The sequence below is a fragment of the Musca vetustissima genome, unplaced genomic scaffold (assembly GCF_032173495.1).
Source record: "Musca vetustissima isolate MV318-11 ecotype Yass unplaced genomic scaffold, APGP_CSIRO_Mvet_v1 utg24085, whole genome shotgun sequence".
In the NCBI taxonomy this organism is placed as follows: domain Eukaryota; kingdom Metazoa; phylum Arthropoda; class Insecta; order Diptera; family Muscidae; genus Musca; species Musca vetustissima.
Genome location: NW_026888985.1, coordinates 58,239 through 124,745, shown reverse-complemented (window position 1 = coordinate 124,745; position 66,507 = coordinate 58,239). Strand labels below are relative to the sequence as shown.

The following is a 66,507-nucleotide window of genomic DNA, read 5'->3' as shown; positions in this document are numbered from 1 at the left end:
TTTGGTTTTCCTTTTTTGTTGCTTTTCCATTGTAGGATGGAGTTTCCGAGAGTGGGAACTAAACCAATGCCTCAGTCCATTTTTTATAGTTCTTACGGGTGACAGCCCATAATTTCAACAATTGATGAAGTAGCTACCCCAGGCGGGGAGATCAGTGTCCAGAATTGAGATGAAAGGGGGACCAAGATAAGACTGGTCTTTACCGTGTTAAAGCCAATCAGAGCAGATGTTTGGTATCTATCACCACCTTCGTTAACATACTCAAATGAAATACAGTTCCATGTAAAATTTAAGCCATGAAATCATGAAGTTCGAGCCCTGATATAAAAGCTCATATATCTTCTACTAACTAACGAAGTATGCAGGACGATAAATAAGGCCTTCTTCTAGAGAATTCCTGCGGTCGTGTCCAAAAGAAAACCTTGAGGCCTTATTGTATATGTACTTTTAGGATTTTTATAAGAGTATATCTATTACAGGTCTAGAGGTTTTCATATGCGGCGAGCTCTGATAAAAAGTCATTCTTCCAAAGAAGACTGAAGATCTTATAGACCTCTATGGAAGAAAGCCCTATTGAATCTATAGTATCCTTAACAAAGTATTTTATTTGATTTTTATTAATCTTTTTCAAGTTATTGATTTTAATTTGTCGCTTTTCCATTTTTCCTCCCTTTACATTTTTCCCCGAGTGTATGTTCACTTTTACTGCCTGTATGAGTTCTTTCCTCTGTCCTTTTTCTGTTTATTTTGGCAACAGCCATGCTGATATTGATATGTTTTCATAGTTGTTTGTCGGTGTTGTCATTTCTGCTAACACATGCAAATATTGTTGAAACTTATTATTTGAAATCGGATGCAAAGATAACGAAAAACACAGTCGTAATTGATAAGGTATCAATGTTTGATGCGTTTACATTTTTGTTCGTGAAGGTTGAGGGAAATTTTAGTTGGCAATTAATTTAACCAAAGGACAATAAATATTTAGATATAAAATTAGAAAAAAAAATCTAACGACGTGGGCTACATAAATATTGAAATATAATGTTTAAATTGATATATTGAAAGATATTTGGTATTGGAAATAAATATTTATACCCTACACAACTATGTTGTCAGGGTATTATAGCTTTGTGCAGCCCCAAAAGTTTGTAACGCCGCGAAATATTGGTCCTAGACCCACCTTTAAGTATACCGATCGTCATATCTCGACTAGCTGAGTCGATCCAGACATGTGTGTCCGTCCGTTCGTCCGTCTGTCCATTATAATTTGTAAACACGATACAGGCCACAGTTATGGACCAATCTTCACGAAATTTTGCATGTAGGATGGGTTCTGGCCAATGAAGAATCTATTGTTATTGGAAAAGATCGGTTAATATTTAGGGGATAAAATGGACCAAAAACTTTATTTTTGTCGGTTTTTCTGATCGCTGTAGAGGTCGCCATTATGGCCCAAACACCGCGAATTTTTGCATGGAGAAGGGGATCGGGCCAAAGAATAAGTATGCCTGCTTTGATAAAGATCGGTCAATATTTATCGGGTCAAATGGACCCTGTCTTTTGTGTGGAAAATTACAAAATTTGTATTCTATGGGGTATATATTTGCACCTGAAGGTCCTAGACCCGAAAAGTTGATAGTATGTTCAAGAGGAGTGGTTGACCTTTAAATTGATACCAATTATATTGTCGTATGTACTCGGATGCAGGACTTACACATAAATATTTACAGGTGCTTACGTATTCATATATTATTTAGTAACCCATTACCAGTATGGTAATGTGTTACTAAATAAAGAGGGCGGAAATATAGCGCTTATCGCTTTGAAATTTTCCATGAGGTTCAAGTTATGTTCACCGACAACGCCTATAATTTTCGGTGATGATCAGATAATAATTTTGGGATGAAGTGAACCGAAAACTTATTTTTTGGAGTTTTTATACCAAATACTAAATTTTTGTCGTTTTTTCTGGTCGCTCCAGAGGCCGCAGTTATGGTCCGAACATCGTGAAATTTTGCATGGAGAAGGGGATCGGGCCAAAGAATAAGATAAGTTTTTGATAAAGATCGGTCAATATTTAGCGGGTCAAATTGACCCTGTCTTTTGTGTGAAAAATGACAAAATTTGTATTCTTTAGCGTATATATTTACCCCAGAAGGACATAGACCCGAAAAGTTTATATTATATCCAAGAGAAGTGGTTGACCTTTAAATTAATACCAATTATATTGTTGTATGTGCTCGGATGTGGGAGTTACACCTAAATATTTACAGGTATCTCCGTATTCGTATATTATTTTGTAACCCATTATCACTCTACAGAGGGGAACTATAGCGCTGATCGCTTTGAAATGTTCCATGAGGTTCCAGTTATGGTCAAGGACAACGCCTATAATTTCGGTGATGATCAGATAATAATTTTGGGATGAATTGGACCGAAAACTTAATTTTTTGTGTTATTTTCGAGTCGATCTATAGACCACAAATGAAAGCCGAACATCACAACACAACCCACGGTGAAGGGAATCTGTACAATAGCTGTACTGTATACTTGTAATATTCGGAAAATATGTCAGTGTGAGGAAGAGGGGCTGTTTACATCTAATCGGGCAAGAGGGTACAAATATTGCCCAGACTCGCAATAAACATCCGCAGAAAATTTGAGTTCCGTGGTAGTTGTGTAGGGTATCGTATGGTCGGCCCCGTCCGACTATACTGCTCCGCTCACTGGTCTAAATTTAAGAGACACAGTCTAGAAATCGACGATAATAAGTACACAATCTACAGGATTTTATCGACGTTTGTATTGAAGAACTAATATAAGTCTTCCGTGAATTGAGGAATTTTTACAGATAAATTTTTACAATTACTCCTGTTTTTTACAGATCTTACAGGACTTAAAAGGGTTGAAGACTATGTTCCATGTGCAAATATATATTTTATTCCCCATATCGATTCAAAATAGCACGTAAATCGGATTGACTGAATAGAATGCTATTGCAAATATTTTTGCTGTATTTTTCTTTTCTCTTTTGTGATATTTGAGCATTTTTCTTTGCCTCCATTTACATTTCATAGTTTCCATTTGCTAGTTATAATCGCTCTGTATAGTTACAAATGTATGTAGCCAAAGGCAGTATTGTTTTTTTCCTAATCCTTTACTGCTCATGGTTTTGATGAATTTTAATACCATTGATGAATTTTTGTTCTCTTTGCTTTATATCAAGCCTTTGATGTTTTCTTTATTCTTATCTTCTTCCTAACTGCTATCAACATATCAAATTTACAAAAGAAACAGAAATGTTGATATGTTTTGCTTTTTAGCAATTGAATTCCTTTTGTTATTAAAGTGTTGACAAAAAAAGAGGAAATTTTGGTTTTGAATTTAGAAATGAAATAGCACCAAACTAGAGCGCATATATTTAAATCAGCAAATATCACACAACGAAAAATTTAGGTAGATACAACAAATTCTCCTATTAATTGTATTATTGTAACCTTGAGAATATATGTACCGATTTTTATTTAAATCGGCATATAGATTAAAATATGAATATTAGTAGCAACTCTGGTATGTATAACCAAAATGTTATAACAATTGGTTTTGGCTGTATGAATTCAATATCATCTCTATAGAACAGGCAGAACCTGTTTGGAGGACCATTGATATGAAATCGGATGAAATTAAATATGCGAGCTGTGTGATATATTAATCGAACTGACATAGGGTCTTTGAAGTACAATTTGTATGAAATCTAACAAAAGTATAATGAAAATGGGCGGGACTTTTATATAAATCAACTTGAACTGTATAGACAATTTTCCGTGCAAATGTGTTTTACCCTCCTATTTACCGGAATGCCAAATTACAGCCACTTTAATGGTAAAATGTGGCTAAACCCTTCAAAATACTTACAATGGGGCGTAACCCTTATTTACAAGCAGCACTGATGGCCGAAACTAAACTTAAAATTGGACGAAAATATATATGGGAGCTATATCTAAATCTCATCCAATTTCAATAAAACTTCGTATACATCAAGCTGGATCGAATTCAGTACTTTGTGCAAAATGTTACGGCAATCAACTTAATTTTGGGTCTTTAATGCACCATTTAGATAAAATCGGTCGAAAATATATGGGAGCTATATCAAAATTTGATCCGATTTCAACAAAACTTCGCATACATCAATCTGAACATAATTTAGTATACTGAGCAACATTTTGTGTCAATCGACCCAAATGTGTCTCTTTGGTGCTCCATTTATTTAAAATCGAACGAAAATATATATGAGAGTTGTATCTAAATCTGAACCGATTTTGACAAAACTTAACACATGTCAAACTACACTATCTTCAGTAAGTTGTTCAGCTGGATCGAATTCACATCAATCTTAACATAATTTAGTACACTGAGCAAAATTTTGTGTCAATCAGCCTAACTTTGATTTTTTTGTGTATATGGGAGCTATATCAAAATTTGATACGATTTCACCAAAACTTCGTATGCATTAATTAGGACCTAATTATGTACGCTGTGCAAAATTGTGTGTTAATTAGCCTAAATTTAGTGAACCGTTTACTTAAACTCGGACGAAGATATGTATGGGAGCTAAATGTAGATTTGGACCGATTTTCCCAATTACAATTGGGTTAGTCCTTGAGCCAAAGAAATGATCTGTGCCAAATTTCATCCAAATCTGATCATAGATGCGACCTGTACTTTGTTTACAATTTAATATGCGCAGACGGACATGTATAAATCGACTCATAAAGTGATTCTATGCATATTTTCAAAAGGAACCCTATATCTATCTCGTTTCCTTTTGCCTGTTAATTTTTGTTGATTTCCAAGACGATTTAACCATCTGTTGTTATTATTTTACCTTCGGAGGTTACCGAGATAAAAAACTGGAACGTCAGGTTCAAAAATGAAATATATTGTCCCGCATTTAGGCATTGCCCCCATATTCGATTGTTATTATCCACTAAATGCGTAAAAGCGAAACCAATTTGTACAAGACTTTAATAAATATTGGATTAAAAACCAAATACGCATACATTCTCATGATAATGCATACACCAAAACGACACCCTTTGTTACACAAAACACTTTCCCTCTATTAGTATGACAAGAAAAGAAAACAACCAGAATAAACATTGAATGCCAATATTGAGATATAAAACGCCGTGAACATTCACGTGCTAACAACCTTCACCCATTCACTTGAAATTTTGAACTATAATAATAACTTGGCTTCATGTATATCAACTCTGGTCATGATGGGACATGTTTGGTGGCATGTCCTCATACAAAAAAGATGTCCAATTTAACAATAGCCAAGAGATGAGTTTTTAAATAAAATTCTATGAATGCTGTTGGGCCGAAGTTCATGAAACTTCCATATAGAGGGTGATGGTATGATAATTGCAGTGTATTGCGAATTCTGTTAATCCCCGAATAGAAAACTAGACCTCACTAAACCAACTTCGTATAACAATTTTAAAATGTATCTCTTAATATGTCTGTTCATGCACTGTCCAATCATTGTGTTCGTGTTCCCCCACATTATAATGCATCCCGACCCTATTATATATTCACATCGTGTCGCCGTCGTAAAAAATACTTAGCATGCAATTAGAAGTGGTCAAGTAAACATTAACAAATTATATGCTAACATGACGTTTTATTATTTTCGGGGTTATAATGTTTAACCAGGCTGTGTTTTATTGTCATGTTTAACAGAGGACATATAGAGGAGCCAGCACCAGAACCATACAAAATCTCCAACTCTTCCAGTTGCTGATGAGGATAAAATAAAATGGGAATATATGAGAGGAATGTGTGACTAGTCATCGCCGACATCGTTGTCGTTGTCTAGTATTTACGAATCCTTGAAATTTAAATGCAGCTGAATACACAGACACGCTCCATGTGTGTGTGTGTGGACTCTATGTCTGAGTGTTGAGAGTGTCCAAGAATATGTACACACATATGTTTAATGTTTATCTGATGATATGTGTTGTTGTCCTTTTAAGGATCTTCTTCTCTCCCCCTATCTGATATCTCAGATTCGTGTATAACGTGACGTGCATCATAGTTGTTGCCGTTGTTGTTGTTGCGGTGGTCATTATGGCCTTGCCATGAATAACGATTGTTGCTTGTTTTACTCTTAACAAAATTGTTGTAACGAACTTGTTTTTGGAAAAAGCTCAAAATAAATATATGTATACGACGCCAGTTCACAGAAAAAGTATATTTATTCGAACGAACTTTCGTTGAAAACCTCATTGCCAAGCAACCGACGAAAACAGACAACTTGCCCAGCAGTGAATGCTTGAAGTTCACAAATATTGCAAAACATGTCTATTTAAATGTTGTTAAGTTCTTAGCTCTTAAGCTGAGAATAAAAGGTAGTCATAGAGTTGCAAAAGATATTCGGTCATACCGAAGATGAGAAATTAATATCAGAACTGGAAAATGTCAAGCATTTCAATATTAGAATTTTTGAAATTCTTATGGGATCCTATATATGAAACAGATGGTCATTGAGGCAATGTTGTGTTTGATGTTTGATACACGAATATTTGAAAAAGTATCTACTAACGAGGAATCGTCATGGTATAGGTTGACATTAACTTATAGGACCTTTAACTGATGTAAAAAAAATTTCCAATATTATAATGAATGATAATATGGGGTCAATCGTAAAGAGGAAGATGGGACGGTACCAATCAGTCCCTAATAATTAGGACGAAATTTAAAATCGGATCTGAGCTGATTGGAAGAATATTTCAAATGAAATTAGACTGGGATTGGTAGAAAGTATGCCAAATTGCATAAATGAAAACTTCAAAATATATAACTTCAGTACAGGTACTAACCAATAAGTAATGTAGAACCAGTAAGGAAAGTAGAAAAGTCGGGCGGGGCCGACTATATGATACCCTTCACCACTTTGGGTATATTCAACAGATGAATGCTAATAGACGTCGAATTCTGCAACCTATACTAAATTTTTCATTTGTTCAGATATACGGTTGCTTCTTACAATGGGACAAAATTACCAAAACTCGGCAGAAAATATATATAGAAGCTCTATCAAAATCTGAACCGATTTCTACACTTTCCAAATTTCAAAACTTTAGTACGTTGTGCAAAATTTGTGTCAATTTTGTGTAAAATTGGACGAAAATATATATGTAGAAGCTATATCAAAATCTGAACCGATTTCAATGAGAATGGCAGAGATTATCTTATATTAACTTCTGTATTGTACATAATTGTGTGGCAATCGGACAAACTTTGGGTCTTTAGTGCACAATTTACATAAAATCGGAAGCAAAAATATATAGGAGCTATATATAAATCTCATTTCACTTAAATCTCCAGACTCATTTTAGTACACTATGCCAAATTTTGTGCAAATCGAAATATGTATAGGGACTTCGGTACACTATTTACATTAAATCGGACGAAAATTTATATAGGAGCTATATTTAAATCCAAACCGATTTTCGAGAAACTTAACGTGCACTATTCTAGACTTAATTAAGTACGATATGCCAAATTTCGTGCAAATCGAAGGATATATAGGGACTTTGGTACACCATTTACCTTAAATCGGACGAAAATATATATGGGAGCTATATCTAAATCTGAACCGATTTTCAGCAAACTTAACACACATAAATCTAGACCTAATCCATTTCGCTATGCCAAATTTCGAGCAAATCGAAGGATATATAGGGACTTTGGGGCACCATTTACATCAAATCGGACGAAACTATATATGGAGCTATATCTAAATCTGAACCGATTTTCTCGAAACTTGGCAGACATCACTCTAGGCTTAATTTAATACGTTATGCCAAATTTCGTGCAAATCGAAAGATATATAGGGACTTTGGGGCACCATTTACATGAAATCGGACGAAACTATATATGGGAGCTATATCTAAATCTGAACCGATTTTCTCGAAACTTGGCAGACATCACTCTAGGCTTAATTTAATACGTTATGCCAAATTTCGTGCAAATCGAAAGATATATAGGGACTTTGGTACTCCATTTACCTTAAATCGGACGCAAATATATATGGGAGCTATATCTAAATCTGAACCGATTTTCAGCAAACTTAACACACATCAATCTAGACCTAATCCATTTCGCTATGCCAAATTTCGAGCAAATCGAAGGCTATATAGGGACTTTGGGGCACCATTTACATGAAATCGGACGAAACTATATATGGGAGCTATATCTAAATCTGAACCGATTTTCTCGAAACTTGGCAGACATCACTCTAGGCTTAATTTAATACGTTATGCCAAATTTCGTGCAAATCGAAAGATATATAGGGACTTTGGGGCACCATTTACATGAAATCGGACGAAACTATATATGGGAGCTATATCTAAATCTGAACCGATTTTCTCGAAACTTGGCAGACATCACTCTAGGCTTAATTTAATACGTTATGCCAATTTTCGTGCAAATCGAAATATATATAGGGACTTTGGGGCACCATTTACATGAAATCGGACGAAACTATATATGGGAGCTATATCTAAATCTGGACCGATTTTCACGAAACTTGGCAGACATCATTCTAGACTTAAATGATTACGCTGTACCAAATTTCGTGCAAATCGAAAGATATATAGGGACCGTTTACATTAAATCGGTTAAATATATATATGGGAGCTATATCTAAATCTGAACCGATTTTCCCAATTTCAATAGGGTTCGTCCTTGGGCCGAATAAGTGACCTATGCCAAATTTCATCCAATTCGGATCATAAATGCGACCTGTACTTTGTTTACAATTTAACATGGACAGACAGACGGACGGACAGACGGACGGACGGACGGACATGCTTAAATCGACTTAGAAAGTGATTCTATGCATATTCTCAAAAGGAACCATGTGTCTATCTCGTTTCCTTTTGCCTGTTACAAACATATGCACAAAGACATAATACCCTGTACCACAGTGTGGTGAAGGGTATAAAAATCGGACGGGGCCGACTATATGATACCTTACACAATTTTGGGTACATAAAAGAGATGCTACTAAGATTTTTATTGCATCAGACGAAGTTTTTTTTGTAGGACTATGACTTCGTACTAAATTAAATATGTAGTTTGTCTCAATCGGACAAACTTTAGAAGTTTAATGACCTATTTACACAAAATCGAAGGAATAATATGTGGGAGATATGTCAAAATCTTAACCGATTTCAACAAAACTTCACGTACCTTAACCTGTAATGATTTCAGTACGCTGTGAAAAATGTTGTCTCGATCGGAGAAATCTAGAAACTTTGGTACACCATTTACACATATTCGGACAATATATATACCGAAATTTCTAAAAACGGATTATGTTAACTATAATACAAATTTCAGAAATGTTTAATAGATAATTATACCCTAAGCCTTATGGCTAATGATGGTGTATACACTTTAACACCGTGAAAATGTGTGTCATCGAAATATTAGTTCTAGACCACATGTTTCTTTGGACCAAATCCGTTTCAGAAAATTTAGATTTCATTCAAACTTTGCCTATCAAATTATTATTTCGAAGATAGGGTATATCGGTCCACTTCTTCTGGAAACTTCACACAAGGGCTAGGCCTAAATGCGGCTACAGTTCTTTTTTTATCTCCTCCGCATGATGAAATGATTCCATCAGAGTCTTAGAACCAAACTCAAAACGCGGAATATACCAGATAACTATTTTAATATAAAAAGGGGGTTATATGGGGACTACCCCAAAAAGGGGGCGAATATTAATAATTTTTGGTAAGAAGATTTGTTACCATATACGACTACAAAATACCAAATTGCAGCAAATTCGGTTGAAAACGCGCTCAAGAACCCCAAAATAACGAAAATTGGGGGTACCCTTATATGGGAGCTATGCCTAAACGTGGACCGATAAAGCCCATCCCATAGTATGTATCGAATTTCCATCTGCGAAGCCTTGGCCAAAAGGAATGAGATAGACCCATTTTTTAATCGTATGGTGACTGCAGATAAGAAATGGATCACATATGATAACCCTGTGCAAAGAGCGGTGAAGCACCTCAAGCGGTGGCCAAAGTAGGACTAACGGCCAGAAAGGTTCTGCTGTGCATTTGGTGGGACTGGAAGGGGATAATTTATTAAGAAATGCTTCCATATGACGCTAAATTGTGATCTCTACGGTCATTAACTGGACCGTTTGAAGATATCAATTGACCAAAAACAGCCAGAATTGGGCAACAGGAGAGCTGTCGTGTTCCACCAGGACAACGCTGGGCCACACACATTTACAGTGACTCGCCAGAACTCCGAGAACTTGGTTGGGAAGTTTTAATGCATCCGCCATACAGTCCAAACGATCATTATCTTTTTCGTACATTACAAAATTTATTTAATGATAAAAAATGGTATCCAGGGAGGCTTGTGAAAATCGACTACTAGAGTTTTTTGCAAATAGAGAGCAGGACTTCTATAAGAGATACATTATGAAGTTACCTTTAAAATGACAACAAATCATACAACAAAACGGTACATAAATCTGAATCTAGTTTCTCCAATTTCAATAGGGTTCGGCCTTGGGTAAAATAAGTTACATGTGCTTAATTTCATCCAAATTTATAATCATATGATTTGTAATTAGTTTTGTTTTATTTTCTGAGTTGATTTATGCATGTCTGTCTATGTAACATGCATAAATCGACTCAGAAAATGATTCTACGCATATTCTCAAAAGAAACCACAAGTTTTATGGCGTAAAAGGTGTCCAAAGTACAAACATCCACTCTCTTCCCCATTCCACTGTATATCCACACCACATGCTCAGCATTTGGTGTGGATATATAAAATGCCGAATACTGGAAGGTACTAATACTGTTTCAGACAATTTGGAGTTAATTTACAAATATCCGGTCGCCTGTCTGGCTGCCTGATGCATACGATAATTCTTGAGAAGGAGTAACCGATTTTATCCAAAACATCGTAAAAGTTCTTCCAAACTTGAATCATTGGTCCTGAAGATTGGTCCCTACAAAATGTTGAAAATTTTGTTGAAAATTATTTCTATAAACTTTGCACAACTTAATATTTAAATCAATCCTGTAGAATGTCGGACAATGGAACCCATCGGTCCACTCATACTGATATCGCCTCCATAAAGGGTAAAATTTTTGAAAATGTGTTGAAAAAATATAAAACTAAAAGAACGTTTGCATTGATCCCAACTGTACACATTGTAATATTTGTATCCAACCTAGATCAGGTTAGTAGATAGGACCCATCAGTTCACATTTCACTTTAGGTATCCCCACACACAATTTTAAAATTTGTTGATACAATATGAAACGAGTGGAATGTCCGATGTGATCCGAATTGAGCACATCATGATATTTATTCCAACCCTAGATCAGGTTCGAATATTGGATCCATAGTACCTTCTAGTACCTCTCACCATTTTAAAAAAAACTTGTAAATCCAATATCAAGCGAAAGAATCAGATCCATATTGTAACGCCGCGATATATTGGTCCTAGAATAACCATTTAGTAATCCGATCATCATATCTCGACTAGCTGAGTAGATCTAGATATGTGTGTCAGCCCGTTAAAGGCCACAGTTATGTACTAATCGTCTTAAAATGTTACATGTAGGAAGGGTTCTGTACAAAGAAGGACCCTATTTTTTTGGTAATGGTCAGATAATATCTAAGGGATGAAATGGACCTAAAACTTAATTATACCCTACACAACTATGTTGTCAGGGTATTATAGCTTTGTGCAGCCCCAAAAGTTTGTAACGCCGCGAAATATTGGTCCTAGACCCACCTTTAAGTATACCGATCGTCATATCTCGACTAGCTGAGTCGATCTAGACATGTGTGTCCGTCCGTCCGTCTGTCTGTCCATTATAATTTGTAAACACGATACAGGCCACAGTTATGGACCAATCTTCACGAAATTTTGCATGTAGGATGGATTCTGGCCAATGAAGACACCTATTGTTTTTGGAAAAGATCGGTTAATATTTAGGGGATGAAATGGACCAAAAACTTTATTTTTGTCGGGTTTTCTGGTCGCTCCAGAGGCCGCAATTATGGCCCAAATACCGCGAATTTTTGCATGGAGAAAGGGATCGGGCCAAAGAATAAGTATGCACGTTTTAAAAAAGATCGGTCAATATTTAGCGGTTCAAATGGACCCTGACTTTTGTGTGAAAAATTACAAAATTTGTATTCTTTAGCGTATATATTTGCCCCTGAAGGTCCTATACCCGTGAAGTTGACAGTATGTTCAAGAGGAGTGGTTGACCTTTAAATTGATACCAATTATATGGTCGAATGTATTCGGATATGGGAGTTACACATAAATATTTACGGGTGCTTACGTATTCATATATTATGTAGTAACCTATTACCACACTGGAGGGCGGACATATAGCGCTGATCGCTTTGAAATGTTCCAGTTATGGTCAAGGACAACGCCTATAATTTTCGGTGATGATCAGACAATAATATTGGGATGAAGTGGACCGAAAACTTAATTTTTGTGTTTTTTTTTCGAATCGAGCTATATAGGTCACAATTGAAAGCCGAACATCACAACACAACCCACGGTGAAGAGAATATAGACAAGTAATTAGAAGGACTGAATATTAGTAATATTCGGAAAATATGTCAGTGTAAGGAAAAGGTGCTGTTGACTTCTAATGGGGCAAGAGGGTGCAAATATCACGAAATATTGTCCAGGTTCGTATTGTCCAGGAAGTTTTAATTAAATACTTACAAGTGTCTACGCATTCTGTTAGTGTTAAGTATTACTATCACCACACTAGAGGGAATGTAGCGCTGATGGCTAGGAAATGGTTCAAGTTATGGTCAAGGGCGACGTCTGTAATTTTCGATGATGATCAGATGATATTGCGGGAATAAAATGGAGCTCTAACTTTATTTTTGTCGGTTCATAGTCACAAAAGACGACACAATTAGAATTCGACCATCACAAATTTTTCATGTGGCAGGCGATCTGACCCACTAATTTGAATGGCTGTCATAAACGGGTCAAATGAACCAAATTTAAAAAACAAAATTTGAATCTTATGGGGTAACTTTTTACTCCGTGAAAAAATAATTGGGAAAAGATGCCACAGAAAATCTCTTGACCTCTTGTCTGTAAAGTGAGAGTAAATATTGCGAAATAGAAACTTAGACCTAAGAGTGGTAGTTGCGTAGATGTCGGCCCCATCCGACTATACTGCTACGGTCACTGGTTAAAATTTATAAATTTCATATGATACAGACGGAGTGTCCGATATTAAATAGTAAACCGAATTCTGTATGATCTATAATTAGGATATTTTACTATTTATACTTAACATACATTTAGTGATAATATCGGATATATCTATGGTACCTCCCCCACTAAATTCAGGATTATGTATATTGCATAATATATATCATAGGCTGAGAATATATATCTGTCGGCAACAACGTGTGACTAGTTTTACTCGCTATTCTCTCCGTTTGAAACACCTCGAAATTGTAGCCTAGGACTTTATGCGGAATATAATTATTTTAGCTACACATAGATTTTGATATATTCTGCATTTGGTCGTCTTAATCTCATATCTTTCAACTTTTAACCATTTAACTTATTTCCATAGCATATCTTCGAGCGTTGTCAGTTGACGGCATAATGTCAGGGCCATATTTGTTGACGGCATCATCCTCTTTCTCGTCATGGGGCCAACAACGCCAACACCGTCATACTTATCATTAGTGGCGCTGTTTTTGGCCAACGATTTATGTTTGTAAAACTTTCAACAAGCCTTTCAAGAGCCTGGCAAGTGCCAGACGAGTGGACAACAATGTTCTTGCTGTTGTTGTTGCTGATGTTTGATGCTTCGGATGTTATTCTTGCTATAAGAATGGTAACAAAAATTTCCATTCATATGCCAATGGTCATTCAAGGGATAAACCAGAATGAGAAGCAGAAAAGCAACAAAAAACAAAACTCCTCACATCTCTCACACAAGCAAAAACGTAGTAGATAAAAACAGAAATAAAGAGAATGAGGAAAAAGCAAAAAAATATCACTGAAATCTGTAGTTATTCAATTGAAAACGACGAATGGAATAAAAAACGACCCCAAAAATCTGTGGTTGGTAAAAAGAATTAAATTTTAAAGCATACTTTTGGGCATTGAAGATTGCTTTGAATGCTTGCCTGTTTGTTGGGTGGTTTGTTGGCTACCTGGCTACAAAAAAAAAAGATGCTGCGGTATATGTATATGATCCCGTCTGAAACCATTGGCAAGGGTATACTTGACTGTGTTTATAGGTCTCGCTCTCCATCTCTGTGTGTATTGTTGTGTGTGCTTTTTTTCGTTGCTGGTGGCTGTGGCTATTTGTGTTTGTGTGGTCAGTATTCCTTTTTTAATTAATAAGACATGAATGAGCAAATGGAAAAGATCTGCAATCTGTTTGCTTTTTATGTTTTCTGTTTTCTGTTGTTTTTCGGTTAATCCCTTCTTTCTCAGACGCATATGACGAACTCAATCAGAAATCCAATGTTGTGTTTTTCTCTTGTCTTTCTTTGTGCTGACGATTAAAAGGAAGTGTGGGGAAATACAAAGATCTCCATCTGCATGCATGAAATACTAAAAATGAAGAATTAAAAGGATTTTTAAATTAAAACGTATGTTGTTGGACCAAATGAAATCGCCAGTCATGCAAACACCAGCTGCAGAATTATCATCGCCGTCATCATCAAACGAACTGGGATTTTTGACATTTTTATAAAACGAAATGTGTGTATATCGATTTTAATTAAAATTCTTATCCTTCTTGTTTTATTGATTTCCTTATTATGTTTAATTAGTTCGGTTGTGTATGTCTTTAGGTGATAACCGGGGCTAATGAGGCATTGTTTGTCGATGAGTTTCATCAGTAAAAAACAGAAAGATTTTTGTTATAGACATTTTACGAAACACACATATATGCTTATCTTGGTCCCCCTTTCATCTCAATTGTGAACACTGACGTCCCCGCGGTGTCAGCTATGGTAGCTACTTTCAACATCCGTTGAAATAGTTTGCTGATATGTAACCCGAGTTCATACTGAAGAACTATTAAAAATTTGTTCGAGGCGTCAGATTAGATGCCCACACTAGGAAAATCTCTCCTACTATGAAAAAGCAACAAAACGAATACAAAACCCCCCTAATGCTGACGACCCACGCAAAATATAAGGGAACACGATCTGCGAATCTGCATTTGGAATGTGCGCACGTTGTACAGAACAGGCGTAGTTTTCGCATTGGCGGATGTACTCAGGAAGTACAAAGCCGATATTATTGCCTTACAGGAAATACGATGGAAAGGGACAGGTGTAAGTAAATCAGATGATTACACCCTTTATTATAGCTGCCCTGAAACGAGAAATGAATTTGGCTGTGGATTTATGGTTAATAGGAGAATAAAAGACTTCGTCTCCAGAATCACTCCAGCAGATGACCGAATTTCTATAATCCGTATAAAAATGAAGTTCTTCTACATCAGTCTTATTTGCGCCCATGCTCCGTCCGAAGACAAACAAAGACAAATTTTATGAGCGCCTAGAAACTGCATACAAGCGCTGCCCTGGCCATGACATTAAAATTCTGCTAGGAGATTTTAATACTAAAATAGGAAGGGAAAATATTTTTGGTCCCACCCTCGGAGAATTCAGCCTCCATGAAGAAACATCCGACAAGGGTATGAAAAAACTAGTAAGGAAAGATCAAAAGTCGGACGGGCCGACTATAATACCCTTCACCACTATGGGTACATGCAAGACATGTTAATATCTACAATATTTTGTTGATATAGAACTTTCGCATACATTAGTCGGGACCTCTGTGCAAAATTTTGCTTCAATCGGAACAATATTGGGAGTTTGGTGCACAATTTACTTTAAATCGGACGAAACTAAATATGCGAGCTATATCTAAATTTCAACAAAATTTCACATACATCAGTCGGGACTTAATTCAGTACTCTGTTCAAAATTTTGCTTTAGTCGGACCACTATTGGGAGTTCGGTGCAATATTTACATTAAATCGGACGAAACTATAAATCGGAGCTATATCTGAATCTGAACCGATTTCAACAAAACTTGGCATATAACTATCTAGACCTAATTCAATACTCTATGCAAAATTTTATCTCAATCGGATCACTATTGGGAGTTTGGTGCATCAATAAGTTAAAATCGGACGAAAATATATATGGGAGCTATATCTAAATCTGAACCGATTTTCTCCAATTTCAATATGGTTCGTCCCTGGGCCTATTATGTGACTAAATCGACTCAGAAAGTGATTCTATGCATATTCTCAAAGGGAACCATGGGTTTATTTCGATTTGTTTGCCTGTTACAAACATATGCACAAAGACACAATACCCTGTACCCAGTGTGGTGAAGGGTATAAAAAGGGGGTTATATGGGGACTACCCTAAAAGGGGGCGAATATTAATAATTTTTGGAAGGGAGGTTTGTTACCATATACGACTACAAAAAACCAAATTACAAAGAATTTGGTTGAAAACGCGCTCAAGAACCCCAAAGTCAGAACCCTCAAAATACCAAAAATTTGGGGGTACCGTTATATGGGGACTACCAGAAAAACTCCACCTATATTTATAATTTTTAGTGGAGTAATTTGGTACCCAATAAGAACCCAATGTACAAAATTTCAGAGAATTCAGTTATAAAACGAGCTCAAGAACCCCACAATACCGAAAATTGGGGGTACCCTTATATAAGGGCTATCCAAAAAAATGGACCTATATTTTTAATTTTTAGTAGGGAGATTTGCTACCCAACAAGAACTCAAAGTACCAAATTTCTGCGAATTCGGTCGAAAAATGCGATCAAAATTCCCAAATTACCGAAAATTGGGAGTACCCTTATATGGGGACTATCCGAAAAAATGGACCTATATTTATAATTTTTAGTAAGGAGATTTGCTACCCAAAAAGAACTCAAAGTACCCAATTTCAGCGAATTTTGTCAAAAAACGCGCTAAATACCCCCCAAATACCGAAAATTGGGGAGTACACTTATATGGGAGCTATGACTAAACTTGGACCGATTTTCTCCAATTTCAATAGGGTTGGTCCTTGGGCCAATTAAGTGACCTGTGATAAATTTCATTCAAATCGGATCATAAATGCGACTTGTACTTTGTTTACAAAAATACATGGACGGACAGACAGACGGACATGCATAAATCGACTCAGAAAGTGATGGGTCTATCTCGATTATTTTTGCCTGTAACAAACATATGCACAAAGACATAATACCCTGTACCACAGTGTGGTGAAGGGTATAAACATGGTAGTTAGCAGCACCAGCTGGATTTCTCTTGATCAAGCAATCAAATTGATCATGTTGTGATAGACGAAAGGCATTCATCCAGTGTTAAAGACGTTCGATCGATACGAGGAGCGAATGTCGAGGAGCGGGCCATTACCTTGTGGCAGCCAAGGTTCGTAATCGTTTTTGATGCTACATACAGACGGGAATTCGACGCCGAAAAGCTGCAAACACAACAGATAGCAGAAGCCTATTCCGCTCAACTTACCCACTTGCTTAAGGGGACCCCCCATTCTAGGGGTCAAAAATTGTGTTAACTTAATTCGAATCTACACTAATTCAAGAATGTCCCTACAAAATTTCAAGTGAAAATCTCAAGAACTCTTGAAGATATAGCCGATTTATTGTGTCAGTATCAAGTGACGGCAAGAGTGATTGTCAAACTTTAAACGCATTTTTCTCGAATCTGTATTTTACGAATGGCGGGCACGACAACTAAAAACTAATAATTCAATCGGTTTCAAATTTTGACAAGTTTCTCTGGGAGTGTATAGCTCTCGTATGAACTAGGATAAAGCCAATCGGTGAAGATCTTCCTTATTTTTTAACCTAGTTTGTGGTAAAAATAGGCGATTTTCAAAAAAATTGTTCAAAGTTCAGGCATTTTGTTAATTGTTGTGCGAAGTTAATAATCGTAGCTCATACGAGAGCCAGACATGTACTCTTTCTAACACAGTTGGAATTTTCGGATTCCGATGTTCCGGCGAGGATTTATCATGCCCGCCATCAAAAATAAGGACTTATTTTTGATCACAAAAAAAAAACAACAACAAAATTTTTTTGTGAGTTATTTTTCTTACTTTTTAAATCTTCAAATATATATGTGCAAAGTTGCAAATCTTAACAAGCATTGGCATTCATTTACCAGCCCATTTAAAAACTTAAAAATAAAAAATCGACAGGGGGGGGGGATTCCCTTAACAATAAAATTTGTATTTAAAAAAATATATTTTATTAATCATTTCCATTTTTATATATTCTGAAATATCCATATATTGTATGTATGCACTACATAATATTTGTTCTCCTTCATATAATCCCTGTTTACTTCCGTCTGGCTGCTGGTGCAGCTCTGAATGGTTTACGCCTTGACTTGGCATCCACAATTAATACCGATTGACGTTTGAGGAAATTACGGGATGGGACCTCACTTTCTTCTTCATTGCCAGCAGCAGCTACAATATAATTATTATATATTAAAATTGAAAGTTACTTCATTTATTATTATATACTTACCGGAAGCTGGTGCCTGTTCAGGAGACGATGACAATGTTCCTGTGGCTCTCTGAGTTCGGCCAGCCAATAAATTATAATAACACATGGGCATGGCGGCTGGTTTTTCTGTTTCCTGTACCGATGGACTTTTGGGTGGTTGCAGGGCCATCATGAATTCTTCCTCCTGTGAAAAAAGTACAAGATAATATGAAGTAATTTTAAAGGAAAGAATGGTAAAAAAAATATTGCTTCATTTACTTACACTGATATCCAAATCTAATTTATCTGCAGACAATTCTTGTGGGATTTTGTTCAATTCTTGGCATTTTTCTAGTTTGAATTTTAAAATCTAAAAGAAATAAACATTTTTTTATTCAAATGTCTTTATCATATATATTTATCATATTTTGTTAAATAACCTGTATCAAATCCCTATCCTCTGCCTTGTGTACCAAAAAATCTGGCAGCTCTTGCACCTGAATACTGACATCTTTGTCCTTTAGCTCCACTTTGGTTTCATTTACCTCCTGCAGTTTGTAAATCATTTCACACAAACGATCCTTGATAAATTTCAAAACGTCCATTGTCTTTTCGGCCGATTCCAAATTCTTTTCACGCTCAATTTCAAAGTCGGCTATTTGACTTTTTATGTTTTCTATGACCTCTTGGTTTCTAGTGCGCAAAAGTTATAAACATTAGGAAAGATATAAGAATTTTTGTCCTCTCACTTACACTTCCTTTTCTTTAACATCGGAAAATTTGGAAGATTCCAATTCCTTGGTCAAATTTTCCCTCAACTCTTCCAAACTATTCTTTTCCGCCTCAGCAGCTGCTCTCAAGTAATTTAAACGCAATGCGGATTCCTTCTGTGAAGAGAAACGTTCAAATACCTCATGAGGTGAGGTGGCGCCCGATACTTCCATAAGGTTTTTAAACAACTCTTCCATACTGCCGGTGACATTTTTCAGTTGAGAATTTTCATCCTCCTCTGTTTCATTTTTCCCAGTTTGCTGTTCACCCGAACTGGAACCAATGCTATCCTGATGATGTATTGTTTTACCTTCAAAGAACAATTTACGTCCAATACGTTCCAGTTCCATTTTACGTTGTTCCACCAGTTTTCGAAATTCCATAGCTTGCCTTTCCCGGGTCTTTTGTGAGATATTCGCTTGATGTTCCTGCCTTTGAAGAATGATTTTGGCGGAATCGCGCATTTCAATGGCTTCGTTATGAATTTCCTAGAAGGAGATTTGAGAAAATAATATTGTGGGGATATTTTAAGGGTTCTTGGGTTACCTGTAGTCGACTGATTTCCTGCTGCTGTTCACTCAGGGCCACTTCCAATTCTCTGAGGCTCTTTTCAAAACGCTCGGCATCATTCATAAGAGAAGCCTCAATGGATCGATACTTCTTGCGAATATGTTCGGCCTCCATCCATTGGACATTGGTACGATGAATTTGATTTTCCAGTTGACAGACTAGCTACAATGCAAAAAGTGGACTATTTTTAATATTTTGCTTCTATAAAGGAATCTTAAAGACTCCATTAATGGAGTTTTATGGACATAGATTCCCATTAAAGATTTTTCAAAGAATCCTATAATGGAGTCAGCACAGGCTCCCTTAAAGCTGACTTCTAATGCTTCTATAAAGGATCCTTCACAGGCTCCTATAAAGGAGTCTTCATAGACTCCTATAAAGAAGTCTTCATAGACTCCTATAAAGGAGTCTTCATAGACTCCTATAAAGGAGTCTTCATAGACTCCTATTAAGGAGTCTTCATAGACTCCTATAAAGGAGTCTTCATAGACTCCTATAAAGGAGTCTTCATAGACTCCTATAAAGAAGTCTTCATAGACTCCTATAAAGGAGTCTTCATAGACTCCTATTAAGGAGTCTTCATAGACTCCTATAAAGGAGTCTTCATAGACTCCTATAAAGGAGTCTTCATAGACTCCTATAAAGGAGTCTTCATAGACTCCTATAAAGGAGGGTTCATAGACTCCTATAAAGGAGTCTTCATAGACTCCTATAAAGGAGTCTTCATAGACTCCTATAAAGGAGTCTTCATAGACTCCTATAAAGGAGTCCTCATAGACTCCTATAAAGGAGTCTTCATAGACTCCTATAAAGGAGTCTTCATAGACTCCTATATAGGAGTCTTCATAGACTCCTATAAAGGAATCTTCATAGACTCCTATAAAGGAGTCTTCATAGACTCCCATAAAGGAGTCTTCATAGACTCCTATAAAGGAGTCTTCATAGACTCCTATAAAGGAGTCTTCATAGACTCCTATAAAGGAGTCTTCATAGACTCCTATAAAGGAGTCTTCATAGACTCCTATAAAGGAGTCTTCATAGACTCCTATAAAGGAGTCTTCATAGACTCCTATAAAGGAGTTTTCATAGACTCCTATTAAGGAGTCTTCATAGACTCCTATAAAGGAGTCTTCATAGACTTCTATAAAGGAGTCTTCATAGACTCCTATAAAGGAGTCTTCATAGACTCCTATAAAGGAGTCTTCATAGACTCCTATAAAGGAGTCTACATAGACTCCTATAAAGGAGTCTTCATAGACTCCTATAAAGGAGTCTTCATAGACTCCTATAAAGGAGTCTTCATAGACTCCTATAAAGGAGTCTTCATAGACTCCTATAAAGGAGTCTTCATAGACTCCTATAAAGGAGTCTTCATAGACTCCTCTAGACTATTAAAATAGGTTCCTAGCCCTAAATATGAAGTTATCATCATATCCTTTTCTCACCTTCCGATTATTATCCTCCTCCAATGTCTCTGGTGGTTTTTCACCCAAATTTTGTTCCTGTGCCTCTTTGTTCGCCACCAATTCCCGGTATTGCTCCATCAGCTTGGCAAAATGTTGCTTGCGACACTTGAAACGATGCCTTAGCAAATCCAATTGTTTACGATTTTCGGTAATTTTTAAATCCGTCAAGAAAATGGCATCGTCAACATTTTTCGCCCCAATTGGATAGCTTACCTTACCCACAACAATTGTGGGTAAAGCTGAACTAGTTTTTCGCACTTTCTCGCCAGGCACCACAACCGCTGTTGCGGCTGGAGTTTCTTTCATAATAACCGAACGTTGCAAGGGATTACGTAGTCGCCCACACTTAACAATTAATTCTTTGATTTCCTTTTTCAACGTTGAAATGGTATCGCAGTTGATGCGATTTTGTTTTTGCCATTCAGCTAAATTGGCGGTCTTTTGGCCTTCTATAGAAATGAAATATTCAGTAAATAAAACAGTAATTTTATTGTCTCCTCAAATTCCGTGTAACTTTCTTACCTGCCAGTAAAATGCGTTTCTTAATTTCAGCAATTTTCTGATTGATATCCATTTTGTCCGTGTCCATTTTTACGGGATATTTATTTGTCTGTTATATTACGAAAAATATGTCAAACTATCCTCCGGTCGAATGTATTGTTTCGTTATTGTAGCCAAACATTTTCCATTGGCCCCAACAACGGTTGCTATAAACAAACTGAGTGAGGGTGCACAAACTATTTTGTTTATTGTCGGTTTCCTTGCCATTAATACTGTTAAATCTACATAGAAATGTCTTACAAAGTTAGAAAACATTGAAAGGGATCTGCTTAAAGAAAATCTCATCTACTCTTAGAATACATATTTTGTTGTCAACAGATCCTCTATATGTCCTTCCTAAGTCCAAAGAACTTCTTTAGATCCTCGAAAGATAGATTGATATATAGAAAGATGTTTTTTTTATCATTTATAGAGAAAGGCCGTTGGAGACCGTCTACAGATCTACAATATATAAAAAAATCGATTTCCTCTCAAATTTTTTTCTGGGTAGAAAATCTCCCTACAAAAAATGATCTTATTGGTCCATATTTCAAAGTAACCCCCACAGAGCAGTACTCCAGTTATTCGGTATTTTGGTGACTTTAGGCTCGTTTTTTCAAATGAATTGGTTTTAAAATGATATGTGGGATTCTCATTGGGAAGAAAATCCCCCTATCCAAAAGTACAACAATTGGTGCATATTTCGGGCACTTAGACACGATGGAAACGTTTCTCAACAGATTTAACTGTAATATCATCCAATATGTTCCAAATTTTATTTAAATTTACTCTGTATGTGCATAGCTATCGTATGAACTAGGATAATTGTAATAATTTGTGGTAGGAAATAGAGTATTTTCCAGAAAACTAAATCCATATATCCGCCATGTTGTTACTAATTGTTTGAAGTTAATAATCCTATTTTCGTACCAGAGACAGGCATGTAATTTTCGAATGCCGTTGTTTCGGGTCTAAGCGCCAAGGAAGATTTTTTATGCAGGCATGCTGGAAATTCCTGAAAATGTTGTTTTTACTCACCAGTAAATCGAAATGAAAAATTACAGCAAATTCAATGGGAAAATACTGCAAAAACTTAAAAAATTCTGAACATATGTGGACCATGTCGAAACAGAGACATATATGGAAATTGATTCTTTTGGGGGAATTTTCCACCACTTTTTGACGTATGGGCGGTATTTCAGCCATAATTAACACGGCCTTTCGCGTGGCCATATCCACATTTGCCTAATTGTGTCAAATGGCATGATCTTGGTGACCAGTTGTTATCGCCACTACGAAATATTACGCGGCCCGGAAATGTCTCTTGCAAAAAGACATATTCGCTCGAGTTGTGTAGCATGTGACATCGTTTTGTTGAAACCACATATTCTCAAAGTCGTACTCTGCGAAAGCAAGCAAAAATTTAGGTTATTGACCATAGCGCTACGAATTGATAGTCCTTTTCGTAGAAGTAAGTATCAATAACTCTTTCAGACCAAAAGAGCACATCGAAAAGTGATTTTTATACCCTCCACCATAGTATGAAGGATATATTAATTTTAAATTTATTGATCAGGGTAAAATTCTAAGACGATCTAGCCATGTCCGTCCGTCCGTCTGGTGTAATCACGCTATCTTCTGAAGGAATTGAGATAAGGTGCTGAAATTTTGCATAGGTTTGTCTTTTGTCTGCAGGCAGGTCAAGTTCAAAGATGGGCATTATCGGTCCACGTTTAGCACTTATATAACAGTACCCCCTAATTTTCGATATTTTCGGGTTCTTGAGCGCGTTTTTCAACCGAATACGCTGAAATTTGGTACATTGGGTACTAAATGTCTCCTTTGATCGTATTTTCCCACCGAATTGGAGTAATTTACTATTTTGAGTTCTTAATAGGTACCAAATCTCTCCACAAAAAATTGTAAATATAGGTCGATTTTTTCGGATATCCCCCATATAATGGTATGGGGTATTTGGGGTTCTTGAGAGCGCTTTTCAACCGAATTCGCTGCAATTTGGTATTTTGTAGTCGTATATGGTAACAAATCTCCCTACCAAAAATGTTTACCATTTGCCCCTCTTTTGGGGTCGTCCCCATATAACCCCCTTTTTTTATTAAGATAGTTATCTGATTTGCTCCGCGTTTTTTTCACCTACGGCGAGATAAAAAATTAGAACGTAAGGTTCGATTTAAACCTAGCCCCTGTGTAGAGGTTTCAAAAGGAGTGGACCGATTTCTCCATCTTCGAATTTGAACTAAGTTAGGAAGAAGTAATAAGATGGGCAAAGTTTGGATGAAATCTAAATTTTCTGAAACGGATTTGGTCCAAAGAAACATGGGGTCTAGAACCAATATTTCGATGAGGCACATTTTCGCCGTGTTAATGTGTACACAACGTCATTAGCCATAAGGCTGAGGCTATAATTCTCCATTAAACATTTCTGAAATTTGTATTATGGCTTACATAATCCGTTTTTAGAAATGTCGGTATAGGTCCACTTTTTGGTATGTTCCCTATATTTTCATTTCTAGTACCTGCTAGTAGTTTACTAACATACCCACGGAGTGAGAAAAGAGCTTAGTCGTTGCAGAAAATTGTGTTCGAATAATTGCTATCCACGCCCGTTGTTCAAGCCCCACGTTTCTACGACGCACAGTGTCACCATCGCGAGATAAGATGAGAATTTATAGAAAACACTCCAATTAGAGTAAATATGAAATTTAAAATTCATACGTCATGTAGTTTTTCTCTACAAAGGCTCAAATCTGATTTTTTTTTTTTTTTTTTTTTTTTTTGATGATCAAATATTTTAATATTTGATCACCAAAAAAAAAAACTCGAAATGGATAACCCTGTATGTTATCCTCCAATATCCCGAAAAGCAAAATTACAGCCACTTCGTTGTCCAAATGCGCCTAGAATCTCCACCGAAAATCAGCGGTGCCAACATATAGGAGCTATTCCAAAAGGTGGACCTATATATAAGTCCTTTATTTTGAAAGTGGTTTAAATCCATTATTCTTATATTGAGATATTTAAAAGTTTGGGTCTGATTTTATTCAAAAATATTGTTAAGTGGTATTAATTTTATTTGTGGCTTTGTGCCTTTAAACATGGTAAAATATTAAACGTAATATGTTTTGTAAGTTTTTCTAAAAATCAGAATTTTTATCAGAACCTAAAATTGACTTGAACCACTTTTAAAATATACGACTTATATCCAATTGGCAAAAATTCTAGTTTAGGTGTTCTTCGACGAATATTTTGAGTTATATTACTGTGTTTTAAACCGGCTGTAAATCTCCTTTACACTTTTCAAATATGTTAAACACTAAAATAATTAAAAACCAGTGAGCGAAGCAGTATAGTCGGACGGGATCGACCATATGATACCCTACACAACGAAATTATAACTTTCTGTGGTTCTATATTCTGAGCTTGGGCAATATTTCACGATATTTGCACCCCCTTGACCGACTAGAGGTCAACAAATTTTACAACTATTAAGTACAGCCCTTCTAATCACTTGTTCAGATTCACCGTGGGTTGTGTTGTGATGTTCGGTTTTCAATTTTGGCCTATAGATCGACTCGAAAAAAAAAAAAAAAACAAAAAATAAGTTTTCGGTCCATTTCATCCCAAAATTATTATCTGATCATCACCGAAAATTATAGGCGTTGTCAGTGACCATAACTCGAACCTCATGGAAAATTTCAAAACGATCAGCGCTATATTTCCGCCCACTAGTGTGATAATAGGTTACTAAATAATATATGAATACGTAACCACCTGTAAATATTTATGTGTAAGTCCCGCATCCGCGTACATACGACAATATAATTGGTATCAATTTAAAGGTCAACCACTCCTCTTGAACATACTATCAACTTCTAGGGTCTAGGACCTTCAGGTGCAAATATATACAACATAGAATACAAATTTTGTAATTTTTCACACAAAAGTCAGGGTCCAGTTGACCCGCTAAATATTGACCGATGTTTATCAAAACAGGCATACTTATTCTTTGGCCCGATCCCTTTCTCCGTGCAAAAATTCGCGGTGTTTGGGTCATAATTGGGGCCTCTGGAGCGACGATGACGATCGGTACTTAAAAGTGGGTCAAGGACCAATATTTCGCGGCGTTACAAACTTTTGGGGCTGCACAAAGCTATAATACCCTGACAACATAGTTGTGTAGGGTATAATAATTTACCTATTTGATTAAAACTTTCATTTTTCGTTCATCACTCCAGTTCTGACTAATAGAGTTAGGGCGTATATGAGCAACATCACTGTCTTATTAGCACATACCACCTGAAAATTCTCTATGACTGTGTGACGTAAATGGAATTATTTTCTTCTTCATTTGTGTTTCCGTTACCTTTTGTAAGCAATTTTATTTCCTCTTTCCTTAAAGATTTCCAAGCCCGTTTCCCGTTTTGTCATTTCACTCTTGTTTGGTATTACGAGTATAAAGATGGCGACGGCGACAACGTCGACACGACATGTGTGTCGAGCCTTTTAATTTGTCATTAGTCCACTGGCTGTTCCAATTCTGTCTATTCAAATGTAAAGATGTGCAATTACACTGTCACAATTTGAAGCAAACGAAATAAGAGTGTTGTCCCTTAATATCACTTCAAACGGGAAAGATGTAGGGAAAATGAGAGTTGTTTCTAGCATTCTCTACTACTGTCCTTCCCATGATATAACTTTTACTTGTTCTGCAAAATTTTAAAATCTTTATTTTTCCTACGTGTACTTTCTCCTAGTTTGCAAAGTTTGTAACATTTAAAGCAAACCAAATAATTTAGAATGATTTTACAAGCATTGACAACAGATGTTGTTAACAGTCACCCATTTATAGCAGTCATATTCTGTAGTATTGCGTTCTACAAAAAAACGAGGAACACATTTTCTGATTTCAAATGTTTAGAAGGACATTTTCAGTACAAAGCCGTCGTCGTCCAATGAAATAAGTAAAAAACGTAATGTTGCCATTACAATGAAAATTTATGATAACTTAAAGTGTCATTGCAAACGATAACTGGGTACAAGGAGAATAACAAACAAACAAATAGGACATCATGAACAGGTGTTCTACACCAACATGAAACTAGGGAACAAATTACGTTTAGTTATAAGAAAGGGGTTTGTTGCGTCATTAGCAAAATAATACTGTATGTAAATTCATAGTTGGCCCACTTGAAAATATAATATTTGCTGAGTCCTTGGCTGGAATTATTTTTAAAAAAATTAGATACTTAAATACGGACGGTAACTAGAAATGCCATGTTCTGAGAAAATTGAAATATGGAATTTGTCAATGCTAAAACAACTACAAGTGAAACTGACTTCAACTTTAAAAAAGTGACGCGTATATTAACAAAAGTTGTTTGCGATGTCGTAAATTTGTTTAAAAAAATGTAGTTAAAATCAGTAAGTTATATATATATATATATATATATATACTGTGTGAATGTGTGCTCTATGCAAAATTCTCTGTCAATTGAGCAGAATTAAAGCCTTTGGTGTACCATTTGTATACCCTACACAACTATTTTGTCAGTTTATTATAGCTTTGTGTATCCCCAAGAGTTGGTAACGGCGCGAAATATTGGTCCTAGATCCACCTTTAAGTGTACTGATCGTCATATCTCGACTAGCTGAATCGATCTAGATATGTGTCTGTCCGTCTGTCCATTATAAAGAAGATCCCTATTATTTTTGGTAATGATCCGTTAAATTTAGTAGTTAATTGCTCTAGAGTCCACAATTTTGACCCTTTCCTGAAGATCGGTCAATTTAGCGGGTCAAATGGACCCAGACTTTTGTGTGAATGGCAACATGTGTACTCTGGGGCGTATATATTTACTCCTGAAGGACATAGACCCGATAAGTTAATAGCATATCCAAGAGGAGTGGTTGACCTTTAAATTGACATTATATGATATTATTTTGAAACATATTACCCTACAAGAGGACGGAAATGTCGGCCTGATCGCTTTGAAATTTTACATGGTCAGTACGACGCTTGTAATTTTCGGTGACTTACAAAGTGATTCTATGCATATCCTCAAACCGAACCATGAGTCTATCTCGATTCCTTTTGCCTGCTACAAAAATATGCACAAAGACATAATACCCTGCACCAAAAAGTAGTGAAGGTTTTGAAAACCAGTGAGCGGAGCAGTATATTCCAACCCTGGGTAATAATTAGCGATATTTGTACTCTCTTGACCTCTAAATATTGACCGTTAATTTTTTTGACAGCCATTCGAATTTATTGGTCATATCGTAAATGATGCACCACAGTCCCTATATATGTTTTGATTTGCACGAAATTTGGCGTAGGGTACTGAATTAGGTTCAGAATAATGTGTGCTAAGTTTCGTGAAAATCTGTTCAGACTTAGATATAGCTCCCATATATATTTTCGTCCGATTTAATGTAAATTGTGCACTAAAGACCCAAAGTTTGGCCGAAAGGCACACAATTTTATACAATGTGCAGAAGTTACTATAATTAAAAGTTTTGTACGTTGAAGTATTTCTGGCAACCTCTTTTATATATTTGTTTGCCTGTTACAAAAATATGCACATTGTGGTTTCTAGAGCGACTGGAAAACCAAAAAAAAAAAAAAGTTTTTGGTCCCTTTCAACTCCGAAATATCATCAGATCATCATCGAAAATTATAGACATCGTTATTTCAATATAATGTCAATCACTCCTCTTGGATATTCTATTATTTTATACGTTCTATGTCATGTGTAAATATATACGCCATAGAATATACATTTTGTAATTTTTCACACAAAAGTCTGCGTTCATTTGATCAGCAAAATATTGACCGATCTTCATCAAAAAATGCATGACTTTTCCATGATCAGAACCCTTTTTCTGTGTAAAATATCGTGATGTCGGATCATAATTGTGGCTTCTAGAGCGTCCAGAAAAACTGACTAAAATAAAATTGTTGATCCATTTTATCCCCTAAATATTAACCGAGCAACCATTGGGAAATCCATAGGGGCTACATGCAAAATGGCATTAAAATTTATCCATCCCTGTAGTCTGTATCGTGTTTACAATTATAATGGACAGACGCGGCGTTACAAAACTTTTGGGCCACACAAAGCTAGAATACCCTTACAACATTGTTGACAATGCCAATTCATGAATTTAAAAATATACAGGCGATAGTTTACTAGCCTCCCAAGATTAATTTCTATTTTTGGCATTTTTAATGTTTAACCATTTCTTAGAGTGAGGAAAACATTTTTGCAGAAATTTTTCGATAAAGGTAGCCCCCATAGAAAAGTCCGCCATTGTCTTCATTTTTCAACGAAGTGGCTATAATTGGGCATACCAGTCTCCTGGTGAATAAGAAAATGTTTCCAGAAATTATTTTATATAGGTACTCAGCTTTGAACTGCCACCATACAAAGGACCTCACTAATTTTTGGTCTTTTGAAATTCTATCCAAGTTTTCCGACCTTAGTGTGTGTAAGTTGATATTAAATATTCACACGCCATACAAAGAATGCAACAAAGCCCCGGACGATTCTACTCCTTCACGACATTAGTAATTAAAATTTTAAGGTAAATGGGGCACCAAAGTCCCTATATATCTTTCGATTTGCACGAAATTTGGCGTAGGGTACTGAATTAGGTCCAGAATGATATGTGCTAAGTTCAGATTTAGATATAGCTCCCTTATATAGGTTTGCCCGATTTTATGTAAATGGTGCACCAAAGTCCCTATATATCTTTCGAATTCGAGAAAATCGGGTCAGATATATATATATATATATATTCGTCCGATTTAAGGTAAATGGTGCACCAAAGTCCCTATATATTTTTCGATTTGCGCGAAATTTTGCATAGTGTATTGAATTGAGTCCTCAATGATATGTGATAAGAAAATCGGTTCAGATTTAGATATAGCTCCCATATATAGTTTTGCCGATATTATGTAAATGGGGCTCGAAAGTCCCTATATATCTTTCGATTTGCACGAAATTTGCATAGGGTACTAAATCTGTTCAGATTTAGATATAGCTCCCATATATATTTTCGTCCGATTTAATGTAAATTGTGCAGTAAAGACCCAAAGTTTGGCCGAAAGGCACACAATTTTGTATAATATACAGAAGTTACTATAATTGAATGTTTTGTACGTTGAAGTATTTCTAACATCCTCTTTTATATATTTGTTTGCTCAGGACAAGTGTATTTACAGAAATTTTGTGGTTTTTTTTCTGTATTTGTATTTACACTTGATGTTGTTTGTTGTTCGGCTTGTTCATGGGGATTTTCGTGCCTTTGAGATGGAATCTGTCCCTACCATAGCTCGTGTGTTAAGTGTCGAGAAAACCGGGTTAGATTCAGATTTAAGTTCGCTTAATTTCATGTCAATGTTCCTTCAAAAAGGCGACGTCTGTTAGGATACATATGTAGAATATACCCAAACTGGTGAAGAGAAAGAGAATTAATTTTAAGAGCGACACAGACAACGGAGCTTACTGCTACAGACACCTTACTCAGAAAGAGAGTGCAATAGCTAAAATAAACTATGTGGTACAAAAAGTCACAAAATTTACAAAAAGTGTCATTATATGCATAGTTGTTTTTGTACTTGAAATTGAAAAAGGTCAAAATGACCGCCCTCCGCAATCTAGTGTTAAGATATGAAACTTTTTTCCAGCATTTAACAAGCATAATTTTCTTGTCATTTGGGGACGTATACTTTATTCACAAAATTCCATAAAGAATACGGCCCATAATACATCCATTACTACAAGTAATTGATTAAAATCTCTGCTCTGCGCCCAAATGTCATGGTTATGTCGTTTTGTATTTTAAATTAAACATCATTTCATTATTATATTAAATCTTAATTCGAAACGGATTTAAAAATATTCCCCGCCTTTCTACATCAATTACGCCAAAACAAAATCAGTCTACAAAAATAATTCAATTTCCCGCCACCCTCAAACAAAGTCGTAATACAGCTTTTCTTTATTTTGCACATGGCTAAATGCTCCATTAATTTTGAAAAACCAAAGAAAAAATCAACTACAACTACAAAGACAAAAGAAACGGAATATTTTTTAATCTTTGCTCTTTATTAGTCCTTCTTCTTTTTCTTTGTTCTCTTGAGAAACTAATCATTTATCCGTAGAGACAGCAACGTAGGTTTAAACTGTTCGCTGGTACCCCCAGCAATGTTTTGCATAGAGATAGGCAAATCCTTTCCCTTTTTTACGTTTTTTTTTTCTTTCTTCTTGACTTTTGTTTCATTCGCTACCCTCTTTGTTGATGGCAAAAGGAGAAGGGGGTTGAAGTCGGCTGACAAAACTTTGTTGACAAACGTTTAGATCCTAATTTCCGCTGAAGTTTTTTTCTGTTGTTGCAGAGAACGCTGATGATGATGTTCTGCCTGTTGTGACTTGTGTACCGTTGTATACCTTCGAAACATGTTTAAGTGGTACCTTGTGTTAATGCCTAGGCCGTCAGCTGCTGTCGTTGCTTTGCTTAGCTTAATTTACCTTTGCGCCAGGTTGTTGTGCTCCACAATAACAACTAAAGATTTTTATTTTATTATACACTCGTTCATTTGCCCATGGCCACAGCATTTAGTGTTCCTGTGACGTTGGTGTTTTTGTGTCCTGCCTGCTTATTCTTGTTCATTTGCCCACTAAATTGTATAATTGAAGTACACTTGAAGGATATTTTCTTAAGATGTTGTCACACCATTTTGTGTCTAAGGTGTGTTTTTTTGCTACTTCGGGGTGTTGTTGCATGACGATGGTGGGTAATAATTCGGGAAATATGGTTTTCCAGTCTTACAACGGATGTTCTGCATAAAGGGAGCCTCTTACAGATCTTCTACAAATAGAAGCCATTCTAGAGGGGCTTCTACTTCTAAATATATATCAACCTTCCTATATGCATTTTATCAAAAGAATAATAGCATTTTAAGATCTTCTACGTTTATTGGTGGCTCTTGAAGAAATATCCTTTAAAAATCTACGCTAATTGCTGTTTGCTGATTACTTACTTACGTAGCTGGCTTGTTACAGGACGGTTGTTCCATAAGCCGAGCTTAATATTTAATAGCTTAATAATATAATATTTCCAAGCGCGTCGGTCTTTTGCAGAAGTCCACCAATTTGGAAGACCACGTTCCAAGATGTTGTTTTCTACTTGGTATTTCCATCTAGTTCGTGGCCTTCCCCTTCTACCGGAACCATCAGTAGGCTCGTTTTTATATGTCTTTTGAGCTGGGGCATTTTCATTCATTCGCACAACATGGCCTAGCCACCGTAGTCGCTGCAGCTCAATACGTCTGACTATGTCGATGTCCACGTATAAATTGTAAAGCTCGTGGTTCATTCGACGCCGATATTCACCGTTGACGCAAATCGACCCGTAGATCTTTTGGAGAATTTTTCTCTCAAACAACCCAAGAGCTGTCTCATCTGCTTGCGCAAGTACCCATGGTTCTGATCCATATAATAGCACGGGTAGTATCAGCGTCTTGTAAAGTGTGAGTTTGGTCTGGCGGGAGGTGGCTTTGTTTTTAAACTGCTTACTTAGACCATAGTAGCAACTGTTGGCCATCACAATCCTTCTCCGAATTTCAAAACTGATGTCATTCGTTTTATTTATGGCGGCACCAAGGTATATAAAATCTTTAACTACCTCGAAGCTGTAGTTCTCAAGTTCCACAGTTGGTCCGAAGACGAAGCTAATTGATACCATTAGCTTGGTCTTCTCGCCGTTTACTGCCAGACCCACTTTGGTAGACTCCTTTTCAATTTGTTCAAAGGTGGCTGTTACCGCTCGCAATGTTCGACCCATTATATCGATGTCATCGGCGTAGGCGAGTAACATGTGCTGTTTGGTGTACACAGTGCCATTTCTGTTCACCTTTGCGTCTCGTATGACCTTTTCCAGCAGGATGTTAAAAAGATCACACGACAAACTATCACCTTGTCTGAATCCTCGTTCGGTATTGAAGGGCTCCGAGAGGTCCTTCCCGACTTTTACTGCTGACCTTGTGCCACTTATAGTTAGCCTACGTATTAATTTTGCAGGAATGCCGAACGCAGACATGCCTTTAAATACGCCTGCACGGATAGGGCTTTCGAATGCACCTTTATAGTCGAAAAATAGGTGGTATGTGTCGAGGTGTTTTTCGTGGGTCTTTTCTAAGATTTGGCGCAGAGTGAAAATCTGGTCAATGGTGGATTTGCCAGGTCTGAAGCCGCACTCGTATGGTCTGATGATGTCATTGGCCATTGGCTTCAATCGTTCACACATTGCACTTTATATGCGATGCGAAGGGGACTTACTCCTCTATAGTTGGCACATATCGTCTTGTCTCCTTTTTTGTGCACGGGACACAGGATGCTGAGGTTCCCATCATTGGGCATGCATTCATCTAGCCACATTGTGCTAATCAGCTGGTTCATGCTTCTGACCAGCATCTGGCCACCAGTCTTGAATAGTTCGGCTGGTAACCCATTGGCTCCTGGTGCTTTGTTGTTCTTGAGCCAATTAATTGCTTTTACGACCTCATCTTGGCTAGGTTTTATACACTCTATATCATCATCTCTTATTGGTTCTGGGGTATTTTCTTCATCGCCACTATTTGATACTAGAAGCTTTTCGAAATGCTCCTTCCAGATCCTCAACACGCTGTCTGTATCTTTCACCAGGTTTCCTTCTTCGTCTCTACAGGAGGATGTGCCTGCAGCAAAGCCTGATTGCTGATGGTTCATGAATAAAATATTCTTAAAAAAAACACGCTTATTGGTCTGATGATGCCGGAAAAAATATTCTTTAAAAATACACGTTTATTTGGTCAAAAATATTCGTTAAAAATCCACGCATATTGGTCTGATGGTGCTGAAAGAAATATTTTTTAAAAGTCCACTCATATTGGTCTGATGATTCTTGACAAAAATATTCTTTAAAATCCACACTTATTGGTCTGATGGTTCTTGTTGAAATTTCCTTTAAAAACTAACCCTTATTGGTCTGATGGTTCTAGAAAAATATCCTATTAAAATCCAGGATTATTGGTCTGATGGTTCATGAAAAAATATCCTTTAAAAATCCACGCAGATTGGTCTGATGATTTTTGAAAAAAATATCCTTTAAAAATCCACGCAGATTGGTCTGATGATTCTTGAAAAAAATATCCTTTAAAAATCCACGCTTATTGGTCTGATTGTCCTTTGATAAATATCCTTTAAAAATCCACGTTTATCGGTCTGATGATTCTTGAAAAAATATCCTTTAAAAATCCATGCTTATTTTTCTGATGGTTCTTGAAGTACCATGGTCTGATGGTTATGGAAGAAATATTCTCAAAAAAATCCACGCTTAATGGTTTGATGGTTCCTGAAAAAAATATCTTTAAAATCCAAGCTTATTGTTCTTCAAAAATATTCTTTAAAAGTTAACGCTTACAGGTCTGATGGTTCTTAACAATTTTTCAAAATCTACGTTTATTGATCTATAATGAGACCTTTTATCGACCATCTATAGATATGATTCTTCCAAAACAGAAGACCTTTTTTGTTGATTTTTATACCCTTCACTTCGTCCGTCTGTCTGTCCGTCTGTAGATGTTAAATTGTAAACAAAGTACAGGTCGCATTTATGATCCGAATTGGATGAAATTTGGCAAAGGTCACTTATTCGGCCGAAGGACGAACCCTATTGAAATTGGGAAAAATCGGTTCAGATTTAGATATAGCTCCCATATATATATTTAACCGATTTAATGTAAACGGTCCCTATATATCTTTCGATTTGCACGAAATTTGGTACAGCCTAATCATTTAGGTCTAGAATGATGTCTGCCAAGTTTCGTGAAAATCGGTCCAGATTTAGATATAGCTCCCATATATAGTTTCTTCCGATTTCATGTAAATGGTGCCCCGAAGTCCCTATATATCTATCGATTTGCACGAAATTTGGGATAACGTACTGAATTAAGCCTAGAGTGATGTCTGCCAAGTTTCGAGAAAATCGGTCCAGATTTGGATATAGCTCCCATATATAGTTTCGTCCTATTTCATGTAAATGGTGCCCCAAAGTCCCTATATATATTTCGATTTGCACGAAATTTGGGATAACGTACTGAATTAAGCCTAGAGTGATGTCTACCAAGTTTCGAGAAAATCGGTCCAGATTTAGATATAGCTCCCATATATATTTTCGTCCGATTTCATGTAAATAGTGCTCCAAAGTCCCTATGTATCTTTCGATTTGCACGATATTTGGCATAACGTACTGAATTTAGCCTAGAATGATTACTGCTAAGTTTCGTGAAAATCGATCCAGATTTAGATATAGCTCCCATATATAGTTTCGTCCGATTTCATGTAAATGGTGCCTCGAAGTCTTTATATATCTTTCGATTTGCACGAAATTTGGCATAACGTATTGAATTAAGACTAGAGTGATGTTTGCCAAGTTTCGAGAAAATCGGTCTAGATTTAGATATAGCTCCCATATATAGTTTCGTCCGATTTCATGTAAATGGTGCCCCAAAGTCCCTATATATCTTTCGATTTGCATGAAATTTGGCATAACGTAATAATCGATCCTAGAATGATGTCTGCCAAGTTTCGTGAAAATCGGTCCAGATTTAGATATAGCTCCCATATATAGTTTCGTTCGATTTCATGTAAATGGTGCACCACATATATCTTGCGATTTGCGCGAAATTTGGCATAACGTACTGAATTGAGTCTAGATTTACGTCTGCCAAGTTTCGTGAAAATAGGTCAAGATTTAGATATAGCTCCCATATATAGTTTCGTCCGATTTCATGTAAATGGTGCACCAAAGTCCCTATATATTCTTCGATTTGCACGAAATTTGTTATAACGTACTTAATTGAGCCTAGAATGATGACTGCCTTGTTTCGAGAAAATCGGTCCAGATTTCTATATAGCTCCCACTTATAGTTTCGTCCGATTTCATGTAAATGGTGCACCAAAGTCGCTATATATCTTTCGATTTGCAAGAAATTTGGCATAACGTACTGAATTGAGCCTAGGGTGATGTCTGCCTTGTTTCGTGAAAATCGGTCCAGATTTAGATATAGCTCCTTTTTATTATAGATTTGTTTTAAGTAATTGACCAATAGGAACAAAACGTTCTGAAATTAGTATAACCTAACCTGTGACAAGTTTGTTTGAAATCGCTTAATATTTGGATAGAGCTTCCATACATATATTTTCGCCCGATTTCAAGTAAATTGGGCATCAAACTCCTCATGTTAGTCCGATTGACAACAATTTTGCACAACGTACAAAATTGAGCATAGAATAACGTAGTTGCGTTTTCTAGAAGTGCAGACATAACCCAACGGATGAACTATTTATATTTGTTTGAAATCGATTTACATACTTTATGGATAGATCACATTTAGATAAATATCACATATTTCATTCCATCCAATTTCATGTTAATAGTCCTGGACTTTACTACTTTCCTTACTGGTTATAGATAGGAAACTTTCTAGCGATCTTCCAAAGGCAAAATACTTCCTATCGGTCATTCGCCCCATATAGTGTTCTCCATAGAAGGCCTTATCTGTATAAATATACTGGAATTATTCATACCCACTTCGTTTCTAACAATTATTTTACTGTTCAACTCTCTCCTATCTCTCACCATTTCAAAAAGAAATCTCAACGACTATTTAAATAAATAGTCATTGAATTGTTAAATAAATCTGTTTGTGTTGGGGTTTGTTTTTTGTTCCTTCGAATGGTTCTAAGTCTCATTAAGGTGCTAAAATTGTCATATAGAAAAAAGGCAGACATCAGCTACTTGAAAAAAAGGGGAAGCTGGGTGGCCGTTCTTAAGCTACTTACAAGGACAAAACGCCTAAGCAAATACTTCAACACAATTGCTGAATCAAGCAAGGGGGATGGCAGAGCATTATTACAAGAGTTTGTTTTTCAAGGGTGCCGCAATTTAATTAAAATGTTTAGTCAGTTTTATTGTCGCCTCACTTATTCCTCTTTTTTTTCCATTCATTCTATTTTCGTTTGGAATAGAAAATGTTATTAAGGAAGAAACAAGGAAAATTTATGTGTATGTAAAGTGTCTGTCATAGGAATAGGAACAACTGTAGCTATGTTCTAAAAACAGGTCATATTTTTATGCCTTCATTTCGAATCTAATTCTTATTTCGGAATTTATAATTCCAAATTTTAACATAAATTTATGACCATGACAACAGAAAATATAATAAATTTTCGTTTTATTTTTAATTGAAATGAGGAAACAATTTCGTATAATTCTAACGAAGATAAGATATAATCTTTTTATGAAATATAAGTAACTTTTTTTTAAGTGGTTATTATTTTAAGATATTTGAATTTAAATAATTCACCAGCAATATACAGTTACTGGTAATGAACTATGATAGATAAATTATATAATTTTTATACATTAAAGCATGAACATTTTTATACACTAAACTTGTATGCGATGTCTTAAATAATGGACAACGCGCAATTATCCAATGAGGATAATACATTTTTCGATAATATTTTTTTCGACAGTTTGAATATAAATGATCACGTGGACATTTCCGTGATTCCATTTTCCGTCAAATTATTTTTTAAGTCACATTAAACAACACAAACAAAATCATACTGTTTATGTTATTTTTGGTTTCAGAATTATGTATTACTTATATCTAGCCAGCAATATATACTATTGTTCGATTTAATGCAAATGGTACACTTAAGATCCTACATTTCGTATTGTGTACGAAATTTCATCTACACCAGATAACCAGTAAGAAAATTGGTAAAGTCGGACTAAGCCGACTATATGATACCGTTCACTACTGGATATATTCTACATATGTAATTTAACCTCGAAGGGAACTTAAATATGTCATCTTTATCTATACGTGAACCAACTAACATCAATCCTACACATAGCTTTCTACAACCTATGCTAAATTTAATTTCATTTGGGCAGATTTAGATTATATAAATTTATATAAATCGATTTAAAGCAAACTTGATACACGCTATTCGGTATGCCGCACTCTTCTAAATTTATTGTCAATCAGACACCCGCTCAAAAAATATATGGAAGCTATGTCTGCATATGTAGGTATTTGAACAAAACGCAACAGCGTCATTCAGAACACCATTTTCCTAAAATCCACCGAAAATATATAGGGGAGCTATATCTTAATTTTTTTTTGTAGTACATTGTACAAAATTGTGTTTCAATTGTACACAATTTGCATTTTTAATGCACAAATTACAAAAAATCCGAGGAAAACGTACATGTGAGCTATATCTAAATCTGAGCCGATTTTCACTAAGCTTATCAGACATCATTCCATACTTAATTTCGTCCAAATCGAAAGATTGGTAGGGTCTTTGGTGCACCACTTACATATATATATATATATATATACACATATATATCTCTATCTCTATATATAAAAAATTACGTGTATGTTCGTGATCGCTAAACTCAAAAACTACTGCACGGATTTTTACCAATATGAATATAGGGCCTCTATGGGGCATGATGAGTGTTTCTGTGTAGTTTGAAGTTCATCTAACAGATGGCGCAATATTTAGATTTTTTGTGTTTGTGCACCGTAACTCAAGAACTACTGCACCGAAATTTGACCAAATTGTATGTACAGGCTATATGGGCCGTGAGAAGTGTTTCTGTTTAGTTTGAAGCTCATCCGACGGATGGCGCAATATTTTGTTTTTTTTTGTGTTTTTTGCACCGTATCTCAAGAACTACTGCACCGATTTTGACCAAACTTTGTGTATATGCTCTATGGGGCGTGAGGAGTGTTACTGTTTAATTTTAAGTTCGTCCGACATATGGCGCGCTATATAGTTTCTTACGTTTAGCGATCAGGAACATACACGTATTTATATATATATATATATATATAGAGATAGAGATTTTGGAAGTATATATATATATATATCTAAATTCGAATCCTACATGGAGACAATTGCGCATTAGATGCTCTAGATATCCAACTTATATGTGCCGTTATTGTATCTCAAATATATTTTTCATGATGTGAAAAATGTTTCCATTGAGAACGACTGCATCTATTTGACTCACATTTGCCTACGGTTGTTTTTGATTGCTGTGGGAAGAGTTTTGCCAAAAAATTTTTGAGAAAAACAGAAAAAAGTCGGACATTGAAGTAATCGAATGTTACACCTTTTTTAACTCGAGAACGTCTGTACCAATTTTTAAAACACCATCCATGAGGTGAGAGTAGTTAGATCAAAACTTGAACTTCTCCTGAAAAATTTTTGGTGAAAAACCTAAATTGATGCAATTTTGATACGGCATAACAACGGCGAAAATATATATGGAAGCTATTTCTAAATCTGAGCCGATTTTCACGAAACATAGCAGACATAATTTAAGACTTAATTCAGTACGTAGTGTCAAAATTCGTGCAAATCGAAAGATATATAGGAACTTTGGTGCACCATTTACCTTAAATCGGACAAAAATATATATGGGAGCAATATCTAAATCTGAACCGATTTCCTCAAATGTTCATCCTTGGGCCAAATAAATGAGCTGTACCATATTCCATTCAAATAAATGCGCCCTGTACTTTATTTACAATCTAACATCAACATTCGGACAGACATGCATAAATTCACTCAGAATGTGATTCTATGTATATTCTCAAAAGGACACATGGATCTATCTCGATTCTGTTTATGTACCAAAAAGTACGAAATCAAACTGATTATTATTACAATTTTTTTTTTTTTTTTGATTTGGTATACGTTGAACATTTGGAGGCGTTGCAAACGGAATGACCCGAATTCAACTCGGCCAGATATTCAGCAACAAACTCAGCAACAGTTGCACCAAACGAAAGTTTTTTCCATAGAAGAGAACATTCACCTACAGCTAACCTGCAACAACAACATCCAAAGATAGCATTTGATTACAAAATTATCGTTGTGAATAGTTTTAAAGTCATATGCATATTTGCAAATCAAAATTACTCTTAAATTTTAATTTTCAATATATTTAAAACACTTTCACACAGCCGAGTTTTTGCCTAAAAATAGGCAACAATCGTATTCATATATCATAGCATCATTGTTCGCTCGGAATATACATATTAGTTTCTAAACTTTGTTAGTTTTTCATCATCATTTATTTCCAAACTCTCTTTCTCCTTTTTGAACGTTTTTCCATTTTTTTTTTATTTTATTTTTTTTTTTTTGTTTTTTTTTTTTGCTGCTAAACATTTTTATGGTATTATTCTATGATTACACTTGGCTGAACATGGATGGCGTGCAATTCAACATCAAAAATATTCATTTCAATTCACAATTCATTACCATAAAAATGCATGCATACTGCCTCTGTATGCAACCCGTTTATGTGTATGCATGCATACCTCCACACATACACAGGTTATTTTTTTCTGAAATTTCCAGGAAATGCAAAATGGCATTCGCATAAAGTTTGCAAAAGATGCAAAATGGGGAAGGATGGCTAAATTGGCGAATATTGGTAAAGATGCTAAGAGGGAAATTTTTAATCAATGTCGATTTTTTTCTAATGCTACTGCAATAGGAAATGTGGAAAATATTCCAATTTCCATAAATCTACATGATGCGAGAAGTGATGTTTTTTTATAGGACACAAAATTCTGAATACAGATTTAATAATTAAACCAGTAAGGAAAGTAGTAAAGTCGGACTGGGCCGACTATATGATATCCTTCACCACTTTGGGTGTATTCTACATATGTATCTTTATAGATTTCGTCTTTTCGAAGTAACATTGCTTTCATACTTTTTAAACAGACTTTAAGCAAACTTTACGCACGCTATTTGGTATCAAGCATCCATCCACAATCAACACAGCTATGGGTCTTTAGTACACCATTTACTTAAAATCGGACGAAGGTATATATAGGAGCTATATGCAAATTGGAACCAATTTCAAGAAAACTTGACACACACAAAGTTATAGTAACTTCAGTACATTGTAAAATATCTTTGATTCTTTAGTGACCAATTTACAATAAATCGGACGAAAATATATATTGAAGCTATATCTAAATCTGAACCGATTTTCTCACACATCATTCTGGAAACTTGGCACACATCATTCTGGACCTAATTCAGTATTCTGTGCCAAATTTCATGCAAATCGAAAGATATATAGGGACTTTGGTGCCGCATTTACCTTAAATCGGACGAAACTATATATGGGTGCTATAACTAAATCTGAACCGATTTTCTCGAAACTTGGCACACATCATTCTGGACCTAATTCAGTACTCTGTGCCAAATTTCATGCAAATCGCAAGATATAGGGGGACTTTGGTGCCCCATTTACCTTAAATCGGACGAAAATATATATGGGAGCTATATCTAAATCTGAACCGATTTTTCCCAATTTCACATAGGGTCGTCCTTGGACCAAATAAGTGCCTTGTGCCAAATTTCATCCAAATCGAATTATAAATGCGATCTGTACATTGTTTACAATTTAACATCTACAGATATATATGGACATACGGACGGACATGCATAAATCGACTCAGAAAGTGAATCTATGCATATTCTCAAAAGGAACCATGTGTCTATCTCGTTTCCTTTTGCCTGTTACAAACATATGCACAAAGACATAATACCCTGTACCACAGTGTGGTGAAAATAGTCAAACTTGCTGACATTAACTGTTTTTATTTTCAATATAAACGTTTGGGATTCATTCCCCTATGTTTCAAGCTTGTTATCGCATTACTTTGGAATAATTTAAATTTTTTTTTATTTCACACAAATATTACATTGTGGTTTGAAAATTTTTGACAGTTTTGATGGATAAATCAGTGTAACATTTAAAGCTATTCTTTACAACCTGTTTTTTCACACTTATCGGTTTCGAATCTTATAAAGGCGATAAGCATAATGTTCATACAATCAAAAAAAAAAATTTTTTTGCTCCACGTGAAGTTTTCAAATCAAAACCCGCTATTATATGACTCAATAAAATATGTCTATCAAATAATCATAAAAATGCTAGCATATAAGCCACGGGGATTATTAAACTCAACATAGATTATTGCATATTTTTAGGCACATAAACATAACTGTTTTTGTTGAGCTTAGTTTGCGGGATCATTAAAATAACCATGCAATTGCATGTTTTCCACACCACTCATATTTTTCACAACTCATTTTGCATACAAATGTCGTCCACATAAACTATCCCGAGTTATTGATTTGTTAGTTATTTTTATACACACAGAGAGAGAGATGCACATATATATAGAGAACGTGGACACTGTCAGAAGAGAGAGGAAGAAAAAACAATGGAAAAGAGGCATATTAAATTGTTTAGCAACTGTAGTGGTTATGCCAAATATTTTACCTAAATATTAACGTCGTTTGTTTGCTCCTGTTGCTGCTGTTGTTAAGCGCAATGGCACAGTGATTTCAAAGTGATCTACAACATTAGCCTGCATGATTATAAATAAATTGTTACTGTATAGTAATGTCAACCAGAAAGGAAAGTAGTCGCAGTAGTGGGCCGACTATATGATACCCTTCAAAACTTTGGGTATATTCTACATATGTATCCTAACAGACGACACGTTTTTGTTATATATCTATATCTGAACCGATTTCGGGGAAACTTGCCAGAAACTAATTTATATAACATCAGTACGTTGTGTCAATCGGCCTAGCTATGGATATTTTCACGAAGCTTAGCAACAACATTTTAGACTTAATTCAGTACCCTATACCAAAATTCATGGAAATCGAAAGGTATATAGGGACTTTGGTGGACCAAATACCTAAAATAGGATGAAAATATATATGGGTGCTATATCTAAACCTGAACCGATGTTCACGAAACTTTGCACACATCATTCTAAACTTAATTCAGTACGCTACGCTTGCAAATTAAAAGATTTCCAGGGACTTTGGTGCTCCAATTACCTAAAATCGGCCGAAAATATATATGGGAGCTATATCTAAATCGGAACCGATATTCGCGAAACTTTGCACGCATCATTCTAGACTTAATTTAGTAAGCTGTGCGAATTTTCGTTCAAATCGAACGGACAAAGATATATATGGGAGCTATATCTAAAACTGAACCGATTTTCACGAAACTTGGCAGACATCATTCTAGACGTTATTCATTACGCTGTCCCAAAATTCGTGCAAATTAAAAAATTTCCAGGGACTTACCTAAAATCGGCCGAAACTATATATGGGAGCTCTATCTAAATCGGAACCGATATTGTCGAAACTTTGCACACATCATTCTAGATTTAATTTAGTACGCTGTGCCAATTTTCGTGCAAATCAAAAGATATATAAAAACTTTGGTACACAATTTACCTTAAATTGGACGAAGATATATATGGGAACTATATCTAAATCTGAACCGATTTTCACGAAACTTTGCACACATCATTCTAGACCTTATTCATTACGCTGTGCCAAATTTCGTGCAAATCGAAAGATATATAGGGACTTTTGTGCACCATTTTCCTTAAATCGGACGAAAATATATATGGGAGCTATATCTAAATCTGAACCGATTTTTCCCAATTTCAATAGGGTTCGTCCTTGGGCCAAACAAGTGAGCTGTGCCAAATTTCAACCAATTCTGATCATAAATGCGACCTGTACTTTGTTATACCCTACACAACTATGTTGTCATCGGGCCAAAGAATAAGCATGCGTGTTTGGAGAAAGATCGGTCAATATTTAGCGGGTCAAATGGACCCTGACTTTTGTGTGAAAAATTACAAAATTTGTATTCTATGGCGTACATATTTACCCCTGAAGGAGAAGTTCAACCCGAGAAGTTGATATTATATCCAAGAGGAGTTGTTGACCTTTAAATTAAGACCAATTGTATTGTTGTATTTGCTCGGATGTGGGAGCTACACCTAAATATTTACAGGTATCTCCGTATCCGTATATTATTTAGTAACCCATTATCACTCTGGAGAGCGGAACTATAGCGCTGATCGCTTTGAAATGTTCCATGAGGTTCCAGTTATGGTCAAGGACAACGCCTATAATTTTCGGTGATGATCAGATAATTTTTGAATGAAGCGGACCGAAAACTTAATTTTTTGTGTTATTTTCGAGTCGATCTATAGACCTCATATGAAAGCCGAACATCACAACACAACCCACGGTGAAGGGAATCTGGACAATAGCTGTACTGAATACTGTACTGAATAATATTCGGAAAATATGTCAGTGTGAGGAAGAGGTGCCTCTAATCGGACAAGAGGGTGCAAATATCACGAAATATTGCCCAGTCTCGGAATAAACATCCGCAGAAAATTTGAGTTCCGTGGTAGTTGTGTAGGGCATCGTATGGTCGGCCCCGTCCGACTATACTGCTCCGCTCACTGGTTTAAAACCTAAAATAGAAAATTAATGTCAATCCTTTTAAAAAACGTGCCCGAAATTCCCAAAATATCAAATTTATATTTAATTATACCCTACACAACTATGATGTCAGGGTATTATAGCTTTGTGCAGCCCCAAGAGTTTGTAACGCCGCGAAATATTGGTCCTAGATCCACTTTTAAGTGTACCGATCGTCATATCTCAACTAGCTGAGTCGATCTAGACATGTGTGTCCGTCCGTCTGTCCATTATAAATTGTAAACACGATACAGGCCACAGTTATGGACCAATCTTCACGCAATTTTGCATGTAGGATGGGTTCGGCCCAACGAAGACCCCTATTGTTTTTGATAAAGATCGGTTAATATTTAGGGGATGAAATGGACCAATAATTATTTTTTGTCGGTTTTTCTGGTCGCTCCAGAGGCCGCAATTATGGTCCGTACATCGAAATTTTACACGGAGAAGAGAATCGGGCCAAAGAATAAGCATGCCTGTTTTGATAAAGATCGGTCAATATTTAGCGTGTCAAATGGACCCTGACTTTTGTGTAAAAAATTAAAAAAATTGTATTCTATAGCTTATATATTTACTCTTGAAGGACATAGACCCCAGGATTTTATAATATATCCAAGAGGAGTGGTTGACCTTTCAAATGATAACAATTATATTGTCGTGTGTGCTCGGATGTGGGAGTTACACGTAAATATTTAGAGGTGCTTAGTAACCCATTACCACACTAGAGGGCGGAAATATAGCGTTGATCGCTATTAAATGTTCCATTAGGTTCCAGTTATTGTCAATTACATCGCCTATATTTTTCGGTGATGATCAGATAATAATTTTGGAATGAAGCGAACCTAAAAGTTATTTTTTGTGTTTTTTTATCTATAGGCCACAATAGAATACCGAACATAACAACACAACCCACGGTGAAGGGAATCTGGACAAGTAATTCAAAGGGTTGTACTGAACATTGGTAATATTTGCTGACCTCTAGTCGGTCAAAAGGGTTCCGATATCTCAAAATATTGCCCAAGCTCAGAGTATAGAACCACAAAAAATTTGATTTTCGTGGAAGTTGTGTAGGGTATCATATGGTCGGCCCGTCCGACTATACTGCTCCGCTCACTGGTTTTATTTTCGTTAATTAACGAAAAAGTACGGAAACCAAATATAAATAATTGATATGAATAATAATGTTTGAAAATGAATATTTAAACAGAGACTGATATTGAAAATTTTCCACAAAATGTTCTTTGCATTCCAAAGTCAAATTATAGGCAGATTTTATGCGAAAAAAAGGAGTGTCGTAATGCTACTGATGTGTAATGCTACTACTGTATAGGACAACCCTGCAGACAGTAGCAACACGTAACGTGATGGAGAATTATCGGGAGAAAAGGAGAGAGGAGAAACGTGTTTTCAGAAAAAAGAAGAAAGAAGAAGAAAAACGTGAGCGTGAGCAAATCGAGATGTACAGGAGTCAGAATGAAGTCCGGAAATATTACCAACGAGTAAAACACCAAACCGAAGGCTTTAATGCAGGCACATCCTCCTGTAGAGATGAAGAAGGAAACCTGGTGACTGATACAGGCAGCGTGTTGAGGATCTGGAAGGAGCATTTCGAAATGCTTCTAGTATCAAATAGTGGCGATGAAGAAGATACCCAAGAACCAAAAAGAGATGATGGTATAGAGTGTATACCACCTAGCCAAGATGAAGTCATAAAAGCAATTAATCGGCTCAAGAACAACAATGCAGCAGGAACCGATGGGTTACCAGCCGAACTATTCAAGACTGGTCGCCAAATGCTGGTCAGCTGATTAGCACAATTTGGCTAGATGAATGCATGCCCAATGATTGGAACCTCAGCACCCTGTGTCCCGTGCACAAAAGAGGAGACAAGACGAAATGTGCCAACTATAGTGGAATAAGTCTCCTTCCCATCGCATATAAAGTGCTATCCAGTGTGATGTGTGAACGATTGAAGCGAATGGTCAATGACATCATCGGACCATACCAATGCGGCTTCAGGCCTGGCAAATCCACCATTGACTAGCAAAATTCTGGAAAAGACCCACGAAAAACACATCGACACATACCACCTATTTGTCGGCTATAAAGTCGCATTCGACAGCCCTATCCGTTCAGAAGTGTTTAAAGCCATGTCTGCGTTCGGCATTCCTGCAAAATTAATACGGCTATGCAGGATAACTTTAAGTGGCACAAGGTCAGCAGTTAAAGGAGGAAAGGACCTATCGGAGCCCTTCAATACCGAACGAGGATTCAGACAAGGTGACAGTTTGTCGTGTGATCTTTTTAACATTCTACTGGTAAAGGTCATACGAGACGCAAAGGTGAACAGAAATGGCACTCTGTACACCAAACAACAAATGTTACTCGCCTACGCCGATGACATCGATATAATGGGTCGAACATTACGAGCGGTAACAGCCACCTTTGAAAAAATTTAAAAGGAGTCTGCCAAAGTGGGTCTGGCAGTAAACGGCGAGAAGACCAAGCTGATGGTATCAACGCGCAAGACGTCCAGTAGACTCGGACCAACTGTGGAACATGAGAACTGCAGCTTCGAGTTAGTTAAAGACTTTATATACCTTGATACCGCCATAATAAAACGAATGACATCAGTTTTGAAATATGGAGAAGGATTGTGATGGCCAACAGATGCTACAATGGTCTAAGTAAGCAGTGTAGAAACAAGGCCACCTCCCGCCAGACCAAACTCACACTTTACAAGACGCTGATACTACCCGTGCTATTATATGGATCAGAAGCATGGGTACTTGCGCAAGCAGATGAGGCAGCTCTTGGGGTGTTTGAGAGAAAAATTCTCCGAAAGATCTATGGGCCGATCTGCGTCGACGGCAAATATCGGCGTCGAATGAACCACGAGCTTTACAATTTATACGTCGACATCGACATAGTCAGTCGTATTGAGCTGCAGCGACTACGGTGGCTAAGCCATGTTGTGCGGATGAATGAAAATGCCCCAGCTCAAAAGGCATAAAAAAATTAGCCTACTGATGGTTCCCGTAGAAGGGGAAGCCCCCGAATTAGATGGAAAGACCAAGTAGAAAACAACATCTTGGAACGTGGTCTTCCAAATTGGTGGACTTGCGCACAAGACCGACGCGCTTGGAATTCTTGTTTAAGCTTGGCTCATGGAACAACCGTTCTGTAACAAGCCAGCTAAGTAAGTAAGTAGATCCAATTTTGGGAGCTACGATTATATTGTGGCTAAACGGAAACCTGTGTGAATTTAGGTTTAAAATTTGCCGAAACTCCCTAAAATTACTGTTATTATAATGGGTAAACAAATATAGGTAATTTTAGTAGGAAGTTGTATAACCCTATGAAAACCCTCTTAACCAAATTACAGCTAATTAGGCTTAAAAACGTGCCCAAAAGCCTCGAATGCAGAAATTTTGGGGGGCTACACTAAACAGTTGGCCGACAAATCCCATTTTCACTATCAAACATCCTAGGAATAATATTTAATATTCGCACTCTTTCTGGAAAGATCTAAGATGGGTAGATGTTTTGGAAAATAGAGCGAACAAATCGGCAGGAGGGGACAAATTGACAAAATCAACGGAATCGGAAGCAGCGAATGAATCGGCATTTGAGTATAATTTTAAGTAGTAGTCACGTTATAGAAAGCTTTTATAAATTAAGTTACAAATGCAACGGGATACACAATTTTAAAAATATTTCCGACATTTCTGCACTTCAAACCAGTGTATGGATTGCATACATTGTTATTAAACGAGTTTGGTTAGTTTACGTGTACGCTACCCGCCACAGCCCGACCTGGTATGCAAAAACGAAAAATTATTGTTCGCTTTGTAGCATAAAAAGGCCGGGTAATGAATATAACAACACAAACAATGGTCTCTTCATCCTCCGGACATGGTCATAGTCCTAAATGTATATAAACTACACACACACATATAGCCACAAACACTCACAAACACACACATACAACCACAACACATAACAACGCGGTATAAGCAACAAGCGTAACGTAACAATATTTGTTTTTACAATTTTCCTGTAAATTTTTCTTTTGCCATGTTCTTGTTTTCTGCTATTCGTTTTTGTAGTTCCGCATCCTCCTCGGGGTTTTTAATAACATTTTTACTGTTGGCGCTCACGCAATTCAGAGTTTTTAAGTGCATTTACGTTTAGCCGGATGTTTGCACTAAAACTTATTTCAATTAGAGTTCTGGTCGTCTTGTTTTTGTGCCGGATCTACAAAACTACAGCCGTAGGATGGTGGCGGTGGCGGCGGCAGCGAATGTGTTTCTGTCGAAAAGTGGCATTTGTGGAACACAGAATGCAAAACGAACGAAAGAACATAACAATAATAACAGCAAATAACAACTAAATACCTTTAACATTTAAAAACTAACTGAGATACGACAACTAGAGTTTGTGTGTGTGTGTTAGTGGTCATGTGGTTTGTGTGGCGTATGTTATATATTAACAGAGAGCGAGAGCGCTTGCAAAATAACAAAAACCTTAACAAACAAATGACCCAACGAAATGAAATGAATATTAAGATAAAACAAACAACAAACGTTCTAAATTTAAATTACACATACGACATTTAATTGCAGTTTTGAATTTAGTTTTTAAGATTATATTTTATGGGTTAGGTAAAGTGGGTTAGTTGGAAGTTTGATTCATAGGGGGATTAGCATAGGTTATGTAGATATATTGGCTGTTTCTTCCGTTACGACATCGTGAATGTTCAGAAAATATAACAAATAAAAAAGTTTTATAAAATTTACTATTGGAGTCAGAGGGATGGGTTACACCACCACAAGTCCAATATTAGGACCAGGGACTGTACCGGTTATAAGTAATATCAAATCATTCAAAAAATTATTTTGTGGCCTAAATAAAAAAGTCCCTGTTTGGGACATATACTTAAGCCTGTATGTGGCCTATTATGCACTCCAGAGAAGGAAGAAAGTAAGAAAGTCATCATTGGTATACATTTGATTACAATGGTATACATTTTTTCTTGGGGAAATCGGTATTTCTGGTATATGGGGCTCCACGATTTTTATACCCTCCACCATAATATGGAGGGTATATTAATTTTGTCATTCCGTTTGTAACTCATCGAAATATTCATTTCCGACCCCATAAAGTATATATATATTCTTGATCAGGGTAAAATTCTAAGACGATCTAGCCATGTCCGTCCGTCTGTTGTAATCACGCTATCTTCTTAAATATGTCAATTTTTTCGGATATCCCCCATATAAGGGTACCCCCCAATTTTCGGTATTTTGGGGTTCTTGAGCGCGTTTTTCAATTGAATACGCTGAAATTTAATACATTGGGTTCTTAATAGGTAACAATTCTCTCCACAAAAAATTATAAATACAGGTCAATTTTTTCGGATATCCCCCATATACGGGTACCCTCCAATTTACGGTATTTTGGGCTTCTTGAACGCGTTTTTCAACCGAATACGCTGAAATTTGGTACATTGGGTTCTTAATAGGTTCCACAAAATATCATGAATATAGGTCCATTTTTTCGGTTAGCACCCATATAAGGGTACCCCCAATTTTCGGTATTTTGGGGTTCTTGAGCGTTTTTTTCAACCGAATTTGCTGCAATTGGTATTTTGTAGTCGTATATGGTAACAAATCTCCCTACCAAACATTTTTAATATTCGCTCCCTTCTTGGGGTAGTCCCCATATAACCCCCTTTTTATACCCTCCACCATAGTATGGATGGTATATTAATTTTGTCATTCCGTTTGTAACTCATAGAAACATTCATTTCCTACCCTATAAAGTATATAAATTCTTGATCAGGGTAAAATTCTAAGACGATCTAGCCATGTCCGTCTGTCCGGAGGAGTTGAGGTAGGATGCTGAAATTTTGCATGGGGTTGTCTTTTGTCTGCAGGCAGGTCAAGTTCGAAGATGGGATATATCGGTCCACGTTTAGGCATAGCTCCCATATAAGGGTACCCGCCAAATTTCGGTATTTTGGGGTTCTTGAGCGCGTTTTTCAGCCGAATTCGCTGAAATTTGGTACATTTGGTTCTTATAGGGTACTAAATGTCTCCACAAAAAATTATAACCAACTTGTTCTGGTAGCCCCCATATAACGGTACCTCCTAATTTTCAGTATTTTGGGGGTTTTGGTCGTATTTTGTCACCGAATTGGCTGTAATAAGGTATTTTGAGTTCTTAATAAGTACCAAATCTCTCCACAAAAAATTATGAATATAGGTCCATTTTTTCGGATAGCCCCCATATAAGGATACCCCCAATTTTCGGTATTTTGGGGTTCTTAAGCGCGTTTTTCAGCCGAATTCGCTGAAATTTGGTACATTGGGTCCTTATTGGGTACTAAATGTCTCCACAAAAAATTATAAGTATAGGCCCACTTGTTCTGGTAGGCCCCATATAACGGTACCCCCTAATGTTCGGTATTTTGGGGGTTTTGATCGTATTTTGCCACCGAATTTGCTGTAATTAAGTATTTTGAGTTCCTAATAGGTACCAAATCTCTCCACAAAAAATTATGAATATAGGTCCATTTTTTCGGATAGCCCCCATATAAGGGTACCCCAATTTGATTTTGGGGTTCTTGATCGCATTTTTCGACCGATTTCGCTGAAATTTGGTACATTTGGTTATTTTTGGGTACCAAACGTTTCCACTAAAAATTATAAATATCGGTCCCATTTTTCTGTTAGCCCCCATATAAGGGTACCCCCAATTTTCGCTATTTTGAGGTTCTTGAGCACGTTTTTCAACCGAATTCGCTGAAATTTGGTATTTTGTAGTCGAATATGGTAACAAATTTCTCTACAAAAAAATTTTAATATGTACCCTCTTTTTGGGGGAGTCCCCATATAACCCCTTTTTATATTAAAATAGATATGCAAGTTGTTCCGCGTATTGGGTTTGGTTCTTAGACTCTGTTGTAACCTGTGGAGGATATCGAGATAAAAAACTAGAACGTAAGGTTCGATAATGAACTATATATGAACTATAACCCGTATTTAAACCTAGCCCCTGTGTGGGAGGTACCAGAAGGAGTGGACCGATATTCCCCATCTTCGAATTTGAACTAAGTTTGGAAGAAATAATAAGATTGGCATAGTTTGGATGAAATAGAAATTTTCTGAAACGGATTTGGTCCAAAGAAACATGGGGTCTAGAACCATTATTTCGATGAGGCACATTTTCACGGTGTAAATTGTATACACCCTCATTAGCCATAAGGCTGAGGGTATAATTATCCATTAAAAATTTCTGAAATTTGTATTATAGTTTACATAGAAATGTCGGTATAGGTCCACTATTTGGTATGTTAACTATATTTTCATTTCTAGTACCTGTCAGTATATCTATGGTGGAGTGTATCTAAAGTTCGGCCCGGCCGAACTTAAGACTTATTCACTTGTTTATATTAAAATAGTTATCTAATTTGTTCCGCGTTTTGAGTTTGGTTCTACGACTCTGTTGTAATCATTTCAACTGCGGAGGATAGCGAGATAAAAAATTAGAACGTAAGGTTCGATAATGAACTACAGCTGCATTTAGACCTAGCCCCTGTGTGGAGTTTACAGAAAGAGTGGACCGATATTCCCCATCTTCAAATTTGAATTATCAATTAAAAATTTCTGAAATTTGTATTATGAAATTTTTATTATATTTTCATTTCTAGTACGTGTCAGTATATCTATGGTGGAAGGTATCCAAAGTTAACTTAACGTAACGATTTTTCAATTGTTGTATATTACCAAACATATAGGATTTGGTCTGTGTAATGTTCTTAGAAAAACGTTACCAACCAAACTGTTGACTTTTTTTGATGCGTATAATATAGTTTGTATAAAAAACCCTACAAAAGAAACTATAGTCCTAATGGAGTGCAAAATATAACCTATAAACAAAATAGATATCAATATGTCGAAATACCCAACAATAGCTTCGGAAAACAAAATACTTACGAATTTATCAATTTCAAAAACAACTAAATGATTTCCCCATATATTTTCTCTAAAATCGTCACATCCGACATCACTGAATATGTACGCGAAATGTAGAAAAAACTACATATCTGAGTTTTATAGTCGAACATAAAACAGGATAGCAAAGCGTTGTGTTCATGTTTTTGCCATTAACAACACAACTAAATGCGTTTGGTTTGTAGATAAGCAACATGTTTTAAACAAAACTGCTGAAAAATTATTTGCTGATAAATTCTAACAATGAACAAGAACAGCAAAAAAAAAATAAAAACACAAACGCCCCAAAAACTTGTTCACAGCACATTCAGACTCACACACACACAAATGGGAAATAGGAAATGAAAACATTATAAATGAGGGATAGTGTATAATTGAGGGAAAATAGGAAGTATTTGAATGGAAAGTATAAAAAATCCAAAAATATTCTATTGATTACTTGTCTCCAATTGATATGGGGACTTAAGAAAAGAAGGGACATATCACAGGCTATGGTAACAATATATAGCTCTCCTAGGAAAGGCTATAAATCAGATTTGTGAAGATGTGTTTCATTTTTTAACTTGATGTTCGGCTTAAAAAATGGGTATACAGTAAAAATTCTCCGATTTTTTGCGAGTTCAATCATCCTAGATCTTACCAGAGCCAAACATGTATCTCGTTGAGACTATTTATTTCGAAAATTCATTTTCCGAAATTTGAAAGATGTTAACAATAGAAGAACATTCCAAAGAAACAGGGTAGCAAGGTAGGCATATAGATCTATCGGACTATTTAAGTATGGTGTCAACAAATGACGATTCTACGCAATGCTGCCACAACCCAGCTAATATAATATAATGTTTGCTCCAGATTCTTTTGGTCCATGCCGGGATTGAACAAACACCGAAGCATGGTTCTGTTCGGTTTGCCACAATATCATTCACCACAGGTCAATGTCGGTAAGAGGAATGTTTCCGGGTTGGTCAGGTTGCGACACTACATTTTGCTGCTACAACGCAATCCCCATCGAGTCTTCGTCCACGACGCAATCGAGATCGTTACGTATGCCGATACTTGTACGATCATGGCTTCAGGTCATATAGTTAACGATACACATTTTTCAGCACATGGACAGCGAAGATGAGAATGTCATTGAATGTGCAGGTAAAGGGACACACAATTCAGACGACCAACTACCCCAAAATACTCAGGGTCACATTCGACAGCATGTTCAAATTGTCCGCGCAAACCCTAGCTATATGAGATAAGTTCAAAAGTAGGAACAAGGTCCTCAAGTTGCCTGTGGCTAGCTATGCGGTACCAGTGTGATCTGCGAATACTAGTGGTACGCAATGGTGAATTAATCAGACCTGTCAGAACGCCACCTTGATAATTGCAAAAACAGGTTACCTCCTCATGACACCAGTGAACCATCTTCTTGAGGAGACGAAGATACTTCTCTTACGTCAACATAGCAATATGCCTACCATCATATGGTGGATAAGACTCCCCCACGCAGGCGTTTCAGGAAGTATCTGTATGATCTAGAAGAGAGCCAGTAGATCAAGTAACTTATCGAGAATATTTAAATAGTAATCACACTGATGCAGTTCCCGCAGTGCTGAATGAATTCAGAGTGAATGCCGACCTCGGAGCTCACCCGCCACCCATCGCAATTGAAGAACGTCAGCTGTTCAGACAAATCAGAGTAGTTTTGGCCCAATTATGATACATACTGGGCGCAGAATGATGATCATATGCTGAATGTCTGCCTAGCATGTCGTACAGGCCCTTACACCACACTGCACTTATTCAAACCTACTCGACTTTCTCCAGAAAATCTGTGGTTGCAGCCTGCCGATGTAGCTGCATTTCTTCACAGAACAAAACTGAATTAAGATCAAAACGATAATTATATAAAACTGCTACAACAACAATGTGCTGTTAAGGTGTCGACACCTTAAACCAATTTCTGTATATAGTTGAAACTTAATTAGGAATATGTAATATACAGTGGTGATCAAAACATTTGCAACTAAAACCAGTAAGGAAAGTAGTAAAGTCGGACTGGGCCGACTATATGATACCCTTCACCACTTTGGCTATGTTCAACAGATGAATCCTAACAGACTTCTCATTTTTAAAGGACCACAAAAATGAAATTGGATCCTTTAACATGTTATTCTGCAACCGATACTCAATTAGTCAGATATAGAAGCTATATCTAAATCTGAACCGATTCCCAGGAAACTTAACACACACCATTTTAGACCTAATTCATTACGCTGTGCCAAATTTCGTGCTGATCGAAAGATTTTAAGGGACTTTGGTGCACCATTTACATTAAATCGGACGAAAATATATATGGGAGCTATATCTAAATCTGAACCGATTTTCAGGAAACTAACCACACATCATTCCAGGCCTAATTAATTACGCTGTGCCAAATTTCGTGCAAATCGAAAGACATATATTGACTTTGGTGCACCATTTACATAAAATCGGACGAAAATACAATGGGAGCTATATCTAAACTTACCAGGAAACTTAACACACATCATTTTAGACATAATTCATTACGATGTGCCAAATTTCGAGCAAATCGAGAGTTATATAGGGACTTTGGTGCACCATTTACATTAAATCGGACGAAAATATATTTGGGAGCTATATCTAAGTCTGAATCGATTTTTCCCAATTTCAATAGGGTTCGTCCTTGGGCCAAATAAGCGACCTGTGCCAAATTTCATTCAAATCGGATCATAAATGCGACCTGTACTTTGTTTACAATTTAACATGGACTGACAGACGGACATACGTAAATCGACTCAGAAAATGATTCTATGCATATTCTCAAAAGGAACCATGTGTCTATCTGTTACAAACATTAGCACAAAGACATAATACCCTGTACCACAGTGTGGAGAAGGGTATAAAAATTCGGGTTGGGGTTAAATATAGGATTTGAATATCACTAAGAGAGATGTCTGAAGAATATAATGTCCCCAGAAGTTCAATATCACATATAGTCAATAAGTATAAAGCCACAATCACAGTTTCTTTGACCTAGCTTCGAGGAAGTCCTCTAAACAAAGGTCGTCGTACTAATAATTTCTCCATCCATGCAAATCGAAAGATATATAGGGACTTTGGTACACCATTTACATTAAATCGGACGAAAATATATATGGGAGCTATATCTAAATCTAGACCGATTTTTAGGAAACTTAACATACATCATTCTATACCCAATTCAGTACGCTGTGCAAATTTCGTGCAAATCGAAGGATATATAGGGACTTTGGTAAACCAATTAGATTAAATCGGACGAAAATATATATGGGAGCTACATATATCTAAATCTGGACCGATTTTCAAGAAACTTGACACACATCATTCTATACCTAATTCATTGCGGTATGCCAAATTTCATGCAAATCGAAATAGATATTGGGACTTTGGTACTCCATTTACATAAAATCGGACGAAAATATATATGGGAGCTATATCTAAATCTGCACCGATTTTTCCCAATTTCAATAGGGTTCGTCCTTGGGCCAAATAAGTGACCTATGCCAATTTTCATCCAATTCGGATCATAAATGCGACCTGTACTTTGTTTACAATTTAACATGGACTGACGGACATGCGTAAATCGACTCAGAAAATGATTCTATGCATATTCTCAAAAGGAACCATGTGTCTATCTGTTACAAACATTAGCACAAAGACATAATACCCTGTACCACAGTGTGGAGAAGGGTATAAAAATTCGGGTTGGGGTTAAATATAGGATTTGAATATCACTAAGAGAGATGTCTGAAGAATATAATGTCCCCAGAAGTTCAATATCACATATAGTCAATAAGTATAAAGCATAATCACAGTTTCTTTGACCTAGCTTCGAGGAAGTCCTCTAAACAAAGGTCGTCGTACTAATAATTTCTCCATCCAGGTCGTCAAAAACAATAATTTATTACATTTTCCGAAATAGCAAAAGTCATATGATACATAAAATAACGGTATTTTTCAAATTTCTCAGAGTTTCATATGTTTTGGCCCCGCCATAAATTTTACAGCAAAATACCAGCAATTTGTAGGAGAAATTACAATTACAGTTTCAATTGAACCTTAAGCGTTGAAAATATGTCAAGTTTACCTATTTTTTATCATACAATAAAGAGATTACTATACATTTCCAAATATTCGATTTCAGTTGCAAATGTTTTGACCACCACTGTATGTAAAAGTTCGCGAAAAGGCGTAGGGGTTTTTGTTTCTATTATACATGTTTCTATTATCGAAGAGCCGGTATTAAGCAAATTTTATAATATAATTCGAGAATCAATTCAGTATGCTACTCAAAATTTCGGACGAAAATATATTGACCTATATCTAAATATATACTGATTTGAACAATTTCCACCTACGTCATCTAACCTGAAGTCCATGACAGCGCATTAACAATCCTCCCTCCTCCATTTTCTGTTTATATTCCACACTTCCAAAAATGTTTAAAGGATAATGGGCTATAGCACAACAAAAACCGGATGAAAACCAGCCAAATAAAAACACAAAACTCTACCTCTATACTCATACAAAAATAATAATAACAACAACAACACCAGCAAACATATGGTAACCTAAACACGAAAAAGTTTACATCCGTACACAAACACCAACCACCAACAAAATGTAAAATAAAACAACAACAAGAACAGCAACAAAAAATAAATTTTTACAAAACTTTAGTTATTAATTGGAATTGTTTGGAAATTGTTTAACCTTAAACTTTAGCGAGTTTTTCTGTTATTTTCTCTCTTTTTTTCGTTGCTGCTGACGATTTGGCGAGGATGGTTTTCATTCCCATTTGTCAACTAGAAGAAGAATAAAAACAACAAATAGCTCATCAAAAATTATTTGTTGTTGACCAAAAGACAAACGAAAACAATTTTAAAGTCATTATATTTTATTTATGCCCCCTCAACGTTTACATCAACTTAGGGCCCGTATACCGACTAAAAATTATGTAATGGATTTCATTCTCTTGAAAAATCATGCTACAATTTTCCATTTCTTGATAATTTATTTGCTCGCCCAATTATATGCTATAAATTTATTGTATAATGTCTCCCGAACATGCATGCATGTCAAACTGATTTTGGTTTCATATTAACTCCGTTACGTTTTACCCAAAACATTGAAGGATTTACCAGTGGAATTGGATTTTTGCTCAGCTGGATGGTTTGTGGGTTATGGTTTATAGAATGATTATTGTTGCTGATTTCGTTCGTTCGTTCCTTCGTTGGTTACATATTTTTCGAGTCATTGTTGTTCGGTAACATGCTGAGCTTTTCTAATACACTTGTGTGAAGGAAGCTATTGTGAAACACCAAGTGCAAAAAAAATGTAGCTTATGACCAAAATTGTGTACTCTGGACATGACTGAAGCTTGTTAAGTCGCTTGTTATCTTGACAAGTTTTTAAACAACAAAACAGGTACAATCAGGCAACAACATATTTAATTTCATATCGTAAAATATTCATGTTGTGGTACACACTAAGAAGGTGTTTTCCTTTGCTTTTGGAAAGATTAAAGGGATGAATGGGCAAAGTGTAAGGAAATTTTGCAGTATGGTCCAGTTCAATTTTTAGAGACTTTTTCTGTAAAAGAGTGTTCCTATACCCTTTCCCATTGAAAACTAAAATATAAACTATGAAGAAAGTATTGCCGGCACCGTAAATAATTGTTCAATGTTGTTTTAATTTATTCTGACTTTTGTACGAGATTTTTTCTATAAGGTGTTCGTAGTCGGAGATAAACATTTTCTTCCTTGTTTAAGGATATTTTAATTATAGTTCATAAATCAAATCATGGGGTTATTTAGCAGTTTAATATTTGGACCATTTGTAAATGGAATCTACCGAAAAAAGTGGACCGAATATGACCATCGTCGAACTTTATTTCGAATAAGATTTAATACCTTTAACAAGTAAAACAGGTAAGGAAAGTAGTAAAGTCGGACGGGGCCGACTATATGATACCCTTAACCACTTTAGGTATATTCAACATTAACATGAAATTGGGTCCATAAACATGTCATCTGCAACCCATACTAAATTTTCCATTTGGTCAAATATAGAGTTGCTTCTTACAATGGGACAAGGTTATGTAAACCAATTTAAAGCAAATATCAATCGAACTCCCGCTGATCATTTAGATAAATATCTGATAAACATGAGGAGTTTGGCGCACCATTTATTTAAAATCAGACCAAAATATATATATATATATATAAGCTATATCAACATCTAAACCGATTTTATCCAAACTTATCAGAGGTCAGGTTAGTACGTTTTGTGCATATCGAGCAGATTTTGAGTTCTTGGTGCACCATTTACTTAAAATCGGACGAAACTATATATATGAGCTATATCTAAATGTGAGTCGATTCCTACAAAACTTCTCAAACATTAGGCAATACAACTTTCAGTACGTTGTGCAAAATTTGGTAGGATACGGCCTAACTTTGGGTCTTTGGTGTACCTTTTGCTTAAAATCGGACGAAACTATACATAGGTGCTATATCTAAATCAGAACCAATTTCAACAAAGCTTGCCACACGTAATGTTATAAATCTTCAATAGATTGTACAAAATTTTGTGCCAATCGGACCAAACTGGGAAGCTTGGCGCAGCATTTATATCTAACTTCTAGGTTATACTGACTTCACTACGTTGTGAAAAATGTTGTGTCAATTTTGTGTAAAATCGGACGAAAATATACATGAAGAAGCTGAACTCCAAATCTAGACCGATTTAAACGAGACGTGCATGGGATTAAATTATATTAACTACAGCTCATTGTACACAATTGTGTGGCAATCGGACAAACCTTGGGTCTTTAGTGCACAATTTACATAAAATCGGAAGGAAATATATATAGGAGCTATATCTAAATCTGAACCAATTTTCAGGAAACTTAACATACATAATACTAGACCTAATTCAGTACACTATGCCAAATTTCGTACAATTCGAAAAATATATAGGGATTTTGGTGCACCAATTACCTAAAATCGGGTGAAACTATATATATGGGAGCTATATCAAAATTTGAACCGATTTTCACGAAACTTACCACACATGATTCTAGACTTAATTCAGTACGCTGTACTAAAATTCGTGCAAATCAAAAGATTTGCAGGGACTTTGGTGCACCATTTACCTAAAATCGGCTGAAAAAATATATGGGAGCTATATCTAAATCTGAACCGATTTTCATGAAACTTAGCAAATATTATAATAGACGCAATTCAGTACGCTATGCCAAATTTCGTGCAAATCGAAAGATATATAGGGACTTTAGTGCACCATTGACCTTAAATCGGACGAAAATATATATGGGAGCTATATCTAAATCTGAACCAATTTTAATAGGGATTGTCCTTGGGCCAAATAGATGATCTGTGCCAAATTTCATCCAAATCGGATTATAAATGCGATCTGTACTTTGTTTACAATTTAACATCAACAGTCCGACGAATGGACATGTATAAATCGACTTAGAAAGTGATTCTATGTATATTCTCAAAAGGAACCATGGGTCTATCTCGATTCCTTTTGCCTGGTACAAACACATGCACAAAGACATAATACCCTGTAGTGGGGTGAAGGGTATAAACATCATTAAGTTCAGCTGGGCCGAGTTTTTTATACCCTACACAACTATGTTGTAAGGGTATTATAGCTTTGTATGGCCACATGAGTTTGTAACGCCGCCTAGTGTCACGTTTGCGGATAAAAATGGTCAAAACCAAGTACTTCGAAGGACAAATTTGTTGATGAGAATTCATAGAAAACATTCCAATTAGAAAAAATATAAATGTTTATATTGTTAAGTCAAGTAGTTATGTCTCTATAAAGGTTCAAATCTGATAATTGCTTGCAAACAGATTTCTTCACTATATATTTTCAAAAAAAAAAAATGGTTATATTTTTTACTTGATACATACTATTCGGTAATATCAATCAGATACCCGTTCGAAATATATATGGAAGCTTTATCTGCATCTGCACCCATTTCACAACAAAAAAAGACGCAATAATTCTAGTCTCAATTGGATACGTTAAGTCAGTACGCTATGCCAAATTTCGTACAAATCGAAAGATATATAGGGACTTTGGTGCACCTTTACGTAAAATCGGACGAAATTTATATATGGGAGCTATATCTAAATCTGAACCAATTTCCTCGAAACTTATCACACATCATTCTAGACGTAATTCAGTACGCTGTGCCAAATTTCGTGCAAATCGAAAGATATTTAGGGACTTTGGCGCACCATTTACCTTAAACCGGACAAAAAAAGGGTTCGTCTTTGGGCCCAAAAATTGAGCTGTGCCAAGTTTCATACAATTCGGACAAATGCGACCTCCACTTTGTTTACAATTTAACCTGCCTACAGAAAAAAGGCGACTTTATACAAAATTTTGGCGATCTATCTAAATTAGTTTAGAGGCTAGAGTAATTACAACAGACGGACATTGCTAAATCGTCATAAAATTTTAAGCTGCTTAAATATAGAGTCGGAAATTATTATTTCGATGAGTAACAAACGGAAAAACAAACTTAATATACCCTCCATACTATGGTGTTTAGTATAAAAATGGGGCTGAAAATATTTTCCGCAATTGAAATTTCAGATAGAAAAAATTACCTTTAAAGTTTTCTTATCAGAAATATATAGGAAATTTATTTACTTAAAAAAAACGATACATAAAAAACTAGTGAGCGGAGTAGTATAATCGAACGGGGCCGGCCATATGGAAGTTGTGTAGGGTACTACTCAACTTCCACGAAAATCTAACTTTGTGTGATTCTATATTCAGAGCTGGAGCAATATTTCGTGATATTTGCACCCTCTTGACCGATTAGAGGTCAACAAATATTCCAGATTCCCTTCAACGAGTGTTGTGATGTTCGGATTTCAATTGTGGCCTATAGATCGACTCGAAAAAGATTCAAATAACTATGTTTTTGGTCCACTTCATTCCAATATTATTACCTGATCATCACCGAAAATTATAGGCGTTGTCTTTGCCCATAGCTGGATACTCATGGAAAATTTCAAAGCGATCAGCGCTATATTTTCGGCCTCTAGTGTGGTAATGTGTTACTAAATAATATCTGAACACGTAAACACCTATAAATATGTAAGTGTAACTCCCACATCTGGGTACATACGGCAATATAATTTGTATCAATTTAAATGTTACCCACTCCTCTTGGATTTACTATCAACTTCTACGGTCTATGTTCTTCAGGGGTAAATATATATGCCATAGAATACAAATTTTGTCACTTTTCACACAAAAGTCAGGGTCCATTTGACCCGCTAAATATTGACCGATCTTTATCAAAACAGGCATGCTTATTCTCTGGCCCAATCCCCTTCTCCATTTAAAAATTCACGATGTTTGGGCCATAATTGCGGCCTCTGGAGCCAACAGAAAATCAGACAAAAATAAAATTTTTGGTCCATTTCATCCCCTAAATATTAACCGATCTTTATCAAAAACAATTGGGGTATTCATTGACCATAACCCATCCTACATGCAAAATTTCGTAACTTTGCCCTGTAACGTGTTTATAAATTATAATGGACGGACGGACACACATGTCTAGATCGACTCAGCTAGTCGAGATATGACAATCGGTATACTAAAAGGTGGGTCTAGGACCAATATTTCGCGGCGTTACAAACTTTTGGGGCTGCACAAAGCCATTATACCCTGACAACATAGTTGTGTAGGGTATAACAATCTATGGAAAACAAAATTGCCGTTTGATCGAAACTGAAGCAATTTTTTTTCATTTGTTCTTTTCAATAAGTTAATTTTGCTAGTAATGCTAAATCTACAAATAAATAGTATATCTATTCCACTTTGTTTGTGAATCTTCTTGGAAAGGTATTCTATTTTAATCTATTCTTATAAAAAACGTCCCTCTTTGTGTAAGAAATAGTAACACGAATGACGACAGAGATGGTCCCTATGAAATTTCTGCAAAAAATAGTTTACTTTTTTGTCGGAACTAATAGGAAATAGTCACAGGTAAGAATATTATATATTCTCCAAAATAATTACATATGAATAAATAATTAAAATATATAACGTTTACTACATTTATTATATTTTATACATAAATATGACCTTTTCTATGTTAACAACTTTCTGACAGTAGGAAACCTAAAAAAATCGTCCATATATGGAACACACTACTCGCTTGCTCCTTTCTTCTTTCCGATTCTGGCGAAATTTAAACCAAAACCAAAATGGACTTTTTGACCTCATGTTAATAAATAATGGCGAACGGGGAGACGACGCTGTGTTCTGCTGTTGCATTATTGTTTTGGTGTTGCTGATTTTATTATTATGATTATTATTGTTGTCGTTGTTGTTGTTGTTGCTGTAGTTTGTATTATATGAGCTTTTATAAGAGAGCATAACATAATGTTTGTGGTTTCTTTGGCCGGGAGTTTTTCAAAAATACCACTAGGATATTCTTTTTGAATGTGTGTAAAAGTGTTTGTGTGTGTTTTAGAGTGTATGGAATATACTAAAAATCAGCAGGTTGTCCTCTGTTCTGTACTGGTAGATGACATTTTTAAAATGCAAAAATAAACATAGAAAAAATCATAAAAATGTGGAGGGTTTAAAAAAAATGGGAAACAATTTATATAAATTATTTAAATAATAATAACTTATATAAATAGGACATTTCTGAGAAGTCATGCATATTGCAACAAGACGCAGAGTATTTAATAGACTTCACCAAGAGAAATTAACTGTAGACACCTCGTTTTAAACCGCGCACCATAAACTTGGTATTCAAAATAGCTAAAATCAATCGGGACTTGCCTGACTGCCAGGAGAAACCGAGCGGTGACGTTATGGATGGTAGATACCAGGCTTATCTTGGTCCCTCTTTCATCTCAATTGTGGACACTGATCTTCCCGCTGTGTCACCTGGGGTAACTACTTTCATCATCCGTTGAAGTAGTGAGCTGATATGTGCCTCGAGTTCACCCATAAGAACTGTAAAACTGTATGCGTTGGGTTAGTTGCCCAAATTCGGAAACCCCTTCCTGTTACGAAAAACAACGAAAAAGAAAACAATGTTGACGATCACCGCAAATGTATAAAGGACCACGATCTGCGAATCTGCAATTGGAATGTGCGCACGTTGTACAGAACAGGCGCTGTTTTCGCTTAGGCGGATGTACTCAAGAAGTACAAAGCCGATATTATTGCCTTACAGGAAATGCGATAGAAAGGGACTGGCGTAAGTAAATCAGAAGATTATGCTATGTGTTATAGTTGCAATGAAACGAAGCATGAATTTGGCTGAGGATTTATGGTTAATAGGATAATAAAATACCCCGTCTCCAGATTCACTCGAGTAGATGAGGGAATTGCTATAATCCGCATTAAAGCGAAGTTCTTCTACGTCAGTTTTATTTGCGCCCATGCTCCGACGGTAGACAAAGACGAGCGCCTAAAAACATTAAAATTCTGTTGGAAGATTTTTTTGTATAAACCGGAAGGGAAAACATTTCTCGTCCCACCGTCGGAAAATTCAGCCTCCATGAAGAACCATCAGACAATGGCACGAGACTGATTGACTTCGCGACAGCAATAAATATAGTAGTTAGTAGCACCAGATTCAAGCATAGCGATATACACAAGCCCACCAGGATTTCTCCTGATCAAACGACGAGAAATCAATTGATCATGTTGTGATGGACAGAAGGTTAGACGTTCGATCGATACGAGGAGCCAATATCGATTCGGACCATTACCTTGTGGCAGCCAAGGTTCGCACCCGTCTTAATGTAGCAGCAAGGGCGCGATCTAATCTAACACGGAAACTCGACGTCGAAAAGCTGCAAACATAACAGGCAGCAAAAAATATAGTAGTTAGCAGTACCAGATTCAAGCATATCGATATACACAAGGCCACCTGGATTTCTCCTAATCAAACAACGAGAAATCAAATTGATCATGTTGTGATAGACGGAAGGCATTCATCCAGTGTTTTAGACGTTCGATCGATCCGAGGAGCGAATATCGATTCGGGCCATTACCTTGTGGCAGCCAAGGTTCGCACCCGTCTTAATGTAGCAGCAAGGGCGCGATCTAATCTAACACGGAAACTCGACGTCGAAAAGCTGCAAACACAGCTCAATTTACATACCTGCTTGACAAAAGCACTTCTTGTCCCGATAACAATATAGAAGCACAATGTCAAAGACTGCAGCAAAAGCAACACTTGGGTACCAAAAACCGCCATCAAGTAACCCATGCTATTGATTTGAAAAACTCATCGTATAGGGCAACCCTGCAGACAATAGCTACATGTAATGCGATGGAAAATTATCGAGAGAAAAGGAGAGAGAAACAATTAAGAAAGAAGAAGAAGAAAAACGTGAGCGGTTGCATATCGATATGTACAGGAGTCAGAACGAAGTCCGGAAATGTTAACAATGAGTAAACACCAAACCGAAGGCTTTGGTGCAGGCACATCCTACTGTAGAGATGAAGATGGAAACCTGGTGACAGATACAGATAGCGTGTTGAGGATCTGAAAGGAGCATTTTGAAAATCTTCTGATATCAAATATTGACGGTGAAGAAGATACCCCAGAACCAATAAGAGATGACGGTCAGAGTAGCAATTAATCGGCTGAAGAGCAATAAAGCAGCTGCCTGAAGAGCACCTAGATAAGATGAGGTCAGAGTAGCAATTAATCGCCTGAAGAACAATGAAACAGAAGGTGTCTATAGATTACCAGCCGAAATATTCAAGACTGGTGGACAAATGCTGGTCAGGAGCATGCTAGAGGAATGCATGCCGAATGATTGGAACCTCAGCATTCTGCGTCCCGTGTACAAAAAAAGACAAGACATTATGTGCCAACTATAGAGGAATAAGTCTTCTTCCCATCGCATATGAAGTGCTATCGTTCTGTGTGAGCGACTGAAGCCAATGGTCAATGATATTATTGGTGCCTACCAATGCGGCTTCAGGCCTGGCAAATCCACCATTGACTATAATTTCACTTTGCGCCAGATCCTGGAAAACACTTACGGAAAACACATCGACTTATATAACCTATTCGTCGACTTTAAAACCGCATTCGACAGCCCTATCCATTCAGAGGTGTTTAAAGCCATGTGTGCGTTTGGCATTCCTGCCGGAAATTTATACGGCTATGCAGGACAACTTTAACTGGCACAAAGTCAGCAGTTAAAGTCTCGGAACCCTTCAATACCGAACGAGGATTCAGACAAGCTGGCTGTTTGTCGTGTGACCTGTTTAACATCCTGCTGGAATAGGTCATGCGAGATGCCAATGACATTCTGTATAGCAAATAGCATATCTTACTCGCCTACGCCGACGACGTCGACATAATGGGTCGAGCATTGCGAGCGGTAACAGCCACCTTTGAACGAATTGAGAAGGAGTCAGCCAAAGTGGGACTGGCAGTAAATGGCGAAAAGACCAAGCTGATGGTATCCACACGCAAGACGTCCAGGAGACTCGGACCAACAGTGGAAGCTGAAAACTACAGCTTCTAGGTAGTGAACGATTTTATATACCTCGGTACCGCCATAAACTAAACTAATAACATCAGCTTTGAAATCCGAAGAGGATAGTGTTGGCCAACAAATGCTACTATGGTCTGAGTAAGTAACACAAAATCAAGGCCACCTCACGCCAGACAAAACTCACACTCTACAAGACGCTGATATTACCCGTGCTGTTATATGGATCTGAAGCGTGGGTACTTGCAGATGAGGCAGCACTTGGAGTATTTGAGAGAAAAAATCTCCGGAAGATATATGGGCCAATCTGCGTCGACGATGAATATTGTCGTCGAATAACATATATTCTCGGACATCGACATAGTCAGACGTATCGAGCTGCAGCGACTACGTTGGCTAGACCATGTTGTGAGAATGGAT

At 36.3% G+C, this 66,507-nt stretch overlaps 1 protein-coding gene across 1 annotated transcript; it reads right to left on the bottom strand.

Annotated features, from left to right (window-relative positions):
- Nucleotides 1-18,476: 18,476 nt before the first annotated feature.
- LOC133336762 (myosin-9) lies at nt 18,477-22,051 on the bottom strand. Its single transcript, XM_061545044.1, has 8 exons — nt 21,964-22,051; nt 21,421-21,890; nt 19,952-20,137; nt 19,388-19,893; nt 19,075-19,327; nt 18,918-19,004; nt 18,677-18,839; nt 18,477-18,615 (listed from the first exon to the last, which is right to left on the bottom strand). The coding sequence occupies exons 1-8, from the start codon at nt 22,028-22,030 to the stop codon at nt 18,485-18,487; spliced, it is 1,863 nt and encodes a 620-aa protein (XP_061401028.1). The 5' UTR covers nt 22,031-22,051; the 3' UTR covers nt 18,477-18,484.
- Between the last annotated feature and the right edge of the window lie 44,456 nt (nt 22,052-66,507).

Excerpts from the sequence above, each read along its gene's own strand:
- LOC133336762 (XM_061545044.1), bottom strand. The coding sequence starts at position 22,030 with ATGGACACGGACAAAATGGATATCAATCAGAAAATTGCTGAAATTAAG. Across the intron at positions 19,328-19,387 it reads GATGTTAAAGAAAAGGAAGT|AAACCAAGAGGTCATAGAAA; the intron begins GTAAGTGAGAGG and ends TTTGCGCACTAG. Across the intron at positions 18,840-18,917 it reads AATTAGATTTGGATATCAGT|GAGGAAGAATTCATGATGGC; the intron begins GTAAGTAAATGA and ends CTTTTTTCACAG.